Below are 72,089 nucleotides of genomic sequence, written 5' to 3'. Positions count from 1 at the left end.
CATGCACACACTCACACAAACACAGAAACACTCTCACCCACTCTCATTCTCTCCCCCTCTCACATATATGCAATCACACATTCACAATGTCTCACTGATACTGTATCACGCATGAAATATTCACCCTTTCACACATACATACTCTGTCTCTTGACACATCCTCGCAATCTCTCTCTCATATTCTCATGTTCACACAGGCTCTCTCACACAAAATCACTCTCACATACATCCACAATCTCTCTACCAACATTCAACAACACTCTCCTGCCTCTCTATTCTTCATCACACAGTCTATTTCAAACACATACACACGCATTCTCAAACTCTCTTTCTTGCTCTCACACTCACGTGCACAAATCACTCTGACACACTCACACAATCACTCTCACAGTACTGTCTCACACAGGCATACAGTCTCATATTCTCTCACACTCTCTACCTCTCTCTCTCTCAGTCTCTCTCTCGGGCTCTCTTTCGGCCTCTCTCTCTCTGACACACACATGATAGCAGCAGCAGCAGTAGTTATAGTAGTAGTAGTAGTAGTGTATTCGTGAAGTGTATTAAGTGTCCTAAATGGTTTTGCCCATCTGTTGCAGAGCTCGTAAATAAGACATCACACTTGTCCGCCTTAAATTAAGGTCAAGTAAAAACATAAAAAATGCATTTCCTCTTCAGGAGAATTATTTATGATGATTGTTGCACCTCTCTCTCCACGCCGCCGCCAATCAATAACGCCATCGCCCCTGACAAAGTTGCGTGACCTCCGCCAGGAAAAGTGTTACACGGTTAGCCGGGACATCAAGTATTTATCAGAGACGACAAGGGATCCGTGTTAGCCGCTAAGACGTCCGGCTTACGCGCTGCGCTCGTGCCTGCTGCGGATTTCAACAGTCGTGAGCTTGACCAGAATGTCTTATTAGCTACATGCTGTTGAAAATGAGAATCATTGAGATAGTTGGCAAACAGATCAATGTTGAATAATTCACGGGTGCAAATGACAGCCAATGAATGTTTTACACCAGGAGAGGAGAATCCGTTTTTTTTCTCTTATTTTAACTAGTTAAATGCTGCCAAAACATCTAATCACACACACACACACACACACACACACACACACACACACACACACGCACACACACACACACACACACACACACGCACACACACACACACACACACACACACACACACACACACAAAACAACATACACAATAGACAACCCAATTTTTGGGGTTATTTATTAAACCCCAGAAATTGGATCAAATGATTAACCCATTAAAAAAAAAGGGTTGTTTGGTTGTTTTGTGGGTTTTTCAATTTGTCAGTCTCTTTTTGAACAGTGTCGGGTGATTTTTGATCCAATCCAATCAATCTTTTAGTTTAAATAACCCCCCAAAAATGGGTCGGTCTCTTTCTGACCCAATTTGGGTTTATTTATCGGGTTCATTTTGACTCATTTTTGAGTGCACTTAATAAACTGTTAAGTAAAAAAATTAACCAATATGGGCCAAAAAGGGACCAACCCAACTTTTTGGGTTATTCATTTGAAATTTGGTCAAATGAATAACCAAAGCAAAACAAAACAACCCGATTTTTGGTGTTTTGTGGGTTATTCAATTGGTCAGTCTCTTTTTGAACAGTGTCGGGGGATTTTTGATCCAACAGGTTTTTTTTGTGCTAATTTGAACGTACTTAGTGATTGTTTTTTTTTTTTCAATCAATTGACCAATTTTACCACAAATAGATGAATGTATAAAAAAAAATGATGTTTGTCAGCCAAATTTTCTAATTTTGACCCAATTTTACTGCATTGTATGCAGGGTCAAATCTATAATGTTGAAATCCTATTTTAACACAGTTTAAGATGCGTTTCTGCCTAGTTGACCACTTTTTGACACAATTTGACATTACTACACCAAATTGATCCGTTTTACCACAATTTTATGTGCGTTTCTGCCAAATTTCCCAGTTTAACACAATTTGATGTGTCTGTGTCACATTTAGCACCATTTTGAACTAAATTCACCAATCCTAATAACACGTGCGCATGATCAGAATCTGTCATTTTGAATCAATTTTAATCCAGATTGAATTATGTTTAGAAAAATCCTGTTCACCATCAGCTTCTTCTCAGAACCGCTCATGACGGATTTTACATAAAGGCATTTACAGTCGTTCTCTCAAAGCCTTGACAGAGGGCACGGCATGTTCAATGTATTTCTCTCCTTTTCTTTCACTCCCTCTCGCTTCGTCGTCATCGCCTCTGTTTCCTGGCGCGCGGTTGCCGGGCAGTTACCGCGGAAACGTGCTGCATTATTGATGGCGCGCACCCAAAAGCGTCCCCAAGCAGGGCCCGAGCGGCGTGCTAATGCGTCGCTAATATATGGAATGCCTTGTCTGATTGTCAGCACGTTCAGAAATGTCATCAAGACGTCGCAAAGTCACTTTGAAGTTCAGCAAGCGCCCGCTTTATTGAGCGTCATCGTTGGCAAACCCGCTAAGCGCAGATTTTTAAATTATACTTCTTTTTTTTTTCATTTATGCAAGTCCCATTTTGCGTTACGTGGCTTCAGTGTAGTCTCAACTTTTACCATAACATGCCATATGTCAGTTTTACAGTATTCTTGGACAAAGAGCTTGAAGCAAGCACACTTTGCTTCTTTTTTGGAGAACTGTGCAAGCGAGTCTTTTTATTTTTTTATCGCAGAATTTTTTTATGATAGTGTCCTAATTTCTTGACAGCAAGACTTTGAGAACAGGCCCTAACAAATATATTTATAAGTATGTTTTAACATTTCACTTGTGTTTCAATTGGGGTAAAACAAAATTTGAAATGCTGTTTTTTTTTTTTTAGATGGTCTTTCTAAATAGCTGATTTTTAACCAATCAGGGAATGTATCCCACACAATAAATGGTGTTTCACAGTACGTATGTGTTTACAGGGTTTTGGCAGGTGAAACAAGATCCGCAGAAGGTGATTCTTGGCAGCCATTTTGGCTCAGATCCCACCCACCAGTCAGCCTGCAGGTGACTCATCTTGAGACCTAAACGCAAGTATTAAGGTCAGTGTCCAAATCATAAGACAGCATTTAGCAACATTTCACCACAATATTAGGAAGTCTTGCACAATTTTTGTGCACTCAACTGCAGAAGGGATTAAATATGTATAGTTTATAGACTTTGACAAATTTCCAATTGTTAGCATAGTTGTGTTTGTACAGCATTTGACAAATTTCCAAATTTTGACACAATTTGATCTGTGTTTGCCAAATTGCCAAATATTAGCATAATCGTATCATGTATCTGGCAATTTTCCAAATTTTGACACAATTTAATCAGTTTTAAATTTTAAAATAGTAGCGCAATTGTATGTGTGTATCTGACAAATTTCTAAATTTTGACAATTTATGTGTCTCTAATGGATTGACCAATTTTAACATAATTTACCACAGCTACCAATTTCCACCCAATTTGATGTCTATATAGCCAAGTTTCTAAAACACGATTTGTATCTCCTCCAACTGTAATCTTGGGAATTTTTTTTTGCCAATTTGAACAAAAAATGTTGTCACCTCACTCAACACAGGCTGTCAGTATTTTTACATATGATTGCTTTACTCACTGTCTGGAGTAACAGTAGCTTCTATTAAAGGATCAATGTGCGATTAGTCAGCGTGACTTGAGCATCACTCACCTGTTGTGCCCCCGAGGCGCCGCCGCCTCTTGCCCGTCACGCAGCTGTCACATCAGCCCTGCGCGGCACCCTCAATGGGCTCCATTGTACAGGGGCGCGGCCCCCCTCACCCCCCCAACTACACGGCACTAAACCCTTTGACCGGGGTGCACCATTCCAAGCCAATCTTCTTTCAAGCATCCTGCTAATCCCGTCCGTGTTAGAAAACAGCGTATGAAAAAGTAAAGCGCAGGCTGGGGTGGCCTGAGGGCGTCCGAACAAGAAGAAGAAGAAGAAGGATCTAGTGAGTCACTGAGCCTCAGCTCGGCGAGTGAGCGGCGTCTGGGCCGGGCGGCGAAGTTTATACGCGTCCTGGCTCCCCCTCGGCCCGGGGGACGAGATGAATAAATAATACAATAGATATTCCCATCATCATTATTTCATCGTCGGCGTAATGAGAGAGCGCCACCGCTTGTTTCCTGAAGCACTACGCTACAGGTGAGGCGGCCGAGGCCTCCACCGAAAATTCCCTCACAAAACAAACCAGGATGGTCACAGAGTGTCAGATCAGTCTCCAAGATCCAAACGGTTAACTACTACATTAACAACGACAATCATGAGAGTAGCTATTACAACAACTACATCTATATTACAACTACAACAACGGCAATATCAACAGCTACATCTATTACATCTACTACAGCTAACAAGCTAACGTTACATCTACTCCAGCTAACAAGTAAAACTTTGAGAACGACTTTGATTACTCCAACTACATGAACAACTACAACTATGACAGCTACTACACTACTGGAACAAGTACAACTATGACAACTCTATACTATATCAACAAACATGACATAATTTTCCTCTGTACTTGATTAGTCTGGTGGAAACAGTCATGTATGAAGCTGCGTGTTGCACATGCTTGGACACATGGTCACATGGGTGAATTTGGTGTCCCAGTTGCGTCTCATGTCCCTCGGGGACCTGGCGTCTCAGAGCCTTTGAGGGACGACCCCCCTTCGAAGACCACCCCCTCTTTCGACACAGGGAGCACCTCTATATTCACATACGTCCTTCCGTCCTCTAATCCTGTTAGTGCGAGACTGCCGGGGAGTCAAGGCTGCGGGTGTGTGTGTGTGAGGGGGGGACAATGACACAAAGAACCCCCCTGGGCCACACCAGCTGGATTTCTGTATGTAGCTACACATTTTGTCAATGATTTTTTGTAATTCATTTTCCCCCCCGCAGATGAAAATAACAAATTGTACTCCAGTGTCTGTCAAACTGAGCTAGCTAGGCTAGCATTAGGTGCTAATGTTTTGGCAATGTTATTTTAAATAATTTTTTAAAGCCAAACTATTGTAACTATAATAATAATAATATATATATATTTTTTTTACTATTTTTAGATTAAAAAAGGCCAAGATGCTATCATTCAGATTCTCAATTATTGATCTGATTAAGATTCTCGTAATTATATTTGTCGCCAGCATTCAACACATGTAAGTCAGTAGGCTAGTGTACTTTAAGTAGCTAATGTCATGGGACACTTTCAGATTTCAAAGTAAAAAGTATGATTTTAAACGCTAGCTACTACATCAACAAAATTACTTTTGTTGTTTTTATTTGGCTAAATGAATAAAAAATTTGATCCATATGCTAAATGTTGTTATTGTGAAAGTTAGAAGGCAGAAGGTGCTAGCGTTTTCGGACACACTCAGTTTATTTAGTAAATAACTTTCTGTTAAACTCCAACTATGACAAGAACTATGTCATGCGAAAGTCAGTAGACTAACAAAAAGTTCTAGGCTATTTTTTTTTAACCTCAACAATGACAATTGCTACGTCAATGATAAAATCCTTTTTGTCATTTTTATTTAGCTCAAAAAGCCGTTTAAAAAGGACCCACAAAAAAAAAACATAAAAACTTAAGATATACTTTTCTTCATACTAGCCAGAGTTTTCCAAAACTTTAATTTCCAGTGGCTGAAAACTGTTATGAGGAAAAAAAATGCCACTCCAGCCAGTTTCCATTTGTGTGCTCTGGCGTGTAGTGCGTCACTCGGCATTTCTGGATCTATCTCTCTTGTCGTAATTTGAAAATAGCTCCGACTCGTCTCTATCTGGTTGTCCCTCCGGCGGCAAACATCAGAGACGCAAGTTCGGGGGGAAAAAATCATTTGTGATGCGTGACATGTCTTTGCTTGTTTACGCCTTTTGTTTGACAGCGTGCTATTGTTGTAGTACAGCGCACAGGATTTTGTTTGTATGCTAATGAGACACGGTGCCTCTCTAAGATGGAGGGGGACTCAAGGGGGGGCGGGTGGTTGTCGTTTGATGCCTGGTTCTCGGTGGATCGAACCACCTCGGGGCAATGTTGGGATTCGACGGCCTGACTCGGAAACGGGGAGCCAACATGCCAACTTTTTCAAGGCAGCCGGTGAAATCCATATGACACAACCTACTATCTATATTAGCGACTACAAATATGACAACTAGTACATTAACAGCTACAAAAACTCACACTCCATTTACAGCTATTACAACTCCTTCTATGTTAACAACTATAACCACTGCTACACTAAAAATGCAACTACGACTTGACTTTAACTACTACATTAACAACTACAAAAACTACAACTTACCACATTAACCACAACTCCGACTACATTAACAAGTACGATTACATAAACACCTACCACATAAACAACTACAAATGTGACAACTAATGACACATTAACAACTACACCTATGACAATTACTACATTAACAACTACAATTTCTACTACATCAACAGCTAAAACTAAAACTCCTATTACTTAAACAACTTCACCTGCTACAACATTAATACATTTGAAGTATGACTACAACTACCGCAACAACTACACGTATATACTGTATACTTTTAAAAATGTAACTGCCCACATTTATGGACTATTTTGGGCCACCGTATATCAAGGTCAAGTTGTGCAACGCGAGCATTTCCGATCTTATGATGTAGAGTTGATTTATCGAAACAGGTTAGTGTGCACGGGTTAGCTGGATGCTAACGGCGAGTAAACAGGCCGGGGCTGGGTGAAGCTTTTACACACCAATCTCGGCCAACTTTACGTGCAAGTGCTGCAGGGCTACGTTGCATAATACATGAGCACTCAGTTAATCTATTGATCCAAAATATGTCTTCTGTCTTTTCTCCTCCGTCAGACTCGCTCGCCTTTTGTCGTCGCTGTTCTTACAATGTCAACAGAATCAGCCGTAACCACTACACAAACTGCAGTGCCAACCTAAAAAAAAATCTACCGCACAACTATGACAATTTAAACAGAACTCAAGTTATGCTAATGACAGAATGCTACAAATACAGTGACTACTCCTCCTACTACGTTAACAACTAGCTTGCAGCTATGACAACTACTACATTAACAATTTCAACTGTGACTACTACTACTACCTCAACAACAACTTTAACTATGACAACTCTTATTACATTAAACATTTCGACTGAGACAAGTCCTCCTACCACAACTACTACATTACCAACTATAACTCCTGAAACAACGAAGACAACCACTGCTACATTAACCACTATACCCATTAAGACTAGTAATTGAGGTCAGGCTGGTCGTCTTGTCGAGTGTGACGCGCTGCAGCGATGACACACGGACGAGTGCGGGCTTGTCATCACTTCAAGCGGAAGGAACACGGTCTCTGTTTCCCGTCCGGGTTATACAAATTTGCAGGTAAAGTGCAAAGAGAGAGGATCTCTCCTCCTGAGAGAAGCGCTGACGTCTTTAATTTGTACTGGCAGACAATGAAATATTCACAAGGACCCCTACAGGCAATTACATTAAAAGTGTGTGGTTAGACACCGCCTACCCTTTGGCGAGGCCCCGCGCTGCCCCCCACCAAGCGCCCCCTCCCCACCTCAAAAGCCGGTTTGGTGAACTGTCGCGAAGTTTACAACGTCAGATTTTACCCGCCATGAATAATTCAAGGTGCAAGCGGGAAAAGGAGCAACGTGGAAAAGGCCGCGGTGGATGTCAGTGTACGCTCATTGCGCGGCGCAGCTTCCATTTGCTAAATGTGGCAGAAAGGCACGGCGTGGCGAGCGTGTTTTGTCCTGCTAAAAAGCTTGGCCGGACATCCGAGGAGTCCATCCAGCCCAACTACACACTTTATTTTTTCAATATGTAGCACCTTACAACACGCTAACATGTTAGCATCAAGTGAAGGCGCGGGCAGCTCTGTCGTCAATTGCGAAAATCTGCGAACAACTGTTTGTAATTCTCTATAGATAACGTTAAAGAACTGGAAATTCATTTAGATGAATTTCTTAACTGGGGTCAAGAATGACCACCTTGCAGCTAGCATGCACACAATCATGAACCTGACTTATTCTGCATTCGGTAGTGAGGCTCATCAATAGTTTTAGCTTATGGAGGACCAAAACTGCCAAAATTCTAAGTAGATAAATTACTAAATAAATAAATAAAGGACTAAAAGTAAAAATAAAAACAGATACAAAAAATATAATTCGAAAATAAAAAAATATTAATGGAAATAAAATAAAAATAGATATATAAATACATAAATAAATAGATTTGTATTTAATTTTTTAATTATATTTTTCTATATCCATTTTGATTTTCGTCATTTATTTATTCATTTATTTATTTAGTCATTTATTGATTTGCAATTTTAGCAGTTTTGGTCCCTACTGCCAGGACGAAATATTATTTAAATGAGGGGGGCGGTCCTTAGCGTGTCTTGGGTTGGACTCCGCCATTGCAAACTGCCTTTCATTGGTCGAGTGAGCGGGTGGACGAACAAAGAAGTCTCGCTGACTTGTTGAGCAACTCAAGTCGCAAGTTGTCGTGAGAGTAGACAAGATAGTTGTCCATTGCTGGAGTTCTCCAATGCAAGCCGGCGATACTTCCTTGTTCGCCGACCCGCTCACTCGACCAATCAAAGGCAGTTTGCAATGGCGGAGTCCAACCCAAGACAAGCTTAGGACTGCCCCCTCATTTGAATCCCATTTCGTCCTGGCAAAACTGCCAAAATTTAAAATAAATAAATGACTAATTAAATAAAAGTGAAAAATAAAAATTAATATAAAAAATTAAAAACAAAACAAATATTTATTTATATATACATATTTTTTTATTTCCATTTATATTTCTTTTTTTTTTAATTTAATTTTCAATATATATATTTTTTATATCCGTTTTTATTTTCAGTTTTGGTCATCCATATTAGCTAGCGTACTCGCCTAAATAACATGCTAGGCCAAGCTGGCGTGATATCATATGCAAACAAATATACGCACAAGAAATTTACACGTTAAACTGAGATTTTACACAAAAATAAATGTTGGCAAAGTAGACTACAAGACTAGTGTTGCACCATTCACAAAAGATGTAAAAGAACTATATGTATAGAACATATTTCATTATATGCTAGCATTAAGCTAACTTAATCTTTTGTCATGTCTTAGTTGAACATTTTGGTGTTTAAATAAACAATGTTTAATTTTGTATTATTTGCCAGTTTTACACACGGGAAGGCCAGTTGTATCAAATTCGACACAATCATGACTGGACCTTAACCAGATCGGCACCAAAAAAAAAAGAAAAGTTGGGTGAAATGAGGTCAGCGGACCTCCCTTACCTCATACCCGCCGACCTCGGTTGTTCTCGGCCTCCCCACAGCTGGACACCATGCTGGTGTCGCCTTCCCGCAGGAGCGTCTCGCCCGCCTGCCTGCCTGCTCGGGTCCCAGAAGACGGCGGATGATGCATATTTGATGAGCGGGTCCCAGGGACCCTCTTGAGGGGGGCCGCACACATCGGGGACAATGGGCACCTCGCTCGGGTTACGCCGCACGCACGCTGCTCTTTTTTTTGCAGGCCACTGCTTGCAAACCTGTTACCAACAACAAAAGAATGTTATCATCATCATCATTGTCATCATCGTCATTATCATTTATTATTAAAAAATGCCAATATGAACGTTATTTTAAAAAATGTGGAAAGATGTCATTAAAAAACATTGATGTGTCTTATTTTCATACATTTAACCCTTTAAACTTTATAGTAATAATTGAAATGTGATTTTTCACCTCATAGTCAAGAGTCAAAGTGACTGGCTGAATTATTAATGTTTTTCCCATTTCCTATATGTCTCTCATCTTCACTCTGTAGGGTCTTGTTTGATCTACTAATTGTGTACTAATTAGCATATTATTAAATACACTTAAACAATATAACATACAGTGATATGTGACATATGGAAAGTCTACACAACGCTGTTTCAATTGCCAGGTTTTTGTGATGTGAAAAAAAATGAGGCCAATTTTTTTAAAGACGGTTGCAAATGTGTGCACACCCTCATTTAACTGGAATGTGGATGTGTTCAGAATTAACCAATGACATTCAAACCCTTGTTAAATGGGAGTCAGAAGACCTGCCACCATTTCAAGCGCCTCTGATTAACCCCAAATGAAGTTTAGCTGTTTTAGTAGGCTTTTCCTGACATTTTTTGTTGTTGCTAACTTTACTTAAATGTAGTTAGTTACTTGGTTGCGGATACGTGATCACAAAATGGAGATGTGGCTTTGCTGAGAATGAACCAATTATATTCAAAATTATGTTAAATGGCAGTCAGCAAACACCTGTCACCATTTAAAGTATACCACTGATGAACAAAAAATTAACTTCAGCTGTTCCAGTAGGCTTTTTCAGACATGTCGAGTGCAACCACACTAACATGTGTGTCTTTTTTAATCTACTTAATAAAAGTTTATTTTAAATGCAATTGACTCTATTTTTTGTTCAGACGTTGATACATGAGGCCTATAAATAAATTAATAACATTAATAGAATAAATTATAACAATAAAATAAATATTACATGTATTAAAAAAACTGTTGTACACAACAGTCAATGTTAAATGAGCAGGATTATTTTATGAATTGCATATAGACGGAGCGAGCCACTTGCCTCTGCAATCTTACGTGTGTGTTTGATTTAGGATTTTTTGTGTCTCCCCCTCTCTTCCACGACGACACCCGCAAAGTAAACGAAGCATGATTAATTAATGCATTAATTGCCATGAAAGTGAATGTGGTTCACGCAGGCAAGTAGGAGGAAATTCCTGCGCGCCTCACATCAATTAATAATCCCGAGCTGAATAAATAACTGTGTGTGTCTGTGTTTGTGAGTGTGTGTGCGAGCGAAAGCGCGTTTTTGTGTATGTGTGGTCGCATTGTTTATTAATTGTGGGATCGGATGATTAATCGACGGTTATCAATTAGATTAAATCCTATATATACTAAATCATTTCTGTGCAATTTGTTACGCGCTTTTATGTAGTTTTATATTTTTAAATGAAATGTTAGTGTTGTAGAATAAAATAAAAAAACATAAATAAAATGACATTTTTCTTTTTTTTAAATCAGCATATATACCAGAAGTAGCCTAATTAATGGGTACCTAAGGGTACCTATTGCAACGAGCAGCTAAATTATTCAAATCCATCAAGGGACCCTAATCAATTGTTTCCCTTCTGCTCTTTACATTTTTCTATTTATAATATATATTTTATATTTAATTTATGTTTAATTTTGAGTATTGATAAGCAAAAACCCACGTAGTTTTTTAAAGGCATATTTACGATTTTAAACTGATATCAACATTTTTTTTGAAATCATCCTTTCATTCGAGGTTGACTCTTTTCGGCGGTTTGTTTAAATTATATTTCTACAATTTTTGATATAAGCATTTGTATATATAGTCAAAAACGAGATTTTTTTTTCATTTTATTTTTTTACAGCGGGCCACCCAGCCAGCCTCGCTCTCTCCAAGCGAGACTGACTGAGGAAAGAGGCACGCGAATGGGCGTGGCGAGACTCCGACTAGCTCGTTTTGATTGGCTGAGACGCCTTCTCGGGGCGTGGTTTGCGCTCGGGCTCTCCCTATAAAACCTTCTAGAAAGGGGGGGGCCTAGCTTCGTCTTCATCGTTCAAGTGTCCCACACGCGAGGATTGGAGGACTTTTTATTCCCTTTTCTCCCTTTTTCCTTTTTAATAAATTTTCGTGAAGTTTTTTTTCTTCTTCATATTTGTTGAAAGAGGACGACGGACTGCTGCCTTGCCTCCCCATCAGCGCCGTCATCATGATGTCGATGAACAGCAAGCAGCCGTTCAGCATGCACCCCATCCTGCACGAGCCCAAGTACACGCCGCTGCACTCCAGCTCCGAGGCCATCCGGCGGGCCTGCTTGCCCACGCCCTCGGTGAGTCCCAACATTGGCAAAACCATAATAATAAAAAGACACTAAAAAATCAAATGTTAAAACAGGTAAAAAAAAAAAAAACTAGATTGATGCATGATATTTCGCTGCTTTCGTTCGTATCATCATCCTAATGTCATTTAATATTAAAATTAAATACATTTCCACATATTCAAGTGTCATTTATATTCAAACTCACGCCGGTCTTTTCTCATTGTATAGGCACAAATTATTCAAAAGGAAGTGTGTGTGTGTTTGAGGGAAAGGGGGGGGGCAGTGTTGTAAATATTAATTTTAGATGAATGTCAATCCACGTTGCTGGCATACATTGCACAACATGCCACGCACACTAGGAAATGGGACGTTTCATTTCATTGGAGGGAGCAGGAAAGTGCATATAATTTGTTTTTAATCGGCAAATGTAAAGTTTTCAGTTAAGTATTTTTTTAAAATGTAGGCCTATATGTAGCCGATAGCCTATCATAATTTTTTAAAATAAAAAATGTACTTTTTTAAACCACTCGGAAATATTGGAATAGGAAAATTCAAATCAAGTGTTTTTTTTTTTTTAATAATCAACAATTACAGTACTGTATATGGCTTTTTTTTTAAATGCACTTGTTTTTGTTTAAAAAGTAAATAAAATAAAATATTTGTAAAAACGAATATCACATAAATTGGCCAGCAATAAAGTTTGTTTGCAAAAAACGTGTGTGTGTGTGTGTGTGTGTGTTCGACGACTCTTTCCCTTCAGCTCCCCAGACACTTGGTTTGGTTCTTTATTGAACATCTAAACACAAAGAAAACACATTACAAGTCTAAAATATAAATTGAAGCACAAAAGAAAACCAAAATAGGAAGAGAGAAAAGAGTTTATATGTTCAACTTCCTGTCACATTGGAAATGCAATTAAACAGCAAGATGCCCATATAAGGGCACGATACTATTTCACTTGACTCTTTAATTTGCCTCTCAGTTTCCAGGCACTTAATTCTGATCGCGGTGACAATAAAATCAAAAGCAAAATGACCATAAGTCATTAGTGAAACTGAAATCAAAATTAAAATTACATATTTAATCGCGAAGCTGTATTTCAGATGCTGATTTCTAGTCAAAACAGGAGCAATATAACCATATATGTTATGTTATTAATTATTAATTTCTTACTAACTTCTTAATAGATCCGTATTTGGACACGTTATTAAAATTGAAACTGTAATTTGCCCATCAAATCACAGACATCTTCATAAAAGCCAAATGACCATATTTGGGCATGCCATTCAAATGTTAAACTTTAGTTAGCCTATTACTCCCAATAAACTTTCAGTTACTGTATAAATATTAAAAACAGCGAAAAACAACTATGTGAGAATGTTATTAAACTTGACTTTTGCCTTTATTTCCGGACTCTTCTGGTCACTATGTAACTCAAACTAACAGCAAAATGACCATATATGGGCATGCCATTAAAATGGACACCTTGATTTGGGTTAGTTGCCGTCCATGTAAAAACAAATAATGACCGTTTATGTAGTCTGTTTTATTGATTATTGCATGATTAATGAGTGTACGCTCTAGACACTTCTGGTTTGTGTAAGTTAATTAAACAACAAAAATGACCGTATATGGTAATGCCATTTACATTGAACCTGTCATTTTAAGAAAAAAATATCCTAGACACTATAAATACAAATAACACTTGGAAATGACCATTAATAAGCATGTCATTAATTTTGCAGGCACTTCCGGTCACTGAAGACAATTAATGCAAAATGGCCTTTTATGGGCTTGTCATGCTCACTTGCACATTTTAGTGTTAGTCAATATTTAATTTTGTTTATTTACTTCTTGTTTGGATTAGATTTTTATTTGTTTTCATTTATCGTATACATATTTTTAATTTGCTGGTAAATAGCTGCTGTGATGATCGAATTTACCCCCAAGGTATGAATCAAGTTTTTTAGTTTTTTTTTAATCGAGCTAGCCTGAACTTGTCATCTGCAATAGGACCATATAAGGGCATGTCATTCAACTTGATTTTAGCCACTTCCAGTGACTAATTTTCCCGTAAATTTCTGGCCACTTATGAGGATTTTGTCTATTTCTTTTCTTCTTTGTGTGTGTGTGCGGGCAGCTCCAAGGCAACATCTTCGCGGGCTTCGACGAGACGCTCCTGCAGCGGGCGGAGGCGCTGGCCGCCGTGGACATCGTGACCCAGAAGAGCCACCCGTTCAAGCCGGACGCCACCTACCACACCATGACCAGCATGACCAGCATGACGTGCACGCCCACGTCGTCGTCGGCGCACCTGCACCACCCGTCCGTGCTGACCTCGCACCACCACCACCCTGCGCACCACCACCAGCCGGCGCAGGGCCTGGAGGGCGACCTGCTGGAGCACCTGACGCCCGGCATCTCCCTGGGCGGCATGACGGGCTCGGACGTGTGCTCCACGGCGTCGCACATGAGCGCCATCAACCACATGCAGCACCACCACCACCACCACCACCACCCGCACCACCCGCAGTCTATGAACATGCACGCGCACGGCCTGGGTTCGCACGGCTCCCTGGGGGGCGCGGCGGGGGGTGTGGTGGTGGGCGGCGGAGGCGGCGGTGTAGGCCCGGCGTGCGGCGACGCGGAGCCCGACCCCCGGGAGCTGGAGTCGTTCGCGGAGCGATTCAAGCAGCGGCGCATCAAGCTGGGCGTGACGCAGGCGGACGTGGGCTCGGCGCTGGCCAACCTGAAGATCCCTGGCGTGGGCTGCCTAAGCCAGAGCACCATCTGCCGCTTCGAGTCCCTGACGCTGTCGCACAACAACATGGTGGCGCTCAAGCCCATCCTGGAGGCCTGGCTGGAGGAGGCGGAGCGGGCGCAGCGCGAGAAGATGGCCAAGCCGGAGATCTTCAGCGGCGGCGACAAGAAGCGCAAGCGCACGTCCATCGCCGCCCCGGAGAAGCGCTCGCTGGAGGCCTACTTCGCCGTGCAGCCGCGGCCCTCGTCGGAGAAGATCGCCGCCATCGCCGAGAAGCTGGACCTCAAAAAGAACGTGGTGCGCGTCTGGTTCTGCAACCAGAGGCAGAAACAGAAGCGCATGAAGTTCTCGGCCACGCACTAAAAACAAACGAAAAGAAGAGAAGGAAAGAAAGAAAGAAAGAAAGAAAAAAGGCCCCATTTTTCTTATTTTCACTCCGGAGAGACAAATCATGGAGCGGCTGCTATTTTCGTGCCTCTACGGGACATTTCATCACCTCCAGCGTTGTGGGAGGTAGCGAAATACTTCGTTACTGTAACTAAGCAGATCCTTCAGGTATCTGTTCATAATTTTTTCTGACCACTTTTTTACTTTTACTCCGCAATTCAAACGCAACTTTGGCAAAATAGGCTTGTTACTACTTGGTTGTGTTTGTCTCTTAATGAGACGTTTCATCAGCTGTCGTTATGGAAGTGACGAAATACAAATACCTCGTTACTGTACTTGTACTTGAGTAGATTTCTTGGCGTCTGCACTTTGCTTGAGTATTATTATTTTTGGGACCTTATACTCCCTACATTTGAAAACAAATATCTGTACTTTCTCTTTACTTTTCTCAACTTTAGAAGATGACGTCATGACATAAAAAAGTCGTACATATAGGTAGAAGTACTAACTAAAAAAACAAAAAAAGAAGTCTCTAATTTGAAATAACCTATAGGCGTACATTTCATGACTTCTTGTTATAAGTTACGAAATACAAATACTTTGTTACTTTACTTAAGAAGATTTTTAGGACTTTTAATTTTTCTTAACACTTTTTACTTCATATGAAAACAGCTTTGTACTTGCTGTTATTTTTCTCAAATAATGACGTCATGACGAAAAATAGAGGCACAACTCTGATGAGAAGCAAGGTATTCCCAATCCACTACTCTAAGATAATTTCTTAAAGCGAACAGCTACAAGAATGATTTGTGGCCAATGCAAATTTTATTCTAATGAGCTATAATAAAATAAAATAAAAACATTTTTGTACTCGATTGCATTTCAGAAAATACACTTTTTTTTAACTTTACTTTTAAGTTTAGCAGTCTTTTTCACCCTTTACTTAAGCATAGAGTGTGAATATTATTATCATTCCATCTTTTTTATTTTTTTTTATTTTTTTTACAGTGTCTATATATGAAGGTGATGAAATGTCTTGTATATGGTCAAAAACTGGAGGAAGGATTGGAGGATTTGGATAAAAGCCCACCGTGACGGCAACACGCTCGGACTTCTTCATTCATAAGGCAATTATTGTACAAAGAAAATACAAATGACTCCCTTTTTATATTTATCATTGTATATATTGTGTGAATAGGCTGCACCGATGTATTGAATTGTTTTGTTGATTATTTTTGATGAAGATGTAAAAAAAAAAAAAAGTGAGAGAAACAGAAGCCACATGCATGTTTTTTGTTTTGGTTTTTAAATCGATCGAGGGCATCTTCTGTGCGAGTTCAGGAAATTCCCACCGGGACGAACGCATCGCAATAAGAAGAAGAAACACACAGTTGTGTCGTGGCTGTGTGTCTACCTCATTACTACACACACACACATACACACACAAAGAAAAGTGTTCATGGTGATTTAACGCACATCACTCAAAAAACATATTTTTCTTGTTTTGTTTTTTTTTGTTTTGATGGTGGATTCACAGTAGAAGGAAGTCACTGTAAAAAGCTGTCACCACAATGCTTTGACAATCAAGTATGACCATCCTTTTTTTTTCTTATTGATTATAGCAAACACTGTATCTAATTATTTATTCGCCCCCCCCCCCCCCCCCCACACACACACATGGAGCGCACTTTGTAGATACATAATTTATTTATTTCATTATTTAAACATGTTCCCCTCTTTTTGTTTGTATTTAAATTAATTTATTTGATTTTTTTTAATGAAACGAATGGATTTCATTTGTGAAAGGGTGTTCTTCAATAATGTGTCTGTGTACATGACAGAAGCTGAAATAAAACGTGCACGTTTTACGTCATCATCGCACAGATTCCTGTGTTATTATGAATATTTTCAGCCTATTCAAGATCATTTATTGAGGGAAAATGTGTTTGCAATCATTGGCCGCTCTAAAAAAAAATTGGGATTAATTTGATTGGATTAGACATTGGACTGTCATTTTGATTGCATTTTAGTCATTGGGCAAAACAAAAACACAGTCACTGGCTGCCGTGTCTAACTTAGCGATTCAGTCATTGGTCATTCTAAAAATAGTGATAAAACTCAGTTCAATTGCTGAAAACATCATTAGTCTCGCAAAAAATGTTTTGACTTGGTGCACTTTGTAAATGCTGGAAACAGTATACAGTCATTGGCCTCTCTGCTACAACAGCGATTTGGTCATTGGTCATTCTAAAGTACATCTTAATTGTGTGTGACCAATGCTGAAAATGTTCTGAAGTCATTGGTCACTCTAAAACGTGATCAGTTGTGAATGAATAATTTATGAAAACATGATACAGTCATTGGTCTCTCTAAATGAGTGTTTCAGTCATTGTCCTTTGAATGCTGAAGACATTTTAGTCCCTGGTCACAAAAAACAAGAACCAATCCTATAGGCATCAGTCACTCAATAAAGTAACCAATCAAATCTGACCAACGTGAAAAAATATTGTTAAGTCATTGGCCACTCTAAAATGTATTGATGACTTGTATATGGCCTACACTGTAAAAAGTGTGGTTGTTGGCCAGTTTAAAAAATGTCAGTGAATATGCTGACTTGAAAACCAATTGCCAATGTCGTGACTTTAGTACGACTCCAAATGTTAGGGCCTCCAAAAGTGAGGCTGGGGCCCCAATATGACCGCTGCCCGTTGCTGTGACTATTGCGCACCATGAGAACACACACTTGTTGTTGTCTTGTTTTTGTTGTTGTGACTTCACGTTAAACTTTTTATGCATTTGACTCAAAGTCAATTTGGGAAAGCCAACGTTATCAACAGTCAGAGAGGCCTTCTTTTTGCATCATGCTTATTAAAAAAATTGTCACTTAAAAACATTATTTAATTATACCAATGAAAGAGGTCTTATTTTAAGTTGATATTATTACTCTTTAAATCAATGAATGTAGCAAAAATGTAATGCAACAATATAATCATATACTTTTAAAGTAACATTTCTAGACTTAAATTGGGTGTTTATATGACAAATTCTGTTTTTACACATGATTAAACACATTAAAAAACAAAACAAAAGAAAGACAGAAAAAAACCCTGACTTAGTTAGATATTAGTGAGGTAATTTTGCTTTTGTTTTAAATCGGTCACGTCACTTTCTGTACCACTTATCAAACTTGTTAGTGAAAAACAATTATGTAAGTTCATAAAAACAAATCAAACGTAAAAATGTTTTTTTTTTAAATACATGAAAAAATGGCATGCAAAGAAAAAAAGAATGGAAAACATATTGTATTTTTATAAAAAGAAAAACAAGAAAAAATGCTAAGCAAAAAACCATATGTAATTTTATTATCTCTTATTAAACCCATAAAGAAATTAATAATAACAATAATAATAATAACATAAATATGCATACCAATATGCATAATTTACTCAGCTATGGAGTAAATTATAGACAACATATCAAATGGATCCAAACCTGATTACTTAAATTTATAATATGTTGCATGAATCTTTCGTTTCCTGACATAATACAAATCATAACATTTGTGCATTTTAATATGTAAAATATGCCACTTCCAAATGTTTTATTCCCAGATGTATTTGAAAGCATACTTGTATGAGAGCATTTCTTCAGTCTCCAAACTCACAGCGACTAAATTGCACGCCAGCTGTTTTCATCCATCCATATCATCCAACTACAGTCATTGGCCACTCTAAAAACTGTTAAAATGTATCTGACAATCCTGGATTTATCCCACAGTCACTGGCCACTCCACAAACAATGAAATGTACCTGACCAATCCTTAAAATATACTGCAGTCATTGGTCACTCTAACAAGTATAGATTAATTTAATCAATGACTTGCTGAAAGTATTTTTTAGTTACTGGTTACTCTAAAAACTGTATCTGACCTTTGCTGGAAGCATCAGGTCATCATGTATTCCAGTCATCAGATGCTGTGAACAATAGTTTTGTGGAAATATTAAAAACAAAAACAATTAACTCATTTAATACCAGCCGTGTTGAAATGGATTTTTGACATCTATAGCCGTCAATGGTAGTGAATGAGAAAAAAAGACGCTAAATAATGAAAGATGACAAAAAGCGACTTGTTGCTTTAATCCAGATGATTTTTAATCCTTCATATGGAAACGTCTGTTGCATTATGAATAGTCGCTTCTTGATATTTGAGTCCTACGCTGGCAAAACGTCTGCCAGGCGGCAACGCAAGCTCATCACATCTCAACAAACGCCGGCCATGTTTGCACTTCATGCCGCTCTCCTCTCACATTAGGCCGTCCGCCTCCTTCTGTGTTTTTGTATGCATTTTTTTTTTCCATGAAGCGAGGAAGCACATTTTCATAAATAGACCTTGGCCGAGCGCTACGGCCATGAAACTTTAATGACGCTCCGGGTCTTGAGTGCAGCGTCGGGTTGGGTGGGGGTTTGGATTTGGGTGGGGGTGGGGGGTGGTTTAGAGAATAGCAGGCCTCTGTTACGCTACTATGTCTCTCGCTCGCGCACTCTCTCACACGTACACATATATGCAAACAACCGCCTTTTCTCTACGCCCCCCCCCCCCCCCACACACACACACTCTCACACATGGGGATTAGGACGGAGGCAGTGGAAGTCTAATCTGTTATTCTTTTATTATCATTATTATACGCAATGTCTTGAGGGGGGACTGACCTCCGCTAATACACCATTAATGGAGAAAATTCATTGAGGCAGCCATGACCACACACACACACACACACACACACACACACACACACTAAAGATACAAAAAAAAAATCGGTCTTAACCATTTTTGGGGTTTATAACGCCCGAACCCCTCCAGACCTCTGCCCCAGATTTATGGTCCCTTAAAATCAACAGTGAGCTCATCCTCTCAGATTGTATATTTGTACAAATGTGATAAATATTTGACAGAACTGAAAAGTGATTCAGCAGAGGCCTTTTAGTGTGTGTGTGTGTGTGTGATCTTGTTTTTGTTAGTGGGGCCAACATTTCAGGATTTCACAGAGTTGTGGGGCCCACCCGTCCATGTGGGGCCATTTTGATGAGCCCCACAAGTTGAGACCTCTTTCTGAGGGTCAAGACTTGGTTTTAGGGTTTAGGATTGAATTGGTTTATGGTTGAGGTTAGGGTAGGGAATGGGGGTAGGCAATCATTTTTGATGATTGGGGTTAGGGAAAGGGGCTAGGAAATGTATTATGTCAATGAGATGGCCCCACAAAGATAGTAAAACAAACTTGTGTGTGTCTGACCACTCTTGGATAACAGTTATAAAACGCATAACCCGTCAAACACACACCTTTAGATGCGTGGTCCCCGCAAGATGTCAACATGACATAAGTGTGTAAAAATCCTTTGTCCCCATCATGTCACTAAAACAAGAACAAACTCACTCACACTTCCTGATTTATCAACCGAAAGGTGGACTGCACAAACACATTTTTGTCCTCACACAAAATCCAATACACATTCACACACTTCCACATTTATTGTCCTCACGCCGTGAAAGGTCAACATGACATGACTGTGTAAACACTTTTGGCCCCATCAGATGAGAAATATGTGTTTTGCCGCCATCTTGTGGAATCTTGATGCCAAGGAACTGTGTGGAAGTGATTTGAGGAGCCTATTTTGGACAAAAGTAGTGCTCTGCCACCATCATCTGGCACCTGCGGGCAAATTATAAACCTTTTTGCATGGGCGTGAATTACTCAAAGGTTTTCCCTATCGCGTCAGGGCTCGGTCCCTATCCTAGCGTGGGTTCATCGGATAGTGCTGAAAAACCAGGGCGAACACACACACTGTAAATGACCAGATCCAGTATTTCCTCCTCAACAAGAGAACGGCAACCGCGTGAGTTTTTGAAGGCGGTGGGGGACGTCATTACGCATATGAGGCGCTAATTAAAACATGGCGTCGGTAATCAGGAACATTGTATAACTAATCAGGCCTAATGAGCATGGGGGGGTGACGGCTTAGCGGTGTGTGAGGTGGTGGGGCAGGCCATGATCAAAAAGGCGACTTATGGGGCCTAATGGGCGGGCTTACGGGACGACAATAACGAGCAATCTGGACAAATATTACAAAATGTTGGCGAGGCGTTCAGGTAGTCGCTGTAAATGAAAATATACTAAGCAATGCTATTTGTAACGTGTAACGGGGTGGGGGTGGGGGGTGGGGTGGTATCCGAAATTCCAGATGGAATGCAACACGATGAATTATGGAACAATATCGTAGCGGCCATATCAATATTTACAAGGCAGGAATGCCAGCTGTTGGGAAAGCCTCCTTTTGTCCACAGAAGAGTCAAATAGTAGAAGAAGAAGAAGAAAGAGAAGAAGAAGAAGTGACAGACCGGGAATTTAAATTGAGCTTGAATAAAAAAAAAAACATCAACAACAATATGCATAAGAAAGAAAAAAAGCTTCCTTGTAACACTCAAACAGCTCTTGATCATTTCTAATCAATTATGTAGCAAACAGCAATTATTGAAATATTTATACACACACTAGCAATAATTCAACTTGTGTCATGACTTAAGGCCCTGCTGAGATGTTTGTGTTTATTATTTAGTAGCTAGCGAGCCCACTGACAGTGAACACCTGAGTCAATAAAAGCGCTGCTTGGTTAATAGATATTTTTTACAGCGGAAGCTTTTAATAGGACTAGGGAAGAAAAAATAGAATGAATACCATCAAACGTTGGGAAATATAAAAGAACAAATCAATTACGCACTTGGAATTGTAATATAACAGGAATGGCAGTAAATCAGCAACATTTTAATATGAAAAAAAAGGTGCTAAGTTACAGCTGTAAACTTACAACATGACAGAAAAATGATTAGGTTCCTTTGGTAAAAATGTAATAATACGAGAAAAAAGTTTGCAAAAAAACAAGAATGAAGCTGTGATATGATGAGAAAAAAAAGTTTAATTATAAGGATGAAATTATAACATCATGAAGACTGGAAAAGTTATAGGGGTAAAATTGTAATACAACAAGAAATAATGAGAATAAAGTACAATTTACAACAATGTACTATCAAAACGCGAAAACCTTAATTATTGAGTGGCATGTTTAAACAACATTTTCCTAATATCAATTATTTTTAGTGCTGTCCTATGCGTCATAAAATGTCACGCCAAGTTTGTTTTTACAGATCAAATCATTTTCATATTCTTATTATTGCTGGCCTAAGTAGAGGTGTTCCCGTCCATGTCGTTTCCATGACGACACAGAGAAAGAATTTCCTTACCAAAAGACTTAAATGTTGCTGAATGGAATCAAAGCGGGAGGCATAAATATAAAATAAGACGATGGAATATATATTATTATACATTTGGTTGCATTTAGTGTAAATTTAAGCGAGCCAGAAAAGGTTGTTTTTTTTTCTTTCTATTTTTCCTTTACCCCCCCAAAAAAAGGCATGCTTGGAGAAGCCCGAGACGTAAATACAAAGTTGCACTTAATTCAGAGAAGTGTGTTCAAAGTGCGCTGCAGTGCATCGGGCTCCTCTAATCATGTCTCATCCATAATGCATGCGCAAAAACTGACAAGATGCCCTGCAAAAAAGAAATACATTTGAAAAAACACGGGCTGTGCAAAGCTTACGTTTATTTTTTTTCCCCTTCTCTCCGACGGACACTGGCTAAACTTCAGCATTTAGCACCGGTACAATTTTAATGAAATTAAAAAAATATATTGATGTGACTGCTTGGGGGCTGATGATTAACTTCAAATTCGCTCTGGATGAAGGATTTAATCTAAATTCACGATCGATGTGGTCGTATTTATCATAAAATGTCTTCATCTTGACAACTAGGATTACAACTTGTTCTCGTTTCAAACGGATTGATTCGTCATTGGAAGTTACGTCTGAATTGTTCCAATGTAAAAAAAAATAAAAATGTTTTGAAGTGTTACTTATAACTTAACTCAAGATATGAGCTTCAAGCTTTTTATTGCAGCTCCCAGTTAGAGTTGAGTAATATTTTTATAAAGTAAATGTTCATCTGCCAACCCTGACATGTACATCAGATCTCTAGGACATTTCATGTCTGCGTATCAGCTGACCTAACTGAAGCGTGTAATGAATTATAGTAACTACAGGGGTCGCATGATTGACCCCTGTGGAACGCCACAACTAATAGCTATTTGGTCAGAGAGAGCATTACCCATTTCACCACATTATGACCTTGAGAAAGGACATGATTCCCACCTAATGTTCTAACCTCTGTAATAAGATTACATGTGTCAAAGTATATAGAAGTGGTAGTCAAACATTAGGAACAATTAGTAAAAATGTCATATACTCAAATAAATAAATAAACACATGTATGGAGAACATGGAGGGAGGGTGGGGGCTTTGGGGAGTTTAAGGCAATGAAATGCTAAACAGACACCTCAAAAACAAATCACTAAATAAATAAACAAGCCACTAAAAAAGCTGCAAAAGCTCCACCAGTACCTTTAAAGCTGACAGAGAACCAATAATTGGTGTGTGTGTGTGTGTGTTGGGTGTATGTGTGCATCCTTGTGTGTATTGAAGGCTTGGTATGGGCTCGTGTTTGGGGATTGGCTCCATGCGGACCCGCTTGCTTTCTTGCGCTGGCCCATATACTGTACTGTATATTTGTGTGTGTGTGTGTGTGAAGTGCTACTTTCTTGTCTCGCTGATGAATAATGCAGCGCTGCTAGGCCGGCGGGTTTCCAGTTAAATAGCAATTTGCTTAACCAGTGCTCCCAGTCACTGCCAGCGGCACGCGCGCTATAACCTTACGAGTACATTTATACGTATATTCGCATTAATCAATAGAAACACACTCTCTGCTAATTGCACTTAAAGGCTTGAACTGTATGTTTCTATCTATGCATGCAAGTTGCTGGGATTACATTGAGGAAATGAAGATAAATGCATTTAATCGTGAGAATAACGTTGCTTTACGATGAGAGAAAAAGGTCATCAAGGTATGTGGATAGAATTATATTACAAGACTAAAAGCAGCTAAGTTGTTTTATTATTATTATTATTATTATTATTATTATTATTATTATTATCCAATTTTATTCCAGGCTCAGGGTCCACATAATAATAATAATAATAATAATAATAATAATAATAATAATAATAATAATAATAAATATTGTTATTATTATTATTGGTTAGATTCCAAAAATAAAGTTGTCATATAATGAGTGAGAAAAATTTTGGGATATTCCACACCCACCTGCAAATGATGAAAATCAGCAATATTGAGACACACCCCTTTTAACAAATCTAAACTTATTAAAGAACACTTAAACTTATTAAAACACACTTCTTAAAGTATTCCAGGCTACTTACAGGCACATCTTCTCTGCCTCTTCTTCTTGCTGTTCCTACTGCATCTCTTTTAGTTGAGCTCAATACTGCCCGGCATGTTGTGGCACAACGCGGTACTACACTGAAAGAAGAATAAGTACGAAATATCCCACCAGGAGGATCCGCCCAACAAAACCAGTCATGTGTTGCACCTGAACGAGTTAAATGAAAGAAAGTTCATGAGCTCGTTCCTATTTTGGGCAAACATGAAATGAACGTAGTGTTTTTCTATCTGATGAACTCACGTAGATAATGAACTTTCTAAATTGACAAAGGAAAACTTTCGTTTGGTAGCGGATCCTTAATAATTCCTCCCCAGCTATCTTATTACTTGCATATTTTTCCACACTGGTCCAAAATCTTGACTCAACCGCCGCCATCGGGAGATTGAGCGGAATTTGAATTCATTGAGGGATTTTTACGGGCGGCGAGGCTTGTCGGGTAATTCTGTTAACAAAAGGTATCCTTAGAAGGAATTAAATATTTATCCGCTCTATGAATAACAATTGGAGGGGAACGCAGGGGGAGAGGCGCTGTTTACTTTTTCGCAGGGTTTGCCTGGCAGGATTCTGTCGTGATTTCCATCTCGTGGAGATGATTGCCGGATCGGTAGGTGGTGTTGGAGGGGGGCAGCCGATACACGTGTTACTGAAAGCCATGTTTGCGCTCTAATCCTCCACAGGAATGAGCGAGCCCGGGACTCAGCGGGATCTCTTGACCGGACTAGAGGGCGCCCACTGACCCTGTAATCTGTTGAAAAAGCATCAGAGTCGCATGGGGTGAGGCCTCCATGTGCGTCCCACTACAAGAGCGCGTATCGATCTCTGATGAAAGCATTTATTTAACTACTTAAAAGAAGTTTAGGAATTTTGGAGGTGTAATTTCCCGATGAATGTAAAATGCATTTATAAACTTTCCGGGTGAACTCGAATTTGATCTTTTGTTCTATGTTTAAGTACTTTTTGGACAAGTTGCTATAAAATAAGCTCAACAGTCAAAATTTGTGTGCTTTTCTGTGACTCCTCTGGTCTCTCTGAGCATCCTGTTTGAAGCCTCTAATTCAACAAGTGAATTTATGTAACTGGATAGAAAATTGGCCTTTTTTTTTGTTGCCATTTTGTAACATCTTAACACATAACAAAATAAGGCAAAAAGAAGAAGAAAATAAATTAACATTCAAGCACCCCCTCCCCCCAAAAGGCAGATTTTTGTAAATACTGAAAGACAAAGTTTTATAAAACAGTCAAATGCTCTGTCATTCTTTATTGGTGTCAGCATGTAAGTTATTTTATTCAGTTTTTAAATTAATCAACTGATTAATCGGTTATCTGAAATTCTTCCAAATATCAGGTCAAAATATGCATATCGCTCGGGAACTAATGAATTTATCATTTTTTAATGGGTCTTTACTGTACTTTAAAAAGTCTGTTTAATACGATTTTTCTGTTCTAGTAACTTTGAAGTGGAAATTAAGTCAAATTTTGTTTACAATAATATGTTCTATGTAACCCCCACTAGTCTAAACACGGCATTTTAATTAATATCGCGTCTGCGGAATATGAGTTAAGCAACCCGTTTTTATCCATCTCAGAAGGCGGCCATTTTGACAATCGCTGTCGAACGAAAATGACATCACAGAAAAAAATGGTCTTGCCTTCCTCTTTAAGAGATCAAACAAATAGGTTATTATTATACTTTTTTTAAATTAATCAGCCAATTAATCTGTTATCGGAATTTTATTCAGCTAAAATTCGTAATCAGACCCAAAAAATGTACGGTAAATGGTCGGGGCACTAAGAAACGCATATTTAAAAGGTATGCTTTTTGTTTTTGTTTTTGAACTGTACTTTAGAAAGTCTGTTTTAATTAAGCTTAAGTTTAAGTCTGCATCAGTAACTTGGACAGTAGTAACTTGTGAAATGTGTTTGAAGCGTATGGGTAGAGTTCTTGCATTGCTATGAGACAACAGACCTTGATGAGGATCCGTTTAGAAGTTGTACAAACTAAGGCCTCAGTGTTTGTACAAAAAAGCTGAAGATCCGTGTTTGTATTGGTAGATCTATCGCATCGGCAGAAAAAGGGATCGGAATGAAGTTTTTGAAACGGGGAGTGTTTGTTTTGAGAAGCGTAAAGCAGACAGATGCGCAGCAGGCCTTCATTCATCTGCGGCGCGAAGATCCCCAACTCCTTTTTTGCTCCTTTGTATTGCTTCCCGGTCATAAATAATGCATCCAGCGGCTCTGATGACATTAACGCCCGGGATGAGCTTAATGAGCTGAGCACCGCTGACTGATCTGAAGGACTTGGCGGCCATTTTGAATCAAATCCACACGGCGGGAGGGCGGGTGAGAAGAAATATTGATTCCAAATAAAGTCAGACGCTTTGATTGGAGAGTCGGTATCGGACGCTGCCGAGCTTTATGGCGATCGAAGTTTCGTCTTTGGCGAGCCACCCGAGAGTACGACCTGTTGTGGCCAATGCAAACTTGCAATTAAACTTTAATCAGCCTCGCTCCGAGGATACACGCTCTTCTTTTTTTAATTTAATGATTAATTCTTTATTATAATTTCCCCAAGCGTTGGCCAAACGGCAAGTGAGAAGGTTTCCACATGCGCGGCAAAAAGGTTTCAATCGGAGGCCTTTGATCACGCCTAATAATATCCCAGAGGTTGACGGATGAAATGGAATGACGGCTCTTTGATTCGCCGCCGTATCGAAGGATTTGACGACTTCGTCTAGTAGATTACAAAAAAAATGGAAATATATCCACGTCATCATTTGATTCTGCAGCTTTTCAATTAGCGTGATAGTAAAGATTTCCAGAGGGGAGGCGTCAAAAAACGAACATCCTCAATATTTTAAATTCACTATACCCGTTTATCGCAGGGGATTCGTTCCAGATTCATTCGCAACAGGACCATACGCATTTAAAAAAAAAAATAGTTTTATTACTCTAATAGGCTCCTCCCTCAAATTTTAACTCATTAACACAGAGTTAAACTTATTCAACCATACAATAATGAAACTCTTATAGCTTAATGCTAACATACAATGCGAAAGACCATAGACATGCTAATAGAAATTAGCATGTATGTTACAGTAAATATAAACCTTGACATTTTAACACACGCAGGGTAAACAGAGCATACAATAATAACCACAGACATGTTGCTATTTTTGAATTTTTTGGGGGGAACCTATGCAGTTGTTTTCGTAAACACCCGGACAGTTACGTTTGTTTTTGTTTTTTTAGCTGATCATCGTCTTCCGAGGATTTCTCGTGATAAAATATTTGCTATGCAACACAGGATGGTTAAATTTATGCAACAATTTTTCCCTACTGGTGAAAATTGATTTCTTCAAACTTGCAATCCGACAGCACTTTGGGGGCAGCTGGAAGGATATTGCCGTAACCTTTTTTTTTTTAATGAGCGCAGATTTGCTGAGCGTACATTTTTTTGAGCCGCGTTTAATTCATGCTGCAAGCGTAGCGCTTGGAAACCAGCACAAATCGCAGTCGAATACTCAATTTGGTGGGTGTGTAACAGATTCTTTGAGGTGCCGGTAAGATAGCAAACATATTGAGCAAATTTACTGGAGGTTTCCAGTCATTTTTTAAGTATTTATGCATAATGTAAACATTTTGTTTTGTCATATGTAGACGACAATGCAAAACAGATAGCTCTCCTTACCCATATGCGACGGCATTACTACTAAGAGTCAGTTTTCAATTTAGTAAATTTCCAATGTATTCCCATAAATTCTCGTTAATTAGCTTCAGTAGTCCCGCTCTTCAAAAAAGGAAATAAGAATGATTTTTTGAATTATAGACCCATATCTCTACTCCCACAGCTTTCTAAAATATTGGAAAAATTGTATGTGACAAAATTAAATAAATTCATAGATACATATACAATTTTAAGTAATAGCCAATATGGGTTCCGCTCCAATCACTCAACCAATATTGCATTAATGGAGTTAACTGAAGAAATGTGCACATCCATGGATAAAAACATGTTTTTGTAAGTTTCTTTGTGGATTTACAAAAATCATTTGACACTTTAGATCATGAAATATTATTGCATAAATTGTTCAAATATAATATACAGTAGTATAAGAGGTGTTGCACATCAATGGGTTACCAGTTATTTAAAAAATAGAAAACAATATGTTGAGTTCAATAGTAGACAATCAAAACACAGTTATGTAACTTGTGGGGTGCCCCAGGGATCAATTCTGGGGCCTGTAATTTTTCTCCTTTATGTGAATGATATTACAACTATTTTGAAATTGCAATTTAAAACTTTAAAATTTCATGAATTTATGGAGTTTAACCGCCTTAAAATAATGTATAAAGCCCATCATGAAATTTTTACCAATTAACATGCAAAAAAAAAAAGGGAAAGTGAGTACAAATCAAGAGTAACAGATATTTTTTCCAAACCTAAATACAGAACAAAACAAAACAAAAAGAACGATGTATTTCAACTCAAGGTCTCAATTTGTGGAACAATCTGGATTATAAAATTAAATCATCTCAGTCTATTTGTATTTTTAAAAAATGTATAAAAGCACAATTACTGGAATATATATATATATATATATATATAGCACAAGGATATGTCATTTAATTATTTTGTTTAATTGTTACATTGAAAGCGTCTTGACTGCTTGCTGTCATTTATTTTGTGTTGATAATTTTTTGGGGTGTTGATCAGGGGCAGATATCATAAGTTTTACTTCTTTCTGTCTCATTTCATTTCTTTTCTTTTTAAAGAATGAAATACAATTTTTTAATTGAATTGAAATGGAACATTTACAACTTTAATTGTTGGAATTTGACATGTTGGGCCCTCAAAAATTCTCTGGAGGGGCCACGCTTGGCCCACTTGCCCCATCTTGGAAGGAATCGTGTGGTTGAAAGTCGGATGTCTTCTCCGATTAGCTGTGCCTTCTGTGAGTGCACTAATGCACCTCGCTATTAGCATGTTTCTCTGGGTTGCCACGGGCAGCTTCACCACCCGCCTCACCCCCCACCCGCCTTTACTCACCGCCGTCGCCACCCTGTTTCGATGTGTCAGGACGCATATCAGTCAGAGCGCGCCGTGGCCCGTGCCGTGGGCCTTCCTGTCGTTAAGTAAGAAGCAAGGGCGTGCTAGCATGAGCTGCCAAGTGCGTCGGTGATCTGTTCGTTGATGGGACTTTGCAATGTTGATATGTTTTTGTTGTTTTGGAGTTAACATCCAGTCGCTCGATTGGATGCAGAAAAAGCAAATTACCATGACATGATCATTCACATATGTATGATGTGTTATTCTATTTTCTGATTGAAAAATGAAAAAAGTGACTTTTTATTTTTGCAGTTATTAAATCTAGCACACACAAAAAAAGATTTAGCAAAAATTATTATTTATGCTATTTTAGGAAAATAACAAATAGTTTGCAAGCAGGAATTAAACATATTTGAGCTAATATGTGCTATGAGTGTTGTTTACCTGTTAATGGCAGAAAAAATGTGGACAAAAAACATTCAAGGAGCAGGAGTCTCTTCTTCTTGTGTATTGATAATCACGCATTTATAATGTGGCAAAGAGTGCGCCACCTGTGGCAACTAGCAGAATTACAAGTGTATAGGTTATGCCCTGCTGCCTATTGTGGCCAATTATGCATAAAATTTGCCTTTTCCCCCTAAGATTGGTTGATTAAAAAGTATTACTTTTTTTTTTAATCCATTCATATATTTAACTTATTGTATATAATAAAAACAAAAAATAAACAATTTCAATTGTTTAATTCTTTAATTTAATTAGAATTAAATGAATTATAAAGCATAGAATGATGAAATGAGCATGAATCATTTTATTATTAAATCCAATTGTTTTACTTATTTACATACAAATTTGAATTTCTTTTTCTTAACCTCCCGTAGGAATACCCTGGCTCATCTGTCCATTTCAAAAAAATCAAACGTGGCCCTTGAGCTCAAAGTTAGCCCACCCCTGGGATCCACTCAGGTGGGTTCAAATTCACAGGTTAGGGGAGAAAAAAAAAAACCTCCACTCCAATAAGAACTTGGCCTGTCGAGCCTGTTCAATCATTCATAGAATAGGAGGGTGCGAAGCTTGTGTGCCTAAAGAGCTTTGTTACCATATTAACGCACGTCGGGCATGAGAGAGGAGCGCGTGGCGAGGCATGGAAGGATGATTCCTGAGTCCTCGGAGGAGAGGGGGGCTCCAAAAGCCTCCGTACCCCCACCCTTCCTCTATGTGTTCCCATCTACTATTAGATCTCGCCCATGTTACTTTCTTGTGAAAAATCGCCCCGAGGCGAGGCCCTCTCTTGGGTGGCGCACCCCCGAGCGGAGCCCTTGTTCCTTCCATCATTGGAGGCCGAAGCAGGCTTTTAGCGGGATCAGGCTCCGAGGCCCCCCCACCAACATCACGCATTGCGTCGGGCCTGGTCCCGCCACGCGCCGCACCGCCTTCCAACTTTCCCATCTTAGAAATTTGTGTTAAATACATCATCTCTCTCTTAGGGCCAGGAAACATGCACATTTGGAGGTTAGAATCAGTACATTATACTTAAATCTCAAATGTAAGCATTTTAAAATGATATTTTGTTTCAGTATATACATTTTTAGAAATATTTTTCTGTCCAATTTCAACATTCAAGTAGGTTAAAGGAGGCAGGCAGAAGAAACTGTTCATATGCTATTGATTAGGCAAAACTCATTGTGAGGTAATCTGTTGCAAAAAAAAGTCACTTTTGACTCATATGTTATAAAACGTATTCGATTGTGGAGTGTTTAATCCATATAATCTGGATTCAATCTGATTAGTTAATATTTACAACACATTTTGAGAATGCAGAATAACAAAAACAAACACAAACTAAACTAACATTAGTCCAGTTTGTTAGCTCTGCATACAGAGGTACATGTGCTCCATAGTCTCCACTTTGCTGCAACGCTTCATTTTCTCACTGCCCTCAGTCTCTTTTTAACTGATGTGTTTCAAGAAGATAGTGCTACACCATTATTGTCCAGCCTGAGCTCTGGATGACACAATGTTGATACTCCACAATGTCCACTTTGCTGCAGTGTGCCCTCAGCCTCCTCGAGAATGTGACTCCTAAAATGTTTCAGACTCTTATCCTTCTTCACTGTTTTTGATCCTTAGCTCTTGATGTTTCACCATTAATCCTTCACAGTCTCTACTTTGCCCTCAGTCTCCTCTTAGTTAACTCCTTAAATACAGAAGATTGATGTGTTTACTTCAGCATGGCATTCATATTTTCTTTGGTACATCTTTGGCTGAGGTGGATAGAACCAAGCCTTTACTCGGCTCTGGAAGCTGTATTACTATACTCCACAGTCTCTACTTTACTGCAGACTACCCTCAAACTCCTTGAGGAAATAATGAATCAGCATTCAGCCACATTTTAATAATTAACTCCAAAATAAAAACCTGGAAGTAGGTTTATTATTTTGCCCCCCTGTGCGTTGGTCTAGCTACTGCCCTCAGTCTCCTCTCGGATCAAATGTGTCAAATACAGGAGAACCTTGTTTACTAGCGTGTCTCATTCATGATGCCTTCAAATACATTTTCGTTTGGAATCTACAGAACACAGTTTTTACTGTGTTAAACTCTAAAAACAATCCTCATATCTACGGTTTATTTTGCAATTTTGCACACAAACTCCTACAGTCTGCAGCTAGAGGGCCACCAAATACATTTTTCTCTCTGCAGGCCCCAAAGTGTCTTACATAACGGCCTCGACTGAGGTAAAGACAAGATGATGAAATCTCATCCCGGTACCTCAGTGGCTCGTGATGACATAACAGGAGCTGCGAGGAGGAGAGATCACGCAACCGCAGCGCACTCGGGACCACCAGACTTAGCAACTGCGTATGTCCTATATGTATGTGACAGCACTATTGATCTACGGGGAGGGGGTTTGGGGGCCACACATCCCAAACTGCATTTCCACACAGGTACAGTATGGCGGGCTCCTCCTTGTCCTGCAATCCACCTCTGGCAGATCTTTTATTTAGCCCGCTGCAGCAAACGGCTCCTCCTCATGAATTATGCAGCCGTGGGCCCTCGGAACAAGCTCCAGGCCGACTCTACACCTTGTGTGTGGCTTAAAATATAGATAAAAGCCCAACAGCCGGCTACAAACATTCTTTTTTTTCTTCTCAAAACCCAAGCAGGCTGGCAAGGAGAGAGTCCGAGCCGCAATTAGGCACTGCAGAGTCTGTGAAGAATCCGTGGAGATGCATGCTGACTGATAGCAGGATCGGGATAAGGGTCAGAAACTACAACGCGGCAGAGCAACAACAAGTGTGTGTGTGTGTGTGTGTTATCCATCCTTAGATGAAGGGCTTGCAGTGTTGGTGCATTATGTTTCCGTAACCATTCACCATATGACGATACTTCATTGTGTCAGCGAGATGAGCGTAAAGTCGATTCCCCTTGTGCCAATTTCATAACTAAGTACACGCAACGTCTACCAACCGCAATGATGTTTCCGGATGTGGTTATTTTTAGTCCGAAAGATGAAAGAATTAAGTTGGTTTAGACAAAAGTAATGGTATATAAAAGACCATGTGATAATGTGGTTACAATAGTTTGTTCAGCATTTCCAATGTACGTGAGCTTTGAAGTCCATTTTCAACTGGGTATATTTTGGATTCTTGATGTCTGTTGGTTTGATCAGTCCCTATACCATCAGAAAGAAAGAAACTTTAAATGTACAGTCGTCATTTTACCTGCGGTGAAAGAAACACTGAGCCACTCTAAGAAGGCAAGACTGTGAGTTGAACATTGGCCACATGGGTAAAAACCTAGAATCTAGACCATTGGTGTCAAAATCCGGTCCTCGAGGGCCACGGTCCTACAGGTTTTGGATGTTTCCCTTCTCCAACACAGCTGATATATGATCAGCTCATCAGCAAGCTCTGCGTAAGCCTGATAACAATCACGCTGATTGGAATCAGCTTGTGTTGGTAGAGGGAACCCTTAAAACCTGCAGGACTAGAGTTTGACACCTATGGTCTACACCAGTGGTGTCCAAACTCGGTCCTCGGGGGCCGGTAGTCCTGCAGGTTTTGGAGGTTTCCCTGCTCCAACGCACCTGTTTCAATCAACAGGATTGTTATCAGGCTTAGTAGAGCTTGCTGATGAGCTTCAGCTGTGTTGGAGGAGAGAAATATCCAAAACCTGCGGGACTACCGGCCCCCGAGGACCGAGTTTGGACACCACTGGTCTACACCACACTGACCAGGAATCCTAATTACTAGACCACTGTTTTTCAGCCCCGGTCCTTGAGTACCCCTATCCAGCTTGTTTTCCATGTCTCCCCAGCCAACACAGCTGAAGATCGTTATCAGGATTCATGCAGAGGTTGCTGATGAGCTGATTGTTTGAAACACATGTGTTGCTTGTGGGAGACATGGAAAACAAGCTGGATAGGGGTGCTTGAGGACCAGGGTTGAGAACCACTGCAAGAGACCATATGGGACCTCAAAAGATAGCTACGTGACGAGTTCAGTGGTATCTGACTTCTCTCATGTATTCCTAAGGAGACCAGAAAACTTTCAACTGGAAAAACAACTTTTTCATACATGGAGTCATAACCTGGGTGAAATCCTAACCACTAAAGCATGTTCAATGAGTAGGTCAGCACTTGCAAAGGTATGATTAGTTTTGTGCAGTACTGACAAAGGTAATTACTCCCATACCAGGAGTTGAACCCATGCCACGTGGATGAGAATCAGGTATGCTAGCCGCTAGACCATACAGAACCCACAGATACTGGTGGTCAACAACTTCAGTACTATCCAAATTATGCCAAGGATTCCAGAAGAATAACCCCTGACCAAAAATAGACCTTGCCAAATGTGAAATAGAAGACTGGCAGCCGGATAGAAGTAGGTACCCAAACGATTACATGCTAAGGGGCTACTTCATCTTGGTCAGTGACTACATCAGTGTTTGTTTGCATGGTAAGGGTTCACAGTTCTTGCAAATTTACCAGAAGGCTTGAACAGCCAGATATCACTGCCAAAGGTTATAATTCCCATACTAGGAGTTGAACCCAGGTCACCTGGGTGAAAATCAAGAATCCTATCCGTCAGACAATATGGGAGATGTACAGATAGCTAAGTGACTACTAACTAGTTCAGTGGTATCTGACTTATCAAGTGTTTCAAAGGAGACCAGAAAAGTATCAACTGGGAAAATTGCTTTTTCATACATGGAGTCAAACCCTTGGTGAAATCCTCAATCCAATTAGTAGGTCAGCACTTGCAAAGATATCGAAGGTCTTGTACAGGACTGGCAAAGATAAGGATTCCCATACCGGGAGTAGAACCCAGGACACATGGGTGAAAACCAGGTATCCTAGCCGCTAGACCATATAGGACCTTCACAGTTAAACAAGCGACTAGTTCAGTGCTATCCAACTTCTCCCAAAGAAAACACGAAGTCAAACCCTGTCCTCCAGATATAATTTGGAATCTCTGGTCGCTCATTTGAAACTTGGTACGGTAAGTGCTGAGTGATGTTTGACTTCAGTTCTTGCATCAGTACTAGAAGTGTTGAATGAGTAACAGGTAAGAATAGTTACTGTTGCCAAAAAGTAGTCTTCCCATACTGGGAGTCCAACCCCGGAAGACCAGGAATCTTAACCGCTAGACCACATAGGACCTTCACAAGACACTAAGTGAGTAGTTCAGTGTTATCCAACTTCTCTCAACGAAGTGTCAAACGGGTGAAGACCTTTTTTATACATTAAGTCAAACCTGTCCCCCCAAATATACTCACCACGAAAGCTTGCTCAATGAGTAGCTTAGTGCTTGAAAATGTTCAATTATCAGCCAGATATCCCTGCCAAAGTTTATGATTCCAACACCTGGAGTTGTACCCAGGCCACCGGGTTGAAAACCAGGAATCCTAACCACTAGACCATATGGGAATTGTGCACAAAACTAGGTGATTAACTAGTTCAGTGGTATCTGACTTATCCTGTGTTCCAAAGGAGACCAGAGAATTTTCAACAGAAAACTGCTTTTTCATACACGTCAAACCCTTGACGAAATCTTCAAATCGTAACCACTAAGGTAAGCACTTACAAAGATATCAGAGGTTTTGTGCAGGACTGGCAAAGGCAAGGATTCCCATACCAGGAGTTGAATCCAGGCCACTTGGGTGAAAACCAGGTATCCTAGGTGCTAGAGCATAGGGGACAACAAGAGACTTGTGGCCAACAAGTTCAGTACTATCCAAATTATGCCAAGGATTCCAGAAAAATGACCAAAAACAGACCATGCCAAATGTGAAATAAAACCCTGGCCGCCGGGTAAAAGTAGGTACCCAAACAACTAGATGCTATGGGACTACTTGTACTTCACCTTGGTCAGTGGCTACTTCGGGGTTTGTTTGCATGGTAAGGGTTAACAGTTCTTGCAAATTTATCAGAAGGCTTGAGCAGCCAGATATCACTGCCAAAAGTTTATTATTGCCATACCGGGAGTTGAACCCAGGCCACCTGGGTGAAAACCAGGAATCCTAACCGCTAGACCATATGGGAGCTTTCCACATACATAAGTGACTAACTACTTCAGTGGTATCTGACTTATCCTATGTTCCAAAGGAGTCCAGAGAATTTTCAACGGGGAAAACTGCTTTTTCATACATGGAGTCAAACCTTTGTGAAATCATTGAATCGTAACCACTAAAGTATGCTCAATGAGTAGGTCAGCACTTGCAAAGGTAGCAGAGGTTTTGTGCAGGACTGGCAAAGGTAATGAGTCCATACCAGGAGTTGAACCCAGACCACCTGGGTGAAAACCAGGTATCCCAGACGCTAGACCATATCGAAGCTGAACAGATAGCTAAGTGAAAAAATAGTTCAGTGGTATCGGACTTATCCCGTGTTCCACAAGAAACTGGTGGCCAACTAGTTCAGTACTATCCAAATTATGCCAAGGATTCCAGAAAATCGACCAAAAACAGACCTTGCCAAATGTGAAATAAAAACCTGGTCAGTGGCTTTTTCAGGGTTTGTTTGCATGGTAAGGGTTAACAGTTCTTGCAAATTTACCAAAAGGCTTGAGCAGCCAGATATCACTGCCAAAAATCTTATGATTACCATACCGGGAGTTGAACCCGGGCCACCTGGGTGAAAACCAGGAATCCTAACCGCTAGACCATATGGGAGCTGTCCAGATTGATAAGTGACTAACTAGTTCAGTGGTATCTGACTTATCCTATGTTCCAAAGGAGTCCAGAGAATTTTCAACGGGGAAAACTGCTTTTTCATACATGGAGTCAAACCTTTGTGAAATCATTGAATCGTAACCACTAAAGTATGCTCAATGAGTAGGTCAGCACTTGCAAAGGTAGCAGAGGTTTTGTGCAGGACTGGCAAAGGTAATGAGTCCATACCAGGAGTTGAACCCAGACCACCTGGGTGAAAACCAGGTATCCCAGACGCTAGACCATATCGAAGCTGAACAGATAGCTAAGTGAAAAAATAGTTCAGTGGTATCGGACTTATCCCGTGTTCCACAAGAAACTGGTGGCCAACTAGTTCAGTACTATCCAAATTATGCCAAGGATTCCAGAAAATCGACCAAAAACAGACCTTGCCAAATGTGAAATAAAAACCCGGTCAGTGGCTACTTCAGGGTTTGTTTGCATGGTAAGGGTTAACAGTTCTTGCAAATTTACCAAAAGGCTTGAGCAGCCAGATATCACTGCCAAAATCCTATGATTCCCATACCGGGAGTTGAACCTGGGCCACCTGGGTGAAAACCAGGAATCCTAACCGCTAGACCATATGGGAGCGCTCCCGACTGATAAGTGACTAACTAGTTCAGTGGTATCTGACTTATCCTATGTTCCAAAGGAGTACAGAGAATTTTCAAAGGGGAAAACTGCTTTTTCATACATGGAGTCAAACCTTTGTGAAATGATTGAATCGTAACCACTAAAGTATGCTCAATGAGTAGGTCAGCACTTGCAAAGGTAGCAGAGGTTTTGTGCAGGACTGGCAAAGGTAATGAGTCCATACCAGGAGTTGAACCCAGACCACCTGGGTGAAAACCAGGTATCCCAGACGCTAGATCATATCGAAGCTGAACAGATAGCTGAGTGAAAAAATAGTTCAGCGGTATCGGACTTATCCCGTGTTCCACAAGACACTGGTGGCCAACTAGTTCAGTACTATCCAAATTATGCCAAGGATTCCAGAAAATCGACCAAAAACAGACCTTGCCAAATGTGAAATAAAAACCTGGTCAGTGGCTACTTCAGGGTTTGTTTGCATGGTAAGGATTAACAGTTCTTGCAAATTTACCAAAAGGCTTGAGCAGCCAGATATCACTGCCAAAATGTTATGATTCCCATACCGGGAGTTGAACCCGGGCCACCTGGGTGAAAACCAGGAATCCTAACCGCTAGACCATATGGGAGCTGTCCAGATGGATAAGTGACAAACTAGTTCAGTGGTATCTGACTTATCCTATGTTCCAAAGGAGTCCAGAGAATTTTCAACGGGGAAAACTGCTTTTTCATACATGGAGTCAAAGCTTTGTGAAATCATTGAATCGTAACCACTAAAGTATGCTCAATGAGTAGGTCAGCACTTGCAAAGGTAGCAGAGGTTTTGTGCAGGACTGGCAAAGGTAATGACTCCATACCAGGAGTTGAACCCAGACCACCTGGGTGAAAAGCAGGTATCCCAGACACTAGACCATATCGAAGCTGAACAACTAGCTAAGTGAAAAAATAGTTCAGTGGTATCGGACTTATCCCGTGTTCCACAAGACACTGGTGGCCAACTAGTTCAGTACTATCCAAATTATGCCAATGATTCCAGAAAATCGACCAAAAACAGACCTTGCCAAATGTGAAATAAAAACCTGGTCAGTGGCTACTTCAGGGTTTGTTTGCATGGTAAGGGTTAACAGTTCTTGCAAATTTACCAAAAGGCTTGAGCAGCCAGATATCACTGCCAAAATGTTATGATTCCCATACCGGGAGTTGAACCCGGGCCACCTGGGTGAAAACCAGGAATCCTAACCGGTAGACCATATGGGAGCTGTCCAGATCAATAAGTGACTAACTAGTTCAGTGGTATCTGACTTATCCTATGTTCCAAAGGAGTCCAGACAGGTCAGCACTATCCAAATTATGCCAATGATTCCAGAAAATCAACCAAAAACAGACCTTGCCAAATGTAAAATAAAACCCTGGCAGCCAGGTAAAAGTAGGTACCCAAAGCATGCAACTATTGCTATGCAACAAAATTTACTTCACCTTGGCCAGTGGCTACTTCAGGGCTTTGTTTGCATGGTAAGGGTTAACAGTTCTTGCAAATTTACCAAAACGCTTGAGCAGCCAAATATCACTGCCAAAAGGTTATTATTCCCATACCAGGAGTTGAACCCGGGCCAGCTGGGTGAAAACCAGGAATCCTAACCGCTAGACCATTTGGGAGCTTACCACATACATAAGTGACTAACTACTTCAGTGGTATCTGACTTATCCTGTGTTTCAAAGGAGTCGAAAAACTGCTTTTTCATACATGGAGTCAAACCCTTTGTGAAATCACTGAGTCGTAACCACTAAAGTATGCTCAATGAGTAGGTCAGCACTTGCAAAGGTAGCAGAGGTTTTGTGCAGGACTTGAAGGAATTATTACCTACTATATTAAGTGTAATCTTTGCGTGTCCAAATAATTGTATTCAGGATCTGATGAAGAAGTTTTCTTGCAAGAATTTATTTAGAAGCTTCTAAAGACACCGTTAGGACATCCACGTCTGAATGCGACGTAGACCCCCCAAGAGTGTGACAATTTACAGAACATCGACTCATTTATACTCAAAAGATAAAAGGTTCCTCCTCCCGGCTCTTGATTGAACAAAGGGCAGACATGTCATCTCCTAGATTGAACAAAGGTGTAAGGTTGATGGTAAACAGACATCTTTATACAGTTCCCCTTCTTGATTGGGGGAACAGAAGTAATCAAAATCTGACCCCAGACCTTCAGTCCCTAAGTGACAAGAGACTCTGACAACATCATGCACATTGCCCCTCCAACAGCATTTGAGGGTACAAAGATCAAATAAAGTTCACAAAATCACCATCCCACTGTATTCTTTTAAACACTCATGATTATATCACATTGATATGCCTATAAGTAAATTCAAAAACAGTAAAACATCAAATTGAAAATGTTAAATGTCTTCAGTCCTACCATTGAACTTCTATAAGTTCAAAAACCGGACATTTAATCCCACAATAGTCTAGAGAGAAAGTCCAGCGCGAATCTTGATCGTCGCAAAATGAAGCAATGTTTATGTGTGGAGTTCAGAAAATAAGAATAGCAGGTGAGAGAGAGAGAGAAAGATAGAGGGGCTTAGCAGTCAGAATTCAGTTTGATTCATTAAAAAATTCAGTGGAAGGGGCATAATAAATGTGAGGCATAACACTATGTGATGTGGTTAAGTGTCCTGACGCAATAGCAGATGTGTCCATCCCTCGAAGCCATCTCCTGATGAAGGTCTTTGTTGAATGAAAAGTGTGTTCGACAGTTGGTCAATTTTTTAAAAAGAGGCGTTTGTCAGCCTCTTTCTGAACCTGGCTGACTGCCAGAGATCGCAGGAAAGGTCACGGGACTTCATTCCCAGTGTGACTCTATCCTTGTGAATTGATGAAAAGGGGCATGTGATTCAAATCACCATTGAGTGATTTCCCCCTTTCACCAGCAGATTGACACTTGATCAGCTTTTCCAGGCGAATCAACTGTGCCCATCTTTGCCCATGGAAAAGGCACTCCAATGAATCTTCTTTCAGCGACCTCCTTCAGCTTCTTCTCAGTCCTCCTGACCAGCCGGGATGCTTGTTGACGCTCCTTTGACTCAATGTCGAGCTGCTCCTCCATTTGAGCGATTTTGGCCTCCAGGGAGGCGATGGTGTACTTGTACTTTGACTTGATGGTGCTTTCAAGCTCCTGCAGCTTCAGCTTCAGCTCCTTGTTTTGGCGATCCAGCTGGGAACGAGCGCCCTCCAGTCGCTGGACGCTGCTGTGCTCGGCGCCAAGCTCCGTGGTCAGCTGCTCCATCTGCAGTGTGGTTCTCTTCAGACGCTCGTTGATCATCTCGGTGTTGAGTAGCTCCTCCTCCAAATCTTCCTCCAACTGGGCTATGCGAGCCTCCAGCCTCCTCTTCTCTTCAGTCAGCAGAGCATTTTTAGCATTGCCGTTGTTAATCTCATCCTGCTCGTCTCTCTCTGCCTGCGTTTGTCTTTTGAGTCTCTCGGCTGTGGCAAGATCCTCCTGGTAGTGCAGGGCATCTGCCTCCAAGGCCTCCAGCTCACGGGCTAGCGTTAGCACCCGCGTGTCCTTCTCCCTGGCGTCTGCTTCGGCCCGGTCGCACTCCTCGGCATACTGGCTGGAGATGGTCTTCTCCTCAGCCAGCATCTGGTCGAACTTCTTCTGTTTCCTGTCCAGGTTGGAAACCACCTGCCTCAGGTTGTCCTGATCCACCATGAGGTCACCCAGCTCCCGCTGCAAACGGGTTTTGGTCTTATCCAATTTGTCGTAAGCGGCCGTCTTCTCTTCCAGCTGCTGCTGCAACGAGTCTGCGTCACGTTGGACGCGCTTGCGAGCCTCCTCCGCGCTCTCCAGGTTGGCCGTCTCCTGATCCAACTTCTTCTTCATGTCGGCCAGCTGTGCCTGAAACGTAGCAGACCTGCTTCTCCACGTTTCTCTTGCCCTCCTCCTCTTCATCCAGCATCTCGCGCAGGTTGTTCTGCTCATCCTCCTGCTGCCGCAAGCGAGTGGAGATGTTGAGCTTCTGACGAGTCTCCTCTTGGAGCAGTTCCTGTGCATCCTGAAGCTGAGACTCCACTGAAGAAAGGTCTTTGCTGAATTTGATGTTTTTGCCCTCGGCTTCAGTCAGAAGGCTGTTGACATTGTCCAGCTCAGACTGCATTTTGGCCATCGTGTCCGCCATCTCCTGCCTCTGCCGTTCACTGTCTCCAAATTTGACCTGAAGCTCCTGAACTTGGGACTCTGCTTTCTTGCGACGGTGCTCTGAATCGGATTTGCCTTGCATCAGGGTCTTGAGCTCGATTTGCACCTCGTTCCATTCGCTCTCTAGGGCCTGTTTTGATTTCTCCACAGACATCTTGTTCTGCTTGGCCTGCTCCAGCTGTTCATTAAGCTCGTCAAAGGCCTGGTTGTGTTTCTGTCTCATGTCGGCCATCAGCTGCTCGTGGGCCTTGGCCTCGTCCTCCACAATCTTCTTGAGATCGGCAACCTCCGTCTCACGTTTGCTCCTCAGCTCCTGCTGTGTTCTCTGGCGTGGTGGGAGCGCTTCAATCATCACGAGCGTTGCAGCCTTTATCTGTACGCTCAGCGAAGAGTTCAGAATATGGACCGGAAGTTTATGCAAATCAAACCAGCCGGAGTCTTGATCAACAATGTCGTCCATTATATGTAGTAATTAGTAGTTTTTAATATTTATAAGGTCAGTGACGTCTCACTTATGATACTACGATATAACAGATCAAAAGTATTCTCATTAATCCCCCCAAAAAATACTTTTTTTTTTTTTCTCAGACAAACACAAACAAGACGAAAATGAAACAGATATTAAATACCTTTTGCGCGACTTCAACAAATATATCCTGGATCTTCACGGGCGGCTTATATCACACAGCTCTGAACCGAAAAAACGGCAGGCTTCCTTTTATATCAATCCACGCACCATAGCGAACTACGCGACATACGGGCGTTTAGCTCAGCAAACACTACGCGTGATCAACGCGAGCTGCTTATTTCACAACACACATCAGCAACACATAGTGCGATCACCACTAGCTGCTTATAACACCACAACAACAGAAACAGCCTATTCCTCCGTGGTACTCAATGTCTTATGCCGTTTCAAACGGCGGAGCGCTCCGACTTGACGTCACTTCCGTAAACACGGGGCATTTTTATGCGCGTCTTAATATTTTCCCGGCTTCTTATTTAACACAACACACACACACCGAGGAATTATGTCCCTCGGTTTAGTAATTCCACACAGCACACACCTTGTGTGAATGATATCACACACAGGCGGCTAATCCACACCGCACTCCCAGTAGCTTAAAAAACACAACCTATTCCACCGCGGAAAAAACTCCCATGCATGGTTCAATGTCATAGTAATTTACAAAATCGAGGACTTTCCGTCCCACCGTAAGAAATACTACTACAACCCCCCTAACTTGTTCACAGATCCCAAATACAACTTAGCACAGACGAAATGCAACTGCATTGATCCTAAACAACCAGAATTTCTCTACGTGGATAAAATGTCCACTCACCTTGTTAATATTTTTGCGCTTTAGAAATCCGGTGTTCAGGATCAATCACAGCCGTTGAAAAAACGTCTCAACAAGTCCACGTCGGGGTCACCATTTTGAAGGAATTATTACCTACTATATTAAGTGTAATCTTTGCGTGTCCAAATAATTGTATTCAGGATCTGATGAAGAAGTTTTCTTGCAAGAATTTATTTAGAAGCTTCTAAAGACACCGTTAGGACATCCACGTCTGAATGCGACGTAGACCCCCCAAGAGTGTGACAATTTACAGAACATCGACTCATTTATACTCAAACGATAAAAGGTTCCTCCTCCCGGCTCTTGATTGAACAAAGGGCAGACATGTCATCTCCTAGATTGAACAAAGGTGTAAGGTTGATGGTAAAGAGACATCTTTATACAGTTCCCCTTCTTGATTGGGGGAACAGAAGTAATCAAAATCTGACCCCAGACCTTCAGTCCCTAAGTGACAAGAGACTCTGACAACATCATGCACATTGCCCCTCCAACAGCATTTGAGGGTACAAAGATCAAATAAAGTTCACAAAATCACCATCCCACTGTATTCTTTTAAACACTCATGATTATATCACATTGATATGCCTATAAGTAAATTCAAAAACAGTAAAACATCAAATTGAAAATGTTAAATGTCTTCAGACTGGCAAAGGTAATGATTCCATACCAGGAGTTGAACCCAGACCACCTGGGTGAAAATCAGGTATCCCAGACGCTAGACCATATCAAAGCTGAACAGATAGCTAAGTGAAAAAATAGTTCAGTGGTATCGGACTTATCCCGTGTTCCACAAGACACTTGTGGCAAACTAGTTCAGTACTATTCAAATTATGCCAATGATTCCAGAAAATCGACCAAAAACAGACCTTGCCAAATGTGAAATAAAAACCTGGTCAGTGGCTACTTCAGGGTTTGTTTGCATGGTAAGGGTTAACAGTTCTTGCAAATTTACCAAAAGGCTTGAGCAGCCAGATATCACTGCCAAAATGTTATGATTCCCATACCAGGAGTTGAACCCGGGCCACCTGGGTGAAAACCAGGAATCCTAACCGCTAGACCATATGGGAGCTGTCCAGAGCGATAAGTGACTAACTAGTTCAGTGGTATCTGACTTATCTTATGTTCCAAAGGTGTACAGAGAATTTTCAACGGGGAAAACTGCTTTTTCATACATGGAGTCAAACCTTTGTGAAATCATTGAATCGTAACCACTAAAGTATGCTCAATGAGTAGGTCAGCACTTGCAAAGGTAGCAGAGGTTTTGTGCAGGACTGGCAAAGGTAATGAGTCCATACCAGGAGGTGAACCCAGACCACCTGGGTGAAAACCAGGTATCCCAGACGCTAGACCATATCGAAGCTGAACAGATAGCTAAGTGAAAAAATAGTTCAGTGGTATCGGACTTATCCCGTGTTCCACAAGACACTGGTGGCCAACTAGTTCAGTACTATCCAAATTATGCCAAGGATTCCAGAAAATCGACCAAAAACAGACCTTGCCAAATGTGAAATAAAAACCTGGTCAGTGGCTACTTCAGGGTTTGTTTGCATGGTAAGGGTTAACAGTTCTTGCAAATTTACCAAAAGGCTTGAGCAGCCAGATATCACTGCCAAAATGTTATGATTCCCATACCGGGAGTTGAACCCGGGCCACCTGGGTGAAAACCAGGAATCCTAACCGCTAGACCATATGGGAGCTTACCACATACATAAGTGACTAACTACTTCAGTGGTATCTGACTTATCCTGTGTTTCAAAGGAGTCGAAAAACTGCTTTTTCATACATGGAGTCAAACCCTTTGTGAAATCACTGAGTTGTAACCACTAAAAGGCATTTCCCTCCTGTTTATTCTACATTTGCCTCCAAAAATGTTGTCATCAAAAGAACTTCCATAAAGGCTTTATTCAGTTGAATCATTTACTGGATGACAAACTTAAACATTCCATCATGTCCCCTTATATATATATATATATTAAGTTTTAAGGTGTGTAAAATAGGACGGCAGGAGAAATTATCTCATCATTTGTTTGGTCATTAGTGTCCCCTCCATCACCATTATTTACAGAAATAAGCAAAGGGTACATCTCTTGTATTTTAGAATTTGTGGGAGCGATGACGGTTGAGATAAGTCGGACGAGTAATGCGCGAATGCAGGGAATACAACAACATCCACACAGCACAAGAATTGAGGTGAACAGAGTCATAGAAATCATGACAGAAAATACCAAACTTTTATATTTTCCAAACGTTTTTTCCCACCACTCGTCCCATGCTGAGGTGGACACACCTGAGTGTTCTTTCATCTTTCGATTCAGGGTGCGCAGGCCTTCAATGGCTCTCGTGAGGGACCCATCCGGAGATGTGTTGTTTGGTATAAATGTACAACACTGGTCCCCAAACATAGCGCAAACGCCACCTCACTCTGCCAGTAGCATGTCGACCGCAATGCGGTTCTGGAACGCCATGAGTGATGTTGCAGCCAATTGTTCTCTGACAGCTATAAATCCTTCTTCAGTATAATTCCCCAATTTTTGTACATTGTAATGGATGTAGTTGATTCGGTCTACATTTTTATTGGGTGTTACCCATATGAAAATAGATTCCCACCCCGCTGCAATTTGATTTGCCAACTTATACTCATCCGGAACGCCGCGAGGAACTCCAATTGCATCCAAATAGGTTGGTCCACCGTCCCACCAGGAAGCACGTCGCTTTCTTGAGAGATGGTGGAGGGGATCATGAGCTGAAACTGCTCTCTGAATATCCCCCAGTGTGGATGGAAAAATAAACACCGGTAACTGCAGAGACACCAATGCACAACCACCAGTTGCATCTATCAAAGAATCAAACAATTTGGTGAATGAATAGCCTTCACGGTCACAAAGACCACACAACATAGCACCGCAAATCTTATCCACGCAATAGCCATGTCTACCGAGAACCCCTAATTAGGTTAGGCGTCTTGGAAAACTTCACTGACCGCAGGTATTTTCAGATTCTATATATCTGCTCCCACCTTTGAATCAGACTTTCGCTCACCCTCCCTGTTGGGTTTGTCGGTTGAGATGACCTTTTTACAATGCGTAAGATGCATCCAAGTGCTCCCTGCTTCGGCGTGGTCAGCAGCACTTGATGAGGGCCTTCCCACTTTGGAGAATTCCAGTGCTTCTTTTTGAGGCTTTAGATTAGTACCCAGTCTCCTGGAGCTACTAGTTCTTCCTGTTGGAGAGAAGCACAATCGCCTTCTGGTAATTTCAATTCATCTCTTTTCTCTAATGTTTTTCGCATGTAATCGGCCAAACCGGCTTCGTTGCCACTGTTAATGATAATAAATAATAATAATAATAAAAAATTTTGAGAATAAAATAAAGCCATATGTCGTATATATTCTGTGTATCCGTCCTACCATGTGTCAATATAGCGGCCCACTTATAAAGATTTTTATTTAAATAAAACAAAAACAAAAAACTTGCAAGTTAAATATTTTTTGTGTATTAAGCTGGCCAGCAAATTCATATTTCGTTATCCACAAATTTAAATGTTTTGTTTTAGAAGGACATTGGTTTTCTACAAACTTCCAGTCCTCACATGTTAACTGTTGTTTCGGGTCTTTCTTGTTGGCTATTTTGCTATTTGTTTTCTCCATGTTGGAGTCAGCGATTCTCTTAAGGAGATTAAACTGACTTTAAATCCCCGAACAAACAATAATGAGGTAGCGAACCTCCAGTCACACCGAGGTAGCGAACCTCCACTCACACCCCCTCTTTATTTACGCGCGTAGGACACCGTTGCCCTCTTTTATAGACTCTCTCTGTCTCTCTTTTATAGACTCTCTGTCTCTTTACACAACATTGACTAGTATTCTTACGGTTTTGATTCACCCCACTTTTATAGACTCCCTCTGTCTATTTTTCAGTCCCCTCTTCCCAGTTTCATAGACTCCCTCTGTCTATTTTTCAGTCCCCTCTTCCCAGTTTCCCCTCTTTCTTTTCCTCAGTTTTATAGACTCACTCTGTCTACTTCCCTGTTTTATAGACTCTCTCGCTGTCTTTTCTGTTTTATAGACTCACTCTGTCTTTTTTAGTTTTAAGTACGTACAGGACACCGTCGCCCTCTTCTCCACGGAGTTTAAACGCGCGTAGGACACCGTCGCCCTTAACTTTAAACGGACACTTATTTACCAAAAATCCGCCAATGAAAATACAAGTGTCCTACCAGTGTTGCCTTCTCTCTTCCTGGCTTGCTTCAACCTTTAGTCCCCAGAAACAGGGCCGAGGTCCAGTCCCCTAAAATGGGACAGCTGCCGTGGCCAGGGTCTTTCTTGGTCGTCGGCTCTGCCTCTGGGCACCTCCGGTATGTTGCAATCCGGCTCGAAGGACCAATTAAAATGTCAGGTTCAGATGTAGACATTTATCAAATAAAGAGAGAAGAAGCATCTGGTTCCAAATTTATTACTCATGAGGACTCATGAGGAAGAGAAAACTGCAGCCTCAGTTTGATCGGTACAGAGTCTCTCTTGGTACATCACTCAAATAGTCCCCTTATATGTACTAATCGGGGCATCTGATTACATGACAGAAAGAGAAAAACAACTCCTATCTCACTTCACACTCTCTAATGCGGCATGCAAGTCCAGGGACCCTGGCGTTGACGTGCGTCACGTCTTCTTATCAGTTGTCCCCACTCGGCAGCTGAGTCATCCACTTGCAACTTCACCAAATACAATAACACTCCTTTGCAATACATAGCAATCCTAAACAGAAATTACTACACTATTACGTTGACTTGTGTTTCCCAAGAGGCAATTTACTTCAACACGGAAATGTATAATAATCCTCCAAAATAATTCTTACAGTGACTAACTAGTTCAGTGGTATCTGACTTATCCTATGTTCCAAAGGAGTCCAGAGAATTTTCAACGGGGAAAACTGCTTTTTCATACATGGAGTCAAAACTTTGTGAAATCATTGAACCATAACCACTAAAGTATGCTCAATGAGTAGGTCAGCACTTGCAAAGGGTTAACAGTTCTTGCAAATTTACCAAAAGGCTTGAGCAGCCAAATGGTTATTATTCCCATACCGGGAGTTGAACCCGGGCCACCTGGGTGAAAACCAGGAATCCTAACCGCTAGACCATATGTGAGCTTTCCACATACATAAGTGACTAACTACTTCAGTGGTATTTGACTAATTCTGTGTTCCAAAGGAGTCCAGAAAATGTTCAACGGGGAAAACTGCTTTTTCATACATGGAGTCAAACCTTTGTGAAATCATTGAATCGTAACCACTAAAGTATGCTCAATGAGTAGGTCAGCACTTGCAAAGGTAGCAGAGGTTTTGTGCAGGACTGGCAAAGGTAATGAGTCCATACCAGGAGGTGAACCCAGACCACCTGGGTGAAAACCAGGTATCCCAGACGCTAGACCATATCGAAGCTGAACAGATAGCTAAGTGAAAAAATAGTTCAGTGGTATCGGACTTATCCCGTGTTCCACAAGACACTGGTGGCCAACTAGTTCAGTACTATCCAAATTATGTCAAGGATTCCAGAAAATCGACCAAAAACAGACCTTGCCAAATGTGAAATAAAAACCTGGTCAGTGGCTACTTCAAGGTTTGTTTGCATGGTAAGGGTTAACAGTTCTTGCAAATTTACCAAAAGGCTTGAGCAGCCAGATATCACTGCCAAAATGTTATGATTCCCATACCGGGAGTTGAACCCGGGCCACCTGGGTGAAAACCAGGAATCCTAACCACTAGACCATATGGGAGCTGTGCAGATAGCTAAGTGACTTACTAGTTCAGTGTTATTTGACTAATTCTGTGTTCCAAAGGAGTCCAGAAAATGTTCAACGGGGAAAACTGCTTTTTCATACATGGAGACAAACCTTTGTGAAATCATTGGGTGGTAAGTTCAGTGCAATCCCATGTATCCCAAAACGCGGTTGAGAAAGACATGAGAATAATATTGCCAAAACGTATAATTCCCATACGCCAGTTAAATGCAGGCCAAATGAGTGAAACATAAAATTCTCGAGACTGCATGGGACTCCATACCCATATCTGCGACTAGTTCAGTATTAATAAGACTGACAACACAATAGTCTTTGTTTAATGTCAACATTTGTTTGCATTTGACATGAATGCCGTCTTCATTATTAAAAAGTGAACACAGAAGCTTAAACAGCAGCCGATTGTAATAGCTCAGCGCACTTATGAATTGTTTAAAGATAAATCCGTGCTACACGGCGTTAGCGTGGCTGCGCTGATTATTTGAAGAGGAGTCACTGGCCATGAATTCAATAGTGAATATGATATCATACAACAGCCGGTTATCTATTCATGGTGCCATTAATGAATCATAGCTTCCCCCTCCTTGACTTTATACTCCAGACATGCCCTCTTTGAATATGTCATAAGCGCTTATTCTTTTTTAATGGCCTGGCGTAAGCCTCAAACAAACACAAATATGCAAACATGACTCAGCGCTAAAGGGGAAGGCTTTGAGAGCGGGTTTGATCACAAGGTAACAGCATACAGTATGTATGATTGTCACACAGTTAACTTTGGTGAGGTGATGGAATGTAGCAATACGGCCAGTGTCTCTCACTTTACTACTTCAGGTTACATTATTTATACTTTATACCCTCCAGGCTCTTTAAGGCTCTTTTTGCAACACTTTGCAAGGCTGGAATATCACAGAGTGCCAAGACACCAGAGTTACCATCATCAAAACTGTATTAACTGTACAGGCCATTTTTAACTGTCTCATAAAGAGACTGCAACCTGGATCATAAATCTAAAAAGTAAAGGGGCTGACGCCTGAGAGACACGGCATGAATAAAGTACAATGACCAACCGCTTCTGTTGCTAAATAAAGGCTAAATAAATACATGAATAAAGTTGTATGAATGATGGTGGTCGTTTTAGCTAAATACTATTTTAGCAAGTTAGACTCTGCATGCTAGATTAATTGTGTAATAATTTTTATCTCAAGAGAATGTCTTTAGAAGAAGTCCCCCCCCCTCCCTGGACCCAAACTTTGAGGAGCTCTCAATAAAGTGACTCTAGAGCGCCTCTGCTGATTGCAGGAGTTGCCTTATGGCAGCACGTCAATCAAAAAAACAGTCACAAGTCGCTCTTTAGCTCAGTAATCATTGCCTGGAGTCCAGTCGGATAAATAATGCACGGTGATGACAAGGCGTGGATCAGACGGCTCTGTCGCTAATTTATTGATTACCCCCTCCAGATGACGAAGGTTAAATGTCAATCAGAGGATCTGAGCGGTGTAGAGAGAATACAATTTTCCCCTCTGATGGTTGGATGTATTATTAAGTGTTGTGCTAAGACGCTGCTTTCGTTGGGGAAGGGGGAAAAGCCTCAGGGGTGGGGGTGGGGGGGGTGGTCATAAAGTGAATAAGGAAGCAAAAAACATTTTTAATGTTGCAACAAAGCGGTGCTGAGCAGAGACGATGGCCTCACAGCATGTCGTCCAGCTCTGTCCTTTATTGCCTTCATTAAGTCGAGTAACGTCTAGCAAGCTACTGGAAAGCTAGTGAAGACATTTAATATTTTCAATTTGATGTTTTACTGTTTTTGAGTTTACTTATTGGCATATCAATGTGATATAATTATGAGTGTTTAAAATAATACAGTGGAGTAATGATTTTGTGAACTTTATTTTATCCTCTCACCCTCAAAGCTATTGAAGATAGGAATGTGCATGATGTTATTTAGAGCCTTTTGGCATTGGAGTCTAAAAGTCTGGGTTTAGATCCTAATTGCATTTGTTCCCCCAGTCAAGAAGGGGAACTGTATGTAAATGTCTGTTTACTAATAAGATTACACCTTTGGCCAACCTGGAATCAACATGTCTGTATGTAAACGTCTGCTTACTAACAACATTACACATTTGTTCACTAGGAGATGACATGTCTGCCCTTTGTTCAATCAAGAGCCGGGAGGAGGAACCTTTTATCTTTTTTGTATAAATGAGTCGATGTTCTGTAAATTGTCACACACTTGGGGGAATCCACGTTGCATTCTGATGTGGTGTCCTGACTGTGTCTTTAGAGGCCTCTAAATAAATTCTTGCAAGAAAACTTCTTCATCAGATCCTGAATACAATTATTTTGGACACGCAAAGATTACACTTAATATAGTAATCAAAATATTCCTTCATTTTGGTGAACCCGACAAGCGACGTTGCGAGCTGTGGCGTTCACGGACGGATGCAATTCCAGGCGCCTAATTAATTACGGTGAGTGGACATTTATCCACGTTTGAGGAATTGTGTCTGTTTCGAGTCGCTGCAGCTGGTATTCGTCTTGCAAAATTACATTGTGATGAGATCTGTGTGAAAAGGTGTTAGTAAAATTTGAAGTCGTTGTGTTGGACAAGAAGTCCCTGATTTCGGATTTTACTACGGTGTTCGATCTGTACACGTACGTGGTGACGACAGCATTGTTTACGGAAGTGTCGTTACGTTGGTTGTCGCGCTGAAAGGGAAACACAGGCAGACGCAGCGGATTTGCGCCGCTGCTAAGAAGTCGAGAGATTCTTGAATAAATTTGATATTAAGAGGTATAAATTGACACAGCGTACGTACGCCGCTGTTATAAATTTGGTACTAAGAGGCACAGGTAGACGCAGCGGACTTACGCCGCTGTTAAGAAACCGTTAGATTCTTGAATAGATTTGTTCAGCAGGTAGACGCATGCGCAGATGAGGTACGTAACGTTACGATGGATTGTGCACAATTAAGACGGATTGTTGCAAACGGGCTGAAGCAGGCGTTTTATTAAAAATTACTGAAAACACACGGCAGTCTCGTTCTGAAGGAATCTTAGAGATTGTAAGTCCCTGCATTTCGGAGGCAATTGTTAAGTACATGTAGAGTTGGAAACAACTTTTCGCTGCGAAGGAGCCAAGAGACTGCTTTGTGATCGTCTTGAAGCAGTATTTATTTTCACGGATACAGGTTGACGCATAGCTTTTATTATTTATAAATGCTATTGCTAAGAAATCGAGAGATCGCGATATTTATTGTTTTTGGATAATTTTGTTTAACTGAAAGGAGCGCTCCGCCGTTTGAAACGGCATATGATATTGAATTTTCCACGGCAAATATAGGATTAATTACTACGGTTCGAGTGCTGTGTGTGAAGTAAGTCCGTGAAGATCCTGGATATATTTATTAAAGTCGCGCAGATTGTTTTATTTTATTTGCTGAGAAAAAAAAAAATATATAATAATAATATTTTTGGGGGGATTAATGAGAATAGTTTTGATCTGTTATATCGTAGTATCATAAGTGAGACGTCACTGACTTTATAAATATTAAAAACGACTAATTACTACATATAATGGACGACATTGTTGATCAAGACTCCGGCTGGTTTGATTTGCATAAACTTCCGGTCCATATTCTGAACTCTTCGCTGAGCGTACAGATAAAGGCTGCAACGCTCGTGATGATTGAAGCGCTCCCACCACGTCAGAGAACACAGCAGGAGCTGAGGAGCAAACGTGAGACGGAGGTTGCCGATCTCAAGAAGATTGTGGAGGACGAGGCCAAGGTCCACGAGCAGCTGATGGCCGACATGAGACAGAAACACAACCAGGCCTTTGACGAGCTTAATGAACAGCTGGAGCAGGCCAAGCGGAACAAGATGTCTATGGAGAAATCAAAACAGGCCCTAGAGAGCGAATGGAACGAGGTGCAAATCGAGCTCAAGACCCTGACGCAAGGCAAATCCGATTCAGAGCACCGTCGCAAGAAAGCAGAGTCCCAAGTTCAGGAGCTTCAGGTCAAATTTGGAGACAGTGAACGGCAGAGGCAGGAGATGGCGGACAAGATGGCCAAAATGCAGTCTGAGCTGGACAATGTCAACAGCCTTCTGACTGAAGCCGAGGGCAAAAACATCAAATTCAGCAAAGACCTTTCTTCAGTGGAGTCTCAGCTTCAGGATGCACAGGAACTGCTCCAAGAGGAGACTCGTCAGAAGCTCAACATCTCCACTCGCTTGCGGCAGCAGGAGGATGAGCAGAACAACCTGCGCGAGATGCTGGATGAAGAGGAGGAGGGCAAGAGAAACGTGGAGAAGCAGGTCTGCTACGTTTCAGGCACAGCTGGCCGACATGAAGAAGAAGTTGGATCAGGAGACGGCCAACCTGGAGAGCGCGGAGGAGGCTCGCAAGCGCGTCCAACGTGACGCAGACTCGTTGCAGCAGCAGCTGGAAGAGAAGACGGCCGCTTACGACAAATTGGATAAGACCAAAACCCGTTTGCAGCGGGAGCTGGGTGACCTCATGGTGGATCAGGACAACCTGAGGCAGGTGGTTTCCAACCTGGACAGGAAACAGAAGAAGTTCGACCAGATGCTGGCTGAGGAGAAGACCATCTCCAGCCAGTATGCCGAGGAGTGCGACCGGGCCGAAGCAGACGCCAGGGAGAAGGACACGCGGGTGCTAACGCTAGCCCGTGAGCTGGAGGCCTTGGAGGCAGATGCCCTGCACTACCAGGAGGATCTTGCCACAGCCGAGAGACTCAAAAGACAAACGCAGGCAGAGAGAGACGAGCAGGATGAGATTAACAACGGCAATGCTAAAAATGCTCTGCTGACTGAAGAGAAGAGGAGGCTGGAGGCTCGCATAGCCCAGTTGGAGGAAGATTTGGAGGAGGAGCTACTCAACACCGAGATGATCAACGAGCGTCTGAAGAGAACCACACTGCAGATGGAGCAGCTGACCACGGAGCTTGGCGCCGAGCACAGCAGCGTCCAGCGACTGGAGGGCGCTCGTTCCCAGCTGGATCGCCAAAACAAGGAGCTGAAGCTGAAGCTGCAGGAGCTTGAAAGCACCATCAAGTCAAAGTACAAGTACACCATCGCCTCCCTGGAGGCCAAAATCGCTCAAATGGAGGAGCAGCTCGACATTGAGTCAAAGGAGCGTCAACAAGCATCCCGGCTGGTCAGGAGGACTGAGAAGAAGCTGAAGGAGGTCGCTGAAAGAAGATTCATTGGAGTGCCTTTTCCATGGGCAAAGATGGGCACAGTTGATTCGCCTGGAAAAGCTGATCAAGTGTCAATCTGCTGGTGAAAGGGGGAAATCACTCAATGGTGATTTGAACACATGCCCCTTTTCATCAATTCACAAGGATTGAGTCACACTGGGAATGAAGTCCCGTGACCTTTCCTGCGATCTCTGGCAGTGAGCCAGGGTTCGGAAAAAGGCTGACAAACGCCTCTTTTTAAAAAAAAATTGACCAACTGTCGAACGCACTTTTCATTCAACAAGACCTTCATCAGGAGATGGCTTCGAGGGACGGACACATCTGCTATTGCGTCGTGACACTTAACCACATCACATAGTGTTATGCCTCACATTTATTATGCCCCTTCCACTGAATTTTTTAATGAATCAAACTGAATTCTGACTGCTAAGTCCCTCTATCTTTCTCTCTCTCTCTCACCTGCTATTCTTATTTTCTGAACTCCACACATAAACATTGCTTCATTTTTGCGACGATCAAGATTCGCGCTGGACTTTCTCTCTAGACTATTGTGGGATTAAATGTCCGGTTTTTGAACTTATAGAAGTTCAATGGTAGGACTGAAGACATTTAATATTTTCAATTTGATGTTTTACTGTTTTTGAGTTTACTTATAGGCATATCAATGTGATATAATCATGAGTGTTTAAAATAATACAGTGGAGTAATGATTTTGTGAACTTTATTTTATCCTCTCACCCTCAAAGCTATTGAAGATAGGAATGTGCATGATGTTATTTAGAGCCTTTTGGCATTGGAGTCTAAAAGTCTGGGGTTAGATCCTAATTGCATTTGTTCCCCCAGTCAAGAAGGGGAACTGTATGTAAATGTCTGTTTACTAATAAGATTACACCTTTGGCCAACCTGGAATCAACATGTCTGTATGTAAACGTCTGCTTACTAACAACATTACACATTTGTTCACTAGGAGATGACATGTCTGCCCTTTGTTCAATCAAGAGCCGGGAGGAGGAACCTTTTATCTTTTTTGTATAAATGAGTCGATGTTCTGTAAATTGTCACACACTTGGGGGAATCCACGTTGCATTCTGATGTGGTGTCCTGACTGTGTCTTTAGAGGCCTCTAAATAAATTCTTGCAAGAAAACTTCTTCATCAGATCCTGAATACAATTATTTTGGACACGCAAAGATTACACTTAATATAGTAATCAAAATATTCCTTCACTAGCTAGCAATATAATTAGTAGGCCAACTTTGCTTGATACTACTAGTGTAGCGAACTTCCTGGAAAGTTACTAAGCTACCTAGGAAGCATCCATCAAGCTAAAAAGTTAGCTACCCACCTATCTATCTATCTATCTATCTATCTATCTATCTATCTATCTATCTATCTATCTATCTATCTATCTATCTATCTATCTATCTATCTATCTATCTATCTATCTATCTATCTATCTATCTAGCTAGCTAGCTAGCTATCTATCTATTGACCTAATAAGCATTTACAGTATCTTCTATGCATTACAGTTTTTTATTGGTTTAGCACATTTCTTGAAAGTGAAATGACATTTTCAAAACTGCACGCTCAATTGGCCAGACTTACATTTGTGCACAACCTCAGTTCATGAGCAAAATAGTGATGGGCATGACAGTTATTTTAAGTGAACTGAATCATTAGAATCAGTTCATTAAAAACAACCGTTCAAAAGATTCGTTCATCGAATCGTTCGTCTACGCACTTGTCCATCCATATGCTGCTCTCTGTTTGGCCAAAGGTTTTCATCCATGTTGCAGCGAGGAAAAAAACACTGTGAATGTCTCATCCTCCTCTACACTGATCTAATTTTGACAATTGAACAGATGATTTTGCATATTAAGACTTACACACTAAAATCCTGCTGACATGTTTTGGAGAGGAGAGCCATTAGACTGAAAAACAACTAATCCAGTTTGATCAGCAAGATCTATTTATTTGGAAAATGTGCTAAATGTGGGCACATTGTGCTAATTGTAGGCTAAATGTACACAACCATTTGCACAAATCCACTGAGGCAATTGAGGCATGTACTAAGACATTGGCAATTTGATGAGAGCAATGAGAAATGCCATTCAGTTGACACCAATTGTAAAGTCGTTTTTGGTATTTGTCCATGAAATTTCGAAAATGTAATTTCAGTTTCAAGAAATGTGCCAAACCTATGGAGAAAAACCGTAACAGCAGTGTTTGTTATGTATTGTATTATCCTCACCTATAGGGGTGCTCCAGAGCATAAGTGTGATAGCAAACAGGTGTGTTCAGGTAACAAAGAAGAAGGGTAGCAACTAGCAACGCATAAACGGACAATAGCAGCAGCCTAATATGTTCTCTGGCTTGTTAAGTTGTACATGAAAGTAGACTGCGGCGCTTCAGCATGCGTATTTGGCAGTGTTAGTCACTGATGTAGCTTAGCACTAGCATGGTAACTTGAGTTTTGTAATTAAGGTGAGTGCGTGTTCAGATACTTGAGCCTGTGAGTTCTTATGAAGTAAACAATAGCCTGCTTTTATTCTGTATGTTGTTTTTGGGAAAATGAAAACAAAGAAAGGCAAGATGTGAAGCTTCACGAAGAGGAGAGCCTTGGGGAGTCCTTGTCATTCCAACATCTGCTCCAGTGACAGAGACTTGCTGGTGCAGCTGCTTTACAGGGCCCTCAAGGCTGGCCCAGGCGGTCAAAAAAGCTCCGCATTCAGGACTGCTGGGACGCTAGACGCAGACAGCCATCAGGCATGCACACGCACACACACAGTGCCACTCACTATTTAGTGTGTGCCCCTTTCACCTGCACAGATGTGCCAGTGGTTGATGTGCCAGCAACTTCACAATCCAGTATGCAGAGCGTCATGTTGCCAGACCCGGAAAACAGGTTAGAAGATTTATTGTATGTGCTACAATAACTACCGTACATACGGGCTGACGACAGACCTGATGGTTTGAACCCAAAGTAGCTAGAATTTTGGTTTTCTGACTTATCGTTGGTGTCTGAAAAGTTAAACGTACTGTATATCATTTATACATTTCTGATATATGTAAACACGAACAAAGCCTAAACATCATATATGGTCATCTTTGGTTGCTCTTGAAGACATCTTGTGTATAATAAAATACATTGTAGACTAGGGTGACCACATTCCCATTTTCCCCCCAAAAAGAGGAAACTTGCCCCGGCCTTGAAATTGTGGTACCAGTCGCAGTTGCACAGTGTACTTCACCTCCTCTTAGTCACGCAATGCCAACCGGACATTTTCATGAATTTATAAAAACCCCAGACGCCCGAACAGGATGTAAGAAAATGGTCCAAAAGAGGACGCTTGGTCACCCTATAAGACGTTTAATGTTGCTACAGGTGCTTTGTCATGGTTTCCTGCTGTCGACAGCTATATAGAAGCTAGGTTTTGTTAGCTTTCTAGATGGGTAAATAAGGATTGAGAAACTAGCTAGCTGTCTATCTGTCTGTCTACAGTACTAGATAGCTTTAGAAAACAGTTGTCTATCTTCAAGCTTGCTTCAGAAGACAGTTATCTAGCTATCTATCTAGCTAGTTTTAGAAGACAGCTAGCTATCTAGCATTAGAAGACAGCCGTCTTCTAGCTAGACAGAAAGACAGACAGAGCCGTGCCCAAAATCGAACAAGTACTCTCCCCACCGGTTCACGACGTCCCGAGTTGAGGTCAACAGCACTCCGTCTCCACTATACACAGTGTTAACGGTGCACTGCTTTCCTCTCCTGAGACGCCGGATGGTGGACCAGAATTTCCTCGAAGCCGTCCGGAAGTCGTTTTCCATGGCCTCACCGAACTCCTCCCATGCCCGAGTTTTTGCCTCAGCGACCGCCAAAGCCGCATTCCGCTTGGCCAGCCGGTACCCGTCAGCAGCCTCCGGAGTCCCACAGGCCAAAAAGGCCCGATAGGACTCCTTCTTCAGCTTGACGGCATCCCTTACCGCTGGTGTCCACCAGCGGGTTCGAGGATTGCCGCCACGACAGGCACCAACCACCTTACGGCCACAGCTCCGATCGGCCGCCTCAACAATTGAAGCGCGGAACATGGTCCACTCGGACTCAATGTCCCCCGCCTCCCCCGGGACAATGGAGAAGCTCTGCCGGAGGTGGGCGTTGAAAATCTTTCTGACAGGGGATTCTGCCAGACGTTCCCAGCAGACCCTCACAGTACGTTTGGGCCTGCCTGGTCGGACCGGCATCTTACCCCGCCATCGGAGCCAACACACCACCAGGTGGTGATCAGTTGACAGCTCCGCCCCTCTCTTAACCCGAGTGTCCAACACATACGGCCGCAAGTCCGATGACACGACTACAAAGTCGATCATCGAACTACGGCCTAGGGTGTCCTGGTGCCAGGTGCACATATGGACACTCTTGTGCTTGAACATGGTGTTCGTTATGGACAGTCCGTGGCGAGCACAGAAGTCCAATAACAAAACACCACTCGGGTTTCGATCGGGGGGGCCATTCCTCCCAATCACGCCCCTCCAGGTCTCACTGTCATTACCCACGTGAGCGTTGAAGTCCCCCAGTAGAACGAGGGAGTCTCCAGGGGGTGCGCTCTCCAGCACACCCTCCAAGGACTCCAGAAAGGGTGGGTACTCTGAGCTGCTGTTCGGTGCATAAGCACAAACAACAGTCATGACCCGTCCCCCCACCCGAAGGCGGAGGGAGGCTACCCTCTCGTTCACCGGGGCAAACCCCAACGTACAGGCGGCTAGCTGGGGGGCAATGAGTATGCCCACACCTGCTCTGCGCCTCTCACCGTGGGCAACTCCAGAGTGGAAGAGGGTCCAGCCCCTCTCGAGAGGATTGGTACCAGAACCCAAGCCGTGTGTGGAGGTGAGTCCGACTATATCTAGTCGGAACTTCTTAGCCTCGCACACCAGCTCGAGCTCCTTCCCTGTCAGAGAGGTGACATTCCATGTCCCCAGAGCTAGCTTCAGTAGCCGGGGGTCAGACCGCCAAGGCCCCCGCCTTTGGCTGCCACCCAACTCACTGCGCACCCGACCCCTTTGGCCCCTTCCACCGGTGGTGAGCCCATGGAAAGGGGGACCCACGTTGCCTTTTCGGGCTGTGCCCGGCCGGTCCCCATGGGTATAGTTGCCTTCGAGCCCCACCTCCAGGCCTAGCTCCAGAGGGGGGCCCCGGTGACCCGCGTCCGGGCAAGGGAAACGAAAATCCAAGGTTTGTATTCGTCATTGGGGTCGTTTGAGCCATGCTTTGTCTGGTCCCTCACCTAGGACCTGTTTGCCTTGGGTGGCCCTACCAGGGGCATGAAGCCCCGGACAACATAGCTCCCAGGCTCATTGGGACACGCAAACCCCTCCACCACGATAAGGTGATGACTCACGGAGGGGCAGTGCCTCTTCTATCTTACTGAAACATGCCAAATTATTTTAGTAAATACCAATGCTGTTAATTTATGTTATTTGATAATCACTGTTGATTGAATTTGATTTTTTTTCTTGTCAAATGCAGTATGGCCCGTGGATGACTTTATAAACCCTGTTATGGGGAAAACGGTTGAAGCTGGTAATCAAGCCGCACGTCCCAGCTCCCACCCTCAACACTTTAAAATTTCCACTTCCGATTCCTGACCTGCCGTAATTGGCCCGAGAGTGGCCTCCCGTCACCTGCAGCATGGCGGTGCTGGCTGGTGAATTATTAATGTCTAATATCATTATGTAGGCTTGGCTTGTCATAACAATCCCGACTGGCAGAACGAGGGGGAAACTCAATCTGCCGCCTTGCCCCTTGCGCAGACAATGCCGTTCAATTATTGATACCGACTAATTGGCGACAGGAATCGCCAGGCAGGGTTACTTTTGTCCCACCCTCCCCCTTCGCACTTTGCGCTACTTCTTCAATAAAACAATCTTACGAGGAGGCCGCCCCCTCCTCAACGAACCCCCGTGTCGGCAAATTAGCAGGGAGCGCGACCTCGCTACCTTTCCCCCCCCCTCTCTTTTCATGAGAATTGAAGAGTCTCCTGCAACCTCTCTTCACCTCCACCACTTAATTAAATAAGAAGTCAGATTTTTTTTTTAATTCCTGGCACGTGGCGAGTCGGCGACACAGGTTTGATTGAGCAAAGAGTTGTGGAAGTGTCTGGGGGTTAATAGAGTTTAATTAGGGTCAGGATGACGGTCCACAGGGCCCTGCTGTACACCTCATTAACACAATGTTCAATATCAGCTAGTGGAAGGACTTTTAAAAGCTGTATTTAAACCGTTTATGAACAAATTAGACACTTGTCAAACTCGCAGGGGCACTCGGTAGCGCGCATAGCACCGATACACCACACATATTATTCAAAACTTGAGATTATTGTTGTTAAAGTGGAAGTCAACCATAAACATTTCTTGACAATAATATGTTATATGTAACCTCACTAGTCTAAACATGACCTTCTGATTAATATTATTTGTGGAATATGAGTTATGAAGCAGAATCCAAACATTTTTACCCATCTCAGGGGGCAGCCATTTTGCCTCTTGCTGTCGAATGAAGATTACATCACAGTTGGGCTCAGGCAACGACCAATCACAGTTAACCTGTTTACTGAAGCTGAGCTGTGATGAGGAAGTGTCAAAATGGCCGACTTCTGATATTCATTAAAATGGCTGGATTTTGCTGCTTAACTTGTTTTCCACTAACGCAATATTAATGAGAATACCGTATTTAGACTAATGTGGCTGCATTGAACAAATTGGGGGGGGGGGGGGGTTGACTTTAATCCTAACATCTCAGAACTAGTGGTGCAACGGATCATCATTGATCCATGATTGGTTCGGATCAGGCCCCACGGTTTGGATCAGATTGGTTGGTGGGGTAACAAAACAAAAACAAAGTGCACATTCACATACCATTCTGACATGTCAAGGAAGCGTAAACATACTCAACGGAGTATACACGCTAAATCTAACTTCACAATAAAGTTGACCAAATACAGTAATACATTGATGGCAAAGCAAATAGCCTTAGTACACTTTTACTTTGAAGTTCGCCCACGTCGTGGCGTGATGGTTAGCTTGACTTCCCTTTTAGACGTTTATTTGATTCACATTGTAGTTGCGACCAACATCAACACAATGCTATCCCGAACACATTTTCAATCGCTAATTTAGGATGCTAAGAAACTGCTAATTAATTACGCTGTCATTGTCTGACACGGCAGAAGTCTCCAACATAAGTGGCTAGCGGCTACCTGTTAGCATAACCAGCAACTGTCTGAGTGATAGCAAGCATTTACTGTCATAGCGACCCTACATGTAACCGATGCCACATTAATACACTCGTTCTGGTTTTGCCCCAGGATACAACATTATTGGTGTGGTATTTGCGATGCACTTTTTATCGTACCTGGGGTAAAAATACCCATGAATCCACTGATGTTACCTTTTGGGTTTGTAACTGAGGATCTTGGACTACCTGCCAGGGGGCGAAGAGTTGTCGCCTTCTCAACCTTGCTAGCACACGGCTTAATTCTTCTAAAGTGGAAGGATGCATCTCCTCCGACAGTACCACATTGGACCAAAGATGTATTATTCCATCTCAAACTTGAGAAAATTAGATGTGTGATGGCGGGCTCTGAACGGGAGTTTCATCGGGTGTGGAAACACTTTTTGATATTCTTTAATCATCCATCAACAGTGGTGCAGAAATGAATATTTAAGTAATATTCTGGCAGACTTGCATATTATTGGTCTATAGCTATATGTTTGGTTTCTGTGTACTTTTTTTATGTGACAAGGGAGAAAGGGGAGTTGAGTTTCGTGCGGGGTGGGTTTTTTATGTTTCTGTATTTTTATAATATTTTCTATTATCGTTGTATTGTTTGAATTGAATTGCAATAAATATATTGAACACTAAAAAAGAAAAACATTCAATTCAAAATGTCAAACTTGGCTGTTTAGATTATAGGAACACAACTTTAAGCCGTTAATACCTTTTTTTTTTTTTTACACATGAACCATGTAAAAATAAGAAGCCTCATATTGCAATTAAAAGTTGTGTTCCTAAATCCTCAATGGCTATATTAGACATTTTGATTTATTTATTTTTATCTAATGGAAAAGGCGCCTTACAAAATAAAGGCAAAGTACAATTTTTTTTTTTGTTGTTTTTGGGCATGATGCAAAAAAAACGATCCGATCCGAACCGTGACTTTTGAGATCCGTTGCACCACTACTCAGAACGATCACTAAGATGTTCTTCTGTTACAAAGTACAAACCTTTCACTTAGCAGCCCATTTTGCATCAGAAGATCATGTGATTTCATCATACCCTGCACAGATTCAAAACACCTGCCGGGTTTAGCAAAGCAGCCCCAGAGCATATAATTGTACTTAATTTGAAATCTCAAGACCATCAAGATATTCTGGAGTGGTTTGGATATTTTCTGGCTGCTTCCTTGCATCCGACATTGGCTGGCTTGTGTTTGTGCAGGATACAATGAAATCTCAAGACCATCAAAGTATACCGGTGCGAAATGTGCTACTAGTTGTGAGTACAAGAAAATCGTAGTACAATTGAACCTCTCCGGGAGTTTATGATGTATTTTCTGGCTCTGTTTTTGCTGCATCCAACATGGAGGCCAACTATTTACATGAATTAAAGTCACTCTGGCCGGCTGTTTATTAAGTGAGCCTTAAGTGACGTCTATTTAATGTTGCAGGCGATGTGCTGTGCATATGGTGGTATAGACTGTATAGTGCCACTCTGGTCTTGGCGTACTAAGTCCAACACCCCCCCCCCACCCCACCCACCGACCTCTTTCCCATTAAAGCCCGTCTCTTACGGTCACACACACATACACACATATGGGCCCGTGCGCTAAGTGGTCCTGCCATCTTGCACTCTCCATCTCAGGGCCTTTTCCAGATGGGCGGGGTCCAAATGGGCGATGATGCTGAATCACATGCTAATGCTAATGTATACGGTCGGCCGGCCGGCCTCAGCGGAATAGCCGTGTCCCGATCTAAGAGGCTCCCGAGCCCTAATCTGCTTTTTAGGACCCCGCCGCAAACGCGCATCTGCATAATCGGGGCGACGTGTGGAGAGGGTGAAAGTGCAGAGAGGTGGGGGGCGGGCGAATAGTAGAGGAAGTGTTGCGAGTTGGAATCGTCATCATACGTGACGTCGTCATGCCAGAATGGAAAATTGGGTCTCATGCGGGTCTTGCGTTTGAGTTCCTTTATTATAGATATATATTCAATTATATATTATATACAATTATATTACAATTAAATAATAACATAAATATATAAATATAAATAAATATATAGTTATATATATTAAAATAAATTTTCATATATATATATTTTTTTAAATGGGACAGAACATGTTAATGAACATTTACAAATGTAAATATGTATGGGATTATAGCCGTTTGACTAATTTGCCTCCCTTGTCCCAGTTTATTGGTTGAATTTGATATCATAATTGTATACATAATAATAACAGTATTATAAATAACAATAATTTTTAGTATTATAAATCATTATTAATAATTGACAAAGTTTTTTATTGTAATATTAATTACATTTCAAATAATTGATTTATACTACTACATTTTCACCAACTAACAAAAATAATAGTAATAATGATGATAATTATAATAATGTTAAATTAGCAAAGATAACATTTGTCTTTTATGTTTTGCGTGTGTGTGTGTGTGTGTGTGTGTGTGTGTGTGTGTGTGTGTGTGCGCGCGCGTTTGCGTGTCAAACATCAGCCAGCACGCCAACCCCGTGTCGTATTGATCAGTTAACAAGGCGTCGTCTGCGCTATGTATATCGTGGCTAAATGGGAAATTAAAGCGCACTGTCACACAATTCTGCACTGCAACTGCATCAATAATTCAACTTCTTTCTCTTACACACACACACACACGAACACACACAAACTAACCAACTTGAGAGGAGATGAAGAAGAGAAAGTTTGACAATAATTCAGACGGACATGTTAAGAAAAGAGGCTCAGTGACATATTTACAAAATCCCTTTTCCCCTGTGAATAAATGGGCCCTCCAGCAAGTAGACAGAGCCGCAGCGATGTAAAGAAGCAGGAAGTCGAACAGAGACGGCAGGAAGTGAGAACGACAGAGGTGGCAAAAATACTCACACTCTAGAAGAGCAAGATACAAAAAAGGTAAAAGTAGAAGTACTCATAAACAACCACAGACTGTCTTTTCAAATTGTCTTACGCACTCACAGCCCCTCCCCCCACCATAAAAATACTACGAGCCCCCAGAAAATCTTCCCATTTTCAACACCCATGCTTCCCACACCACAAATAGCGACTCGACAAAAAGTAATGAAATTGCTGATATTTGTCTTTACACAACAAAATACTTTACCCCCCTTCACTTCGTGAGCGTCAAATTTGCCCCCACCCCCTCCCACCCCACGCGAGTACCCCTCCGCCAGGCTTCTGGCATCACAGGCGAAGCTCCATGTGATCAATAATGGATGCGGCTGTCTCCTGCACTGCTGCTACATTAGCTCGCGCAGGGGGCTACATTTAACTTGATGGGCTTGTTAATGCGTCCCGTTGGGGGTACGCCCTCCTCGCAAAGGCACGCATGCACCCCGATGGATGATGGACACCCACCCCCGCACATTGGCACGCGGGATGGATGCTGAGGTCAATAATATTAAGTCAATCCAATGAATTTTGTGTCATAGTTGAGTGAATTGTAGAAGGAAGTAGAATTCCCTCGCCCCACCAAAAGTAATATTAAAATAAATAAATAAATCTTTTCTGAATGTTTTTTTTTTTAAAGTAAGTTATTGATACTACCCTGGATAAATCAAGTTTATTGAACCCAAGTAGATTAAGTTGCTTCCATTCCTAATAATTTAGCTATATTAACTAGGGCTGGGTATCGATTCTAATTAACTCAGTCAATTCGATTTCGATTCAGAAGAGTTCAGTTCAATTTGATTTTGATTTTCCAAGAAAGAGACAAAAATATTTTCATAATTCTAATTCAACAATTGTAAATATAAACTAAAAAGATTCTGAATTGTCTTAAAGGTCCCATACTATGAAAGTGCACTTTATCTATCGTTTTCTATCAATAATACGCACCCCCAACCTGTCTGCAATCCAACCAGGTATGAAAAAAGTCCGTCCGTGACTTCTTTAGCTTTCTCCTCCTTTCTAAAAATGTGTGCTTCAAACGGGCAGATTGAACTTCCGTGATTTAGTGACATCAAAAAGACACGGAAGTGCACTTGACCCACTGAAATTTGAGAAGCTGGCTGCACCTTTCTTTTTCTCTCCCTCTTCGCAAATGCTCCGTGGAGAGGGGAAACAATGATCAGGAAAAAGTGGTTGCTTCCTTCATCCCAAGTCTTTGAGAAAACAGTGGATTACTTTTATTTTTGAAGGACGTGTACCGACATCATTTCTCAAAGGGCTGTTTTGTTTAGTTGACATGACTTTGTGATGCTAACCGGCCGCTAAGACGGCTCGCACGTTGCACGTTCATAACCGTTTGTAAATGTCTACAAGCATTCATGGCAAATCGGAGACATTCACGGCAAAATAACGTTTGCGAGAGATTTGCCGGTTACGGCTAAAATAACCTTTGCCTAAACAATCACAAACTAACGCTACAACATAGTTTCTGTAGTAACGTTATGCTACTTTTTCTTATGGTAAAACGTTATGCGACTTTTCCACATAATTAAAATAGTTCTCAAATGTGTAAAAGACATGTCTGTATTTTTCGTTTCCATTCACAACATTAGCACATGGCTACCATGACCGAAATCACTGCCCGTTTCGAGAGAGCAGGCTATGGCCTAGGCGTGGCCTGGTGCAGCTATTTACATAAAAGTGACACACCCCTTAAACAGGCTGTTTTGAACAGAGCGTTTTTTGGCTGATTTAGGGACAGCAAAAATATTAGATCCAAAGTCAATTTTGATGAATGCATGTCACATGTCTTTTACACATTTGAGAACTATTTTAGTATGTTGAATAATATGAGACATTTAAAGTGCAATAAGTCAGGTCTTCCATAAATGTAAGAAAATACTTTTAAATCCATGTGAACGGCAAATTTCAAGAAAACAGTCAAATCGTCCTTTAAAATTCTATTTTCTTAAGAATTTATGGGGGGAAAAAGAGAATGAGTCAAAGTTTTAGGAATCTATATTGGGCTTTAAAAGGAAAATCGATTTGATATTGATTATTCTTTTTTTTTTTAACCCAGCTCTAATATTAACCATAATAAATTGATGTTGTCCCAACACAAGTACATAAAGTTAGACCAATAGAATTGCTTAATGTTTCAAGAAAACCGTTAAATCATGTTGTGATTTTTGACCAATTTTTTTTAAAGTTCATTGTTGGAATGCTGTTGAGATTTTTATTCTCCACACTTTTTTGCCGTGCAATAACTCCCACATAATACATCCGATTTACACCGTTCACATTTCAACTTGCTTCAAAAATTCACCCCTTCCTCGGAATATATCGTCTGATTCCACATTACTTACAGTTTTTGCACAATTTAAAATGAAATATCAACTGTTCCCCATTCATTTTCAATGGGGCTGACATTTAACCTTTTCCACTTTCCACGCCCACTTTCATACATACAATCATTATCATTCGCAGCTGTTTGACACTGCTCAGTGGCGCAGTTGGTAAAGTGCATTGTCCAGTAACCAGGCGGTCGCAGGTTCGAATCCCACCTCCGACTGTACTTTGCAAATATATCCATAGCCATTATGCTAAGAAGTGATATGCTTACTACCATATCAGGATTTAAGCACAAGCGTTCAAATCTTAGCATCCAGCATTCCCACGCAATTTCTGCAGAAATTGCACTTTGTCTAGTTAAAGAGCAATTTAGTGAATGAGGCCCAATGTAAGATCATGTAATGTTACTTCACTAGAGTGATGTAGACTTTGGTTGGTGCCCCGGGGGCGCCCCTCACTGTGACTTCTTCTGCCACAGGGCTGTGGCGGCTAAATGTCAAAAACATCAGAGAATGGAAATGTATTTGTCTCTTCTGATCGCTTTATTCTGCATCTTCATTGGCCGTAATGTTGCGCCAAAAGCTCAGCGGGATCTGCATTAATGCATAAAACAGATATTCCCTAAAAACATATGTCAAGGTGATGCAATATGCATGCGCTTGCTAGGATGCATCATATCTGCCGACGCCGTACGCCGCAAATATTATGCCGGGATGTTCGCCTTGCCGATGTTTGATCCATTTGGCACTCGCTGCAATTTGCTAGCGCGGCAAAGGAACGAATGGAAGAAACGATATGAAAAGATTCAATGTGCAAAGTTGCAAGAATGAAGCCGGTTTTCGAGAATATAGTCTGGATTTTAGATTTTTTTTTTTAAAAAATAATTAGTAATAATACATATTAATTAATATAGTAATAATACTCTAAGAATAAAGTTGCAATCTTAGGAGAATACAGTCAATAATGAAATCCAAGCCTCTTTTTCTTTTGGAAGGAAGGAAGGAAGGAAGATGAGAATAAAGTTGTACTTTTTCAAGAAATTTTTGTTATTTTTTTCAAGAAATTCTTAATTTGTCAAAAAAGTAAATGGCATTTTTTCAATTAAAATAATTCTATAATAATATTTTTTTTTCTACAAAACATTTTTATTTTTCTAAAATTTCTTTTTCTGTTTGTTTACAAGAATAATGTAAAAAAAAAAAATCTAGATAAAATTGTATAACAATTGTTTTTTTCCCTAGAAATTATTTTGGGGGAAATTTATTTTTCCCCCAAAATATAATCGTGTAAAAAAAATTGTCAAGGAAAGAAAATCTCCTAATGATATAGTCTAATAAAGTAAAACCAAAGTCCTGGAAAATAATGTCATTTTGTAATTTAAAAAAAACAAACACAAAAAAAGGTGGACATTTTTAAGAAAAAAAAACATTCTAATGACGAAGTCATAGTAATAGTTTAAAAAAACAACAACTTACAAAATAGGTGTATAGTTAACTTATTTTGAGGAAAATGAAATATCTTATCAAATTTTAAATTTAAAAAGACAAAATATGCAAAAATAGTTCTGTTTTTGAGAAAGAAAAATCCATATCTTATGACAATGAAGTACCATTTTTTTTCTAGACATGTAAATTGTAATCTCACAAAAAGATCATTACTTCTTACTGCAACTTCAAAACAATCTTAACTTCAACACAAACAAAGCCAAAGAAAAAGCATAAGCGTTCATCCATGGCTGTGGTAAGGTGCGACCTCAGTGGCGTTGGACTTTCTGCGGCGCCTGTTATTCTGGAGCTTTGGTCTCAAACATGCAGATATATTCCTGCGGCGCTCATTTCTCCTGTTTGCCGCCTTCTCTTTTGCATATGAAGCGCGAGGTGAGTCGGAGAGAAGCGCGGGATCGAGACCCCCTCGAGTGGAGCCGCATGCAGAGTGAGGGGACCAACAGGAGGCCTAATTGACGGCCCTTTAAAATTCCCACAGAGGAGCCGCCGTGCTTTTCATGTGGGGGCCACTCCGGTCCAGAAGAGTCACGAGTGACAAGGAGGTGAGGGGCACATTCCACACCTGCTGCACGTACGGGATTATCAGAAAAGGAAAAAAAAAAGTACGCCTACTCGACACTTACACTTGTGGTCTATAATTGAACTATTGCTAATGCTTGTTTTTGCTTTATGAAAAATATCTCGAAAATGTAATTTTCCCCAAAATGGCCAGATCAATTATTGAAACAAATTACTTTTATGCTACAAAAAAAAAATATATATTTTTTTCTTTTCACCAAAAAATGAGTTTTTTTTCTTAAAAAAAAAACAAGATTTTTTTTTCTCAAAAGACAGTGTTTTTCCTGTGCACAAAATTCAGAGGCAGCCACCTCCACCTTATTTGCTCGCCACCTTCAGCCGGAGTGACTGATAGTGAATAAATGCTTAAACATGATAATAGTCATATTCTTATTGGAACTATTACTCTCATTATTGAAACATGGAATTATTATATGTTGCCTGTAAAAAATGAAAGTGAGTCAGTTGAATTTACAGAATATATGCATACGTGCATGGTTAGGATTAGGGATGTTCAATACCACTTTTTTCCCAACCAATACGCAACTCTTGAATAGTCACCGTTACTGATACCAAATACCGATACCACTAGTAAATACAATTCCCCACCCATAAATGACAGATGGTTTTAAAGAAAGACATACTGTATATATCCCAATATATTATTTTTCCTTAAAATTGCATGAAGTTAATGGCAACTTTGCATTCATATAATTTCTAATTTCTTGTCCCTGATCGTAAAACGGCCGCGGGAGGGCGGCCGATAATGGTATCGGTCACCATACCTTAAAATAAGACTGGTATTGGCACCGATATCGGTAGTCACCCATCGTTGTCAGGATGATACCATCTCTGTCTCAATTTGAGCCAGGAAAAACCCTGAAAGCTCTTAAATATATACGACATTATTGTTTAAAATCTAACTTTTTTTCGGCCCAAAACATGACATTTTGCTTTTATTCTTGTGCGATAATTATATTTTTTTTCCTGAAGAATTTTCTCTCTCGCTGTCAAAAAATAAAAAATGTCTTCCCCACAATACGGCTTAAAACAACACATTTTAACACAAACACCCCACCCCCAAACCTACTAAACAAGGTTTCCTGACACACACTTAAGAATCCTACCCTCCCTCGTTATCACAAACACACCATTGATTCCAGGGTGTTGAAAACTAACCTTGGGCAATGAGCCATATGCTGCTTCCCAAAGTCAAATTGGACAGTTTTTCTTTTATGATTACATGTTATAAGATTCTGTAGATTAAATACAGTATTTCCCCAGGTGTCGTCTCCAAAAAGTCTGATACGTCCTACGGGTCATCCCGTGATGTTTCCTATCGATACACGGTGTTAGCTTACAGGTGCAGCATGTTCTATTAGCGTGTGTCAACAACGGTTCTCGTATTGATCGCTCCCCCTGAAGTTGTATGATGATCACTACGCTTGAGAGAACAATTAATTGTGCATGTGATCGATGTTCATCCAGGAATCAATGGACACTCTGTCTCTATTCGCTGTCTATTCACTCTGCGTGTGTGCATGTGCATGCGTGTACAGTATGTATGATAGCTTGTGTGTACAATGAAACTATTACCACAATGCCAAATATGGAGTATTGTTCAGTGGTCAGGTTCTTCTTTTTAAGAACTTTGAGCTTAGAAATTTGCAGCATAAAACAACTGAGGTTTTTTTTTACATTTAAAAAAAAAAAAATTCCAACATTTTTTATTCAAATATGAGCAAGTATGAAATTACAATATTATTTATTATTTGAAAATTGCAACAACGACAAAATAAAAAATCCCAAAATATCTATAATATATACTGTATATTTGTAAAATAAAAATGCGTATTTGGTTGCGGGGTAAAGAACATATTACTTCAAAAGTCATAATAATATTGCATTTCTCTGGGGGAAAAATATATTTTTGTATATCTAAACAATATCAGATTTCATAAAAAAAAAAATATATATATTCTTTAAAAAACAAAACAAAAAAACATTATTCTCTAGAAAAAATAAGCTATGGAAAAATCTGGAAACATTTTGAAAAATACGACCTTTCATGAGAACAAAAATTTGTTTTATTTCTAGGAAAACATTCCTTATTTTCTCTGAGGATTGACCCTTTTCTCAGAATAATGAATATTTGTAGGATTATTTTTTAAATCTAGAAAAATAGGACATTGTTTAAAAAAGTGTTTGTCCCACGCTTATTAAAGTGTAGAAAAATATGGAATTTTCTAGAAAACTGCAACCATTGCCAAAGATGCAGGGTGGATCCTTGTGAAATTAAAATGACATTTTTATTTTTTAGTAATGACGGTAATTAGTGAATTAGGAGATTTTAGAAATATGAGACCTTTTCCGAAGAAATATCTTGACATAAATCTACAACCCTATAGAACTTTGTAGAAAAAGGCGGGCGAGCTTTTTCTAGGAAAAACATCGTTGAAAATGTTGTTTTCTCGAAAATTCCAACAAACTGGTCATAAAAATATTCTCGGGTAAGGCAAGATGTCTTCATATCTCATCACTCTCACTTTTGTCTTGATACGCGTAAAAAGCCAATGCTTCTCTGGACGCCCCTCAGCTGCCAGCTTAGGGACGATTCCGCTCTGTGCACACGGAGAGGCGGGTGCCGCCCTCTTGAGTGCCACAGCGTGTCCATTTCCCCCACCTGCAAATGGCCCCCTCGCCGGCTCGCACGCACTTACGCACCCCCGTCGTCCCTTTCTGAAACGTCGCGTGGTCATATGTATGAAAATGGAGGGTGTGACAACATACCTGCTGACGGTATGCAGAGAAAGAAAAGAAATGACCTCACCGTGAAAATGTCATCAATATTTCAGTGGGTGACCAAGAATTGTTCAGTTCTTCGGTTGAATTTTGGGTACACCCCCTGCTTGTCTAGGAGGGGAAACACCCATGTTGATACCCTCTTTATATATTTTATGAATTCACTTTGCAGGACGGCCTTTCGCCTGCAATGTGGTTCCTTATTCAACATCCAGGAACGGCTTGGCTCTGGTGGGTAGAGTGGGAGTCAACACAGATGGTAATGGAGTGGTTGTCTCTCGTAGAGTGGTCAAAGACATGGATGGTGTGTTATTATCGTTCGTGGAGTTGCCTATGATCTAGGTCAGAGGTGGGCAATCTCGGTCCTTGAGGGCCGGAGTCCTGCAGGTTTTGGAGGTTTCTCACTTCCAACACAAGCTGATTCCAATCAGCAGGATCGTTATCAGGCTTATGCAGAGCTTGCTGATGAGCTGATCATATATCAGCTGTGTTGGAGAAGGGCAACATGCAAAACCTGCAGGACTCCGGCCCTCGATGCCCACCTCTGATCTAGGTGATTGTCTCTCATAGAGGGGTGTGCAACTAGGCTGGTCGCGTAGTCATCTTTCTAGAGTTGACTATGACCTGGAAGATAGCTTTGCTGTCTGTCATAAAATGATCTATGACCCAGGTGGTAGAGTTGTGATCTTTTGTACAGAGGTCAGCAACTAGGATGGTCGTGTGGTGTGAGTGAAGTGGTTGTCCCTGTCTACA

The 72,089-nt window shown here is 41.1% G+C and overlaps 1 protein-coding gene, 9 non-coding genes and 1 pseudogene across 10 annotated transcripts; 2 read left to right on the top strand and 9 right to left on the bottom strand.

Annotated features, from left to right (window-relative positions):
• Window positions 1–11,699: 11,699 nt before the first annotated feature.
• Window positions 11,700–16,986, top strand: pou4f4 (POU class 4 homeobox 4). The gene is made up of 2 exons (XM_077546672.1): window positions 11,700–11,971; window positions 14,103–16,986. The coding sequence occupies exons 1-2, from the start codon at window positions 11,852–11,854 to the stop codon at window positions 15,084–15,086; spliced, it is 1,104 nt and encodes a 367-aa protein (XP_077402798.1). The 5' UTR covers window positions 11,700–11,851; the 3' UTR covers window positions 15,087–16,986.
• A 19,045-nt stretch (window positions 16,987–36,031) lies between these two features.
• On the bottom strand, window positions 36,032–36,103 carry trnae-uuc (transfer RNA glutamic acid (anticodon UUC)). Its single transcript has one exon. It is a non-coding gene; the product is annotated as a tRNA-Glu (tRNA).
• Window positions 36,104–36,660: 557 nt separating this feature from the next.
• trnae-uuc (transfer RNA glutamic acid (anticodon UUC)) lies at window positions 36,661–36,732 on the bottom strand. The gene has a single exon. It is a non-coding gene; the product is annotated as a tRNA-Glu (tRNA).
• A 556-nt stretch (window positions 36,733–37,288) lies between these two features.
• On the bottom strand, window positions 37,289–37,360 carry trnae-uuc (transfer RNA glutamic acid (anticodon UUC)). The gene has a single exon. It is a non-coding gene; the product is annotated as a tRNA-Glu (tRNA).
• A 556-nt stretch (window positions 37,361–37,916) lies between these two features.
• On the bottom strand, window positions 37,917–37,988 carry trnae-uuc (transfer RNA glutamic acid (anticodon UUC)). The gene has a single exon. It is a non-coding gene; the product is annotated as a tRNA-Glu (tRNA).
• Window positions 37,989–38,544: 556 nt separating this feature from the next.
• trnae-uuc (transfer RNA glutamic acid (anticodon UUC)) lies at window positions 38,545–38,616 on the bottom strand. Its single transcript has one exon. It is a non-coding gene; the product is annotated as a tRNA-Glu (tRNA).
• A 5,294-nt stretch (window positions 38,617–43,910) lies between these two features.
• trnae-uuc (transfer RNA glutamic acid (anticodon UUC)) lies at window positions 43,911–43,982 on the bottom strand. Its single transcript has one exon. It is a non-coding gene; the product is annotated as a tRNA-Glu (tRNA).
• Window positions 43,983–44,538: 556 nt separating this feature from the next.
• Window positions 44,539–44,610, bottom strand: trnae-uuc (transfer RNA glutamic acid (anticodon UUC)). Its single transcript has one exon. It is a non-coding gene; the product is annotated as a tRNA-Glu (tRNA).
• A 3,378-nt stretch (window positions 44,611–47,988) lies between these two features.
• Window positions 47,989–48,060, bottom strand: trnae-uuc (transfer RNA glutamic acid (anticodon UUC)). Its single transcript has one exon. It is a non-coding gene; the product is annotated as a tRNA-Glu (tRNA).
• A 556-nt stretch (window positions 48,061–48,616) lies between these two features.
• Window positions 48,617–48,688, bottom strand: trnae-uuc (transfer RNA glutamic acid (anticodon UUC)). Its single transcript has one exon. It is a non-coding gene; the product is annotated as a tRNA-Glu (tRNA).
• A 3,702-nt stretch (window positions 48,689–52,390) lies between these two features.
• LOC144036521 (uncharacterized) lies at window positions 52,391–54,040 on the top strand (annotated as a pseudogene).
• The last annotated feature ends 18,049 nt before the right edge of the window (window positions 54,041–72,089 follow it).

This window comes from Vanacampus margaritifer, chromosome 16 (genome assembly GCF_051991255.1).
Source record: "Vanacampus margaritifer isolate UIUO_Vmar chromosome 16, RoL_Vmar_1.0, whole genome shotgun sequence".
Lineage (NCBI taxonomy): Eukaryota > Metazoa > Chordata > Actinopteri > Syngnathiformes > Syngnathidae > Vanacampus > Vanacampus margaritifer.
This window is presented reverse-complemented; position numbering and strand designations above follow the sequence as displayed.

Coding starts and splice junctions, on each gene's coding strand:
- pou4f4 (XM_077546672.1), top strand. CDS start 11,852: ATGATGTCGATGAACAGCAAGCAGCCGTTCAGCATGCACCCCATCCTG. Junction 11,972..14,102: donor CCTGCTTGCCCACGCCCTCG/GTGAGTCCCAAC, acceptor GTGTGCGGGCAG/CTCCAAGGCAACATCTTCGC.